The sequence below is a fragment of the Molothrus ater genome, chromosome 1 (genome assembly GCF_012460135.2).
Source record: "Molothrus ater isolate BHLD 08-10-18 breed brown headed cowbird chromosome 1, BPBGC_Mater_1.1, whole genome shotgun sequence".
In the NCBI taxonomy this organism is placed as follows: domain Eukaryota; kingdom Metazoa; phylum Chordata; class Aves; order Passeriformes; family Icteridae; genus Molothrus; species Molothrus ater.
This window is the reverse complement of record NC_050478.2, coordinates 10,307,957-10,380,045: the sequence shown is the minus strand read 5'-3', so window position 1 is coordinate 10,380,045 and position 72,089 is coordinate 10,307,957. Positions and strand designations below refer to the sequence as shown.

The 72,089-nt window shown below is 38.9% G+C and overlaps 1 protein-coding gene across 1 annotated transcript; it reads left to right on the top strand.

The window, feature by feature from the left end:
• The first annotated feature begins 14,149 nt into the window (after window positions 1-14,149).
• Window positions 14,150-65,541, top strand: VIPR2 (vasoactive intestinal peptide receptor 2). Its single transcript, XM_036406339.1, has 13 exons — window positions 14,150-14,333; window positions 17,219-17,321; window positions 28,664-28,771; window positions 32,481-32,578; window positions 42,240-42,337; window positions 45,878-46,019; window positions 48,806-48,956; window positions 49,901-49,961; window positions 52,256-52,325; window positions 55,324-55,415; window positions 58,100-58,229; window positions 58,316-58,357; window positions 59,939-65,541. The coding sequence occupies exons 1-13, from the start codon at window positions 14,283-14,285 to the stop codon at window positions 60,107-60,109; spliced, it is 1,317 nt and encodes a 438-aa protein (XP_036262232.1). The 5' UTR covers window positions 14,150-14,282; the 3' UTR covers window positions 60,110-65,541.
• The last annotated feature ends 6,548 nt before the right edge of the window (window positions 65,542-72,089 follow it).

The following is a 72,089-nucleotide window of genomic DNA, read 5'->3' as shown; positions in this document are numbered from 1 at the left end:
TCTGGAATGAGGAATTGGAAACAAAGACCTGTGCTAACATTCAGGAATGTATTTAATTTTCTTTGGCCTGATACCCAATTGTATGTTTTAAAATCTCCATGTTCTGTTTGTGAATGAAACTAGCTTATAGCTGTTTTATCTGATTTGTTTACCATTCAGTAGGAAGGATTGGGAGATTAGATTTATGTGCCAGAGAAAGTTATTACAGAGGAATGAAGCAGTTTGAAACAGAAATAATAAACAAGAATATGTATTCATCTCAGCAATACTGACCTTGCAGAAAATTATTTTTCTCTTTATATTTCTCTGTCTGGGCAATTCCAACGAAAATGTTGCTAAACAATACACATTTTTTTACTGAAATACATTTTTAAGTATAAATATTTAGAGATAATTGAACAGTTTGAGCATTTGTATTGGGACTCAATCCAGCCTTGTGGTGATAAAGCTGGTTAGTCTTCACCCAGCAGCACATTTTTAGGATGGGGTTCTAAAATCATAGCCAAAGTCCTGCAACACATTGACTCACATTTTTGAAATCAGAATCTTCCAGAAAAATGAGCAGGAGCTGGCAACTCTTCTCATCATGGTAGTCTGCAAGTACCAAGACTGAGCCCAGAATTTTCTGAAAACCATTTTTGTTTTGTTTATTAGCAATAGATTTTGGGGCTTTTGGGATTTTTTCAATTTAAAACTTTCCTTTTGGCCATTCTTAGGGCAACATTTTTTAAACTTATGTTATGCCATATTTTCCTTGATTCCAAAAAAATAAAAATTAAATGTGAGAGAGATCTGGATAGTCTTTAGAAGTAAGACAGCCAAAGCCCGCCATACTGTCACGATATCCATATATGGCTCATGAGACTCAAGGAAGTAAATAATCCTTTTTGTGTGCACAGAGTTTTGCCAAGACACCCCATATCTACTTTGCTGCAGCAGCCCTATATCTCGGTTTAGAAAGACAGGTGTCTGCTAAGGAAGGCAGGAGCCTCCCGAAATGGAGAATGTATACCCTCCCCACCCCTCCAAATTGCTATAAATTTTAAATTAAGGGGCTCTCAGGCAAAAACATATGGGAGCAGGCAATAACAGTTATTTAATAGGGAAGAAAATAAAAGGATAAAATAAAACAATGCAGTACACTAGAACAACACTGACAGAGTCAGAACTCAACCTGACACCCTGTGGGTCAGGGTGTTGGCAGCAGTCCCATTGGAATTGTGGCTGCAGCCCCCCTGAAGTGTCAGGTGTGGTTCTGCTGGAGCAAGGATCCTGTAGAAAAGGGTGCAGTCTTCCTCTGAAGATCCAGTGCAAGAGGCAGCTGCTGCTCCTCTGGGAAATCCAGTGGAGAAGCTGTGCTGGTGCTCCAGAATCTCCAGGTTATATCCAGGTAGGAATGCTTGGCTCCTCTCTCTGGGCTCACATCTCCCAGTGGGATGCTGTAGTTCTTATCAGCCATGCAGTGACATTCAACAGCCTGTTATCAGCAGATGTCTCCTCCTGAGGAAGGAGTGATTGTGGAAGAGATAAGGAAAAACTGCCCACTTGACAGAAGACAATTGCCTTGCCATCTGGAACAGCCTACCAGCTCAAACTCCTAAGCAATGTTAAAGTCCATGAAAAAGTGTCCCATGTTCCCACAGCAGCATGGAAGCAATTGATTCTTCCTACCCAGTTACTCACCCAGCACTGGAGAAAACTACATGCTCCCAAATGACCAATTGGTGCTGCTTGAACCAGTTGCTTCCCTGTCATTAACAAAAGCATCAACAAGAAGCTCTTCCAGGATGATGTTCACTGACTGTCCAAAATCACCAGACATTCATGTGAGGACAGCTCCTCAGGAGGTTTTTCAGTCTTAGCAGGGTCTGCAAAAGTCATTCTCCCCTGTGTGCTCTGTACTTGAGTTGTGAGGAAGCCCTTATCTCCCAAGCATGGTTTTACCTGTAGCATTATACCTGAGAGCATCTCCCTTTTCTTCCACTTGGTCCTTTGGAAAACCAAATACTGTTTTTCCTTTAGAGAGGTGTATTGTCTCTTTCTGTATATTCTGGCTACTTTTTGTTCCATCACTTTTTAATGTTCAGCCTGTGTAAGGAGTTGTGTTAAATGGATATTCCTTGCATTAGTTCGGCTTAGGAAAACATGATATACCACAGGAATATCACGTTTGTGCTGCCAAGAGCTAATAAAGACCATCTTGGAAGATCGTTCAGTTCAGCCTCTGAGACAGGCCAGCCATGCTGCAGTAATAGGTTGCTAACACAAATTTTTGGGGGAGAGTAGAAATTCTGTGGATCATTCCAGATATGCAGCAATTCTTTGGAGCTCTAGTTGTGAATATTTTTTTAAACTTCTAGCATGAGGGGATCCATAGACTGTATGATGTATGTTGTACCTGAATAATTTATGGGATAAGTGGTATAAGAGTAAATTTATGTGCCAAATAAAATATCAATCGAAATAGATCTTTCTGTGCTTGCTAGTTTGGGAACACAGTGTACAACAGTCTTGGCTAACACATATTTCTAGTTGCCGTTTCTGCCCTTTAATAAACTCTTTCGAGGTTGGTACGATTTCAGTTTTCCATTTCCTTGCAATTAAGTGGACACAAAAAGTGCTTATGCAAACTTTGGATGACAAATATATTATCATAAAAATATTAATAATTTTGGCTGTCAGCAAGAAATAAATGTGCACTTTAAACTAGTATTTACTAATGTGTATACAGTTACTGAAAGTGTATGAAAATCAAAAGGGAAAACTAAAACTAGTGTGGAAAAAAAACAAAACTAAAAGACAGAGTTTTGATACTGTCTTCCCTTTCCTGTTATTTCTTTCTTTATCTTTCAGTTTCTTCTTTCATATTTTGGGTAGAGATGAAGAGTTAAATAAACAGGAATTATTGGCCTCATTTGTTCATCTTCCAGGGAGTAACTTCTAATCCCAAATCCTGTGCAGATACCGGTTATTGAGGATGATTCTGGGGAAGGAATCTGCCCTCTTCCTATTTATTACCTGCAAAACAGCTAGCAAAAATTAATTTACTTCATAAAACCATTGGAACATAAAAGCTAACACCATCAGGACTCCATACCAATCCAACACGTTATCTCTGACAGCAGCAAAGAGCAAATATGTACAGAAGAGGTTTAAAATGAGACAGTTGGTCTTTGATGAGAATTCTCCCAGAATCCAGTGATTTGCATTTAAAGTATTTCCTAAGACATTAGTAATATCTTCCTGCTTAACCCTCTGTTAGCTTTCCTTCCATTAATTTGTTCAATTTCTATCCTGTATACATTTTTAGCAACCAGCATCCTCTGGAAAGGTCTAATAACCTGTGCATTGTGTGAAAAAGGCAACTTGGTAGTTTAATTTCATGTCCTAACTAATCTTTGTATTGAGAGTATCAGTAAATTTTCATTATTCATCTTCATGACATCCATACTCATTCCCTGGAATACCATTTAAAAGTTTGTATCATATGATCTTACTGCCAGCCTTCTGCACTAAAGATTTAAGTGAAACATCACACACTACTAGCAGCTCAGTTAGCAGCTCAGTTCTTTCACTTGGAAACTCATCTAAGATCTTTTGGGAATATTGCCAGATCTGGTAGTTACTGTTCTTCCTGTCTCTTTATTCCATAAACTTCTACCAAAATCATGACTACAGACAGATTTTCCTGAAACATCACTTACGATCAAGGTTCTGCCATGGTGAGCTCTCTATACTCACTCCTTCACTGTATACACAGGTGGAATGAATCCATTTGGGGTTTTTTCTAAGGCTTATCTTTTAAAAAATGTTGATGCATCTTGATCCTCTGTTTGCTATACTGATGCTCCAGCAGGCTTGCTGCTTCTGATGTGTGTGGAAAGACTTTATTAGTACTGGTGCCACTTGGAAGTTCATCTCCTTCCTGTTCTGCTTCTTCATGTGTATTATAGGGAGTTTTATGATTTTTCTGGTTATTCTCTTTCAGCTTTTGAAGGTTCTTGCATCTAATAACCTTCTCTACCCTTCTGTTCAGCCATGCTGGATTTCTTTTTCTCTTTCTAAAATGAGATGGCCTGAATTCCCATATGGTATCTTTGAAGAGCCTCTGCTGCTTGCCAGGCTTTACCCTTTGGCTATCCCTTTAACTGAGCTTCCTCCCCTGGATGTAATTCTTGTTTTTGAAAATAAGAGGTATGACATTCTTGTTTATTTACCTTCTACCAAATTTGAAAGTTACACTAATACACAGAGCCGTACACAGAGACATCATTTATTCTTTAACCCAGAGGTTCAGGGGCATCACACTCCATAGAAAGTGACAGACTGTTGAGTATCATCCTATAGACCTTTCCATACTTTATCATTCCATGAAAATTTATTGGATTGGGTCATTCCATGATCAACTGACTATTTCTTCAACTTTCTATTACCTCCATGAATTTGATTTTCCCCTTATGCCTCATTTCTGCAGTGTCAGATCTGCATCTTTATTCCTTTCTGCATTAACATAATCAATGCACTCAGCCCTTGGCAGAACAGCAAACCCTTCATATTTCAGAGTATCTACAAGAGACTAGAAAAACATACCATTAATTTTCATAAACACATAATTCAGAAATAACTGAAAGGCTCTTGGTTTCAAATTCAGCTAGGTAAGTGACCTCTATGAACAATATATTCAAAATTAAGTTGTACTGAAGTTGCTGTGGCTACTGCATTCAAAATCATAGCCACTGGCTATTCTAAAATCCCCATATTGACCAAACACTGCACTCCCAAGACTAGTTGTCATCATGGCTTGATGAGGGTGAGTTGGAAAATGACCTTAAGAAATTGTTGAGGAAAAAAGAGTGAAATTGCTACCAATGTTATGTGGTGCCCAGCCAGTACAAGGCAGATAGACAGCAGTGGAGAAAGGCCACATGCCAATAAACATTGAAATAATCAAACACAACAAAAATTGGGAACATGAGTAGATGACACTTTGAGTCTGAAGCCTGTAAATCATCACCATTCTACAACCAAAACACAAACCAGCAGCACAGAGTGATGACTAGCAGTGAAGGGACAGAACTTACAAAGACACAGGTTGAGTTTGGGGCTGTTTCAGTAATAGAGAAGGAGTATCAAGTATCATTAACATGGAAGCTTAGCACTGCATGAAAGCTGGTACCAGCATTTGACCTGATAACCTTTCATGTCTTCCTGTGCCACAGCGCACTGCGACACTCACAGTGAGCAGTTAGCAGTTAGCTCAAGCATAATGTAATTTGAAGCTCATTTACCACAGAGCAGTCCATGCAATCAAAGCTCTGTGATGAAAGCTGGTTTTAAAACAAAAAGCAACAACGTTAAAGGTTTGTCACCAATTGGCACATGCAAATGCATTAAGAAAAAGCAGGGGAAAGTGGAATGACTTAGCAAGGGAAAGCGTGCACTTTGTGTGCTCTTGCTATGCTCCATTTGGACAGAATGTCAACATTTCAATCCTGCCTAAAAAGAAAAAAGAGTAAACCTTAAAATCCCTGTAGACAATTGCTCATAATAATCTTCCAGGACATTCTGAGCTTGTTCCTTTGTTTAGTGTTCTTCTCTTTTTTTAACTGCTTTGTGCCCTGTGTCATTGCTAACAAGTGTAAAAAGGAATATATAAAATACTCCCAAATTTGGAAAATTAGCACATTATATCCACTCCAGTCATTTTTCTCCAATGTAAATCACTGCACAAGGCCCAAAATAATCAAGACTGAGCACCATTGTTATTTCCATAGCCTGACCTTAATATTAAATCCTATGACTGGTGAGTCAGTTTCTGTCTGGTGTTTTGACATTTGCCTCTCACTAATCATTCTGCACAATTCCATTAAAAACAGTATATATTAAAGCAGAGAAATTACTTCTAGAACCAGTTTCTAGGTTCTCAGTCCAAAACAGCATTGCAAATGGGGAAAAGTTCAACTGGCATTTCAGTTGTGGAGACTGAGTTAGCTAATTAATTACTGGCAGATTTAGTGCATATCATTCCTTGGTACTTGAGATGCCCCACACCATAGCTAATGTAGGATACTCAAAAAAGGAAGAGTCTGTGCCATCACTCCTCTGATGATCAGAAGCCCAGCCAGCTATGTGCTCACCTTGAAAAGAGCAGCATGATTTGTGGAAATTTTATATTTGAGTAGAATTTACATGGTTTCACAGCCAAATGCTTGATTTTGTTCCTGGCTGAAGCCAATGGGACTATTGCCATTGATCTCAAGGTGAACAGGGCTGGGCCAAAAATGAAGGATTAAGGCAATACCCAAGTTTCTCTTGAGGGTTCCTTGATTCCAGTCTGAGCTTTCTCAATATCTAGTGCAGCTGCACAAAAACAAGGATTCTCAACACCTCCCTGGGACCCGAGACAGAGAGATTTCAGAATTACATTTTCAGGGCTTAGTTAGCACTTGTTAAAAGAATGATTGAGGCAATATGGGCCAAGATCTTATCCACGGACTCCCATTTTCCAGCAAAATGCAAGCATCTAGGGCCTACAAACACTTTATTTCATCTGTTTAAAGATAAAGTTTTTAATACCTACATTCTGTGTAATACCACAACAATAAATGCACTTTTCCAGAAAGTGGGAAATGTAGGCATCCAGGGTTATGGATGGGAGGTCTGAGCACACAATTCCTGGCTGTCCAGTCCACCAGGCTCTCTCCTCAATGACATCCCTCCTGTGTCACTCTGAAGCTGGGCCACTCTGCCACCATGGGTCTGGCTCTCATTTTGTATCCAACCCTTCCAAACCAGGCAGCCCATCTCAATCCAAGACACAGCACCAAAGATGTAATCTGGAGAAGGACAAAGCACACCTCTGCTCCTAATACTGCATTTTCCAGAGAGACACCTGCTCACCTGAATGCCCATCTGTCTTAACCCATTGATGCTGGCAGCCCAAAGCACAACTGCCCTGCCTTGTCCTGCCTCTCTGGTGTTTTCTGTTTAACTTGGGACCTGAAGTGGGTGGAACTGATTCTGCCTATGGAACATTCCTGTGGATTACAAGGGCTTGTTTTGTCAATATCTATTTCGTTTACCCTCCTGCTATGTGGGAAAATTCTTCATACAAGCCTCAGTAATCCTTTCCTGATCAGACTGTCATTCAGATCACGTTACAATGGACAATTAGGCTTCACTTACAGTGTTGTTACTTTGCTACATGATGACTTTTTCTCTTAATGGAGACAGTAATTTTAGAGTGTTTAAAAGTTCGATTACATCAATGATGACATTTTTCCTTTCCTATCTCCTGGGTAGGCTTGAGCTAAGCAACAGAAACCAAGCCTCATATTGATAACTACACTGAAATCTCATCTCTCCTCTTTCTAAAATTGTTGCTTTATTTATATCCATTAGGCTCATGGTTAGTCAAAGTTTTTGACAGAATTATGTTCTTAATTTCAAAGGTATTTCAGTCTTCTTCTTGAAGTGTCAAAAAAAACCCACCACAGTGTAAACAATGTTCTATCCTAAAGATACAAAAACCTGACAATCAAAACAACTTGGAACTGCAACTTACTCTGACTGAAAACTCACTATACATTTGGCTCTACTCCAAGATTTAAAATAATGCAAAACTAGCACCTAATCTTTCAACTACATGAAAGCAATTCTCTCCCTCTTCCTTTACGAAGACTAGTGATGGCTGGGATTCTTCATCTCTTTTTTCAATCATCCTTTAGTACAAATCTAAATGTTTTATTTTCCCCTATTTCTGGAGAAGCGGCCAGTACACGTTTCCTGATACAAATACTCCCACAGTACCAAAAAATGAGGATCCAGATGAAGTTTTTACAAATTTGCCTAAAATCTGCTCTGCTCCAAGAAAAGGTTCCATTGAACAAAAAATTTTCAGAAAGTAGAGCCTAGTAGTGACTTCTGTTTCCCCTCTAGCAAAATTTATGCTCATTTTGAAAATCCCCAAATAGAAATATTTATCCAAAAGCTAAATATTTGTGTTTCTGGCAAAAATAGTTAGATTTTTGATGAAAAATAGAATTTTCCACAAAGGTGTGGAGTCTGTATAGAAAACAACTTTTTCTGTGTAAAAAGAAAAAAATTCCAGCAATCAATTGTCTGTAGAACAGTGATTTTGACAGAAAATTTGGAGAAGGACTATTTATGACAAAGTAGGATAGGGGCTTGGAAAAGACCTAGAGAAAAACACTGTCTATTGTTTGTGCACAGAGCCACAAAAAAATCCTTTCAACTGGCTGATCATGTTCTATCTTGAAAAAAAAATTCTTTGCCTTCACTGTTAAAATATTTATCCAGAACAGGCACCTGATTATAAATCTGCGTATTTACTCTCACCTAGCTTAATCCACCCATTTTTCTGCCAAATTTCCTTTCCTGATGACATATTTAATCTCAGTTTACATTTTCACAGGCAATTGAACCAAACATTCTCTAAAATCCTTAGGTCTTCATTAATATATTCTTTATCTGCTGAATTAATCTTTCTTGACTGCAGATTGCTAAATTTATATGCCGTGCTCCGGATACGACCTGACCAGCCCTCTGTGTGTTACCTGACCTCATTCATTGCTTTTTAACTCTACAACAAGTCTCTGTCCCATGTGTCCTGAGATCACATTTATTTTTCACAGCCATGTCCCATTAATACTCATATTTGCCACACACTGACATGCATACAAAGGACTTCCTGCTATTGCCTTTTAGCTTATGGTGGTAACATTGATTTGTTGTTTTTAGCACATGACGTTCCATCTTGTTTTATTAAATTTCCATCTACTTTTTAGGACTTCATTTTCAGGTGATCCAGTTCTGTAGAATTACCTGAATATCACTTACTACTGACAGCACCTTGAATCAGCAGCAAATTTTGTTTTGTCAAAGATGAAAATAAGTACTGAAAGGAATAAAACAGGACCCTGGCCTGATCTCTGAGGAACGTTTTTGTTATTTCTTTTTTTCCTTCTGTCTATACATCAGCATTATTAGTCAGGCTTATTTATCACATTTTAATCAAATAGGTATTTCAATAAGCTCTATCAATTCAACTAGCAATTTCCATGGCAATATATCAAACACATTACTGACAGGTATCTAGAAAAAATCTAATGACTTTTCTTTGTATAGAAAGATATCTTCTCACCTTTTTCCAGTAAAGTATCATCTCATGCTAGTGCTAACTCCCTTTGATAAACACTACTTGTATTTTATTTTATTTTTCATTTGTTTTCCCTTCTGCACTTACACTTGTCTATTCTTCTAAAGCCTTTTATATCACTTCATCATTTAATTTTTTCTGTGGTTTTTTTTTGTTTTGTCTTTAGAGTTTTTTGGGAAGATCTACCCTTTACTTTGAATTGTAAAAAAATAGTAATAAAACAAAACATACTTACTAATCATTACAAACCCCTAAAATTAAATGGGAGAATTTTCTTCTCATTCTATCAGAAGATTTGATGTTTTCATGTCCAGTAAACTCTCAAAAAAAAGCACTGACCAAATCTGGAGCTTTGAAACAAATAACAGTTAAATTTGCATTAGCCAAGTACTTTCCATTATGCCAAATACTCGACTTCTTTATTTTAAATTTAACTTATAAATTTAAAAGATCAAATTCTACTTCACCTACACATGTGAATGTAACTGAATGCTTATTAGTTTAATGAGTATAATAAGGATCTGAGGATAATGGAAATCAGAAAAATTGGATACCCTGACCAAGAAATTGAAAGAGTTCATTATACTAAAGGGATGTCTCTCACTTTTTTGAAATTACATGTAAGTCTTCTAAATTTGAAAGAGAGAAAGAACAAAATTGCATACTTTACACAGAGTACTGTAGACTACATTCCGTGTCTTCAGTGAAAAGTGTCCCTGTGCCATTTTCTGACTGAGGAGGTACAGACATCACTTTAAACAATCTATTCAGCAGTCCTGAACTTAACAAACCAGACAGGAAAGTCTCCTTGTTTTCACTGGACTTCTTTGTATTTGCGATCTACAGAAACGCCTTTTTGTAGCCAAGCTACTTGCACATTACAGAAAGACAGCTCCAGAAGGTTCTCCATGTCACTGTCACTGGTTGGGGTGGAGTTGGTGTGCTGATATTGGCATCTGCCACTGCACAGGCCACTGCCAAAAGGTGTTTTGTGGAGCAGTTTGAGCCTCACCACTAGAAGATGCACCCTCAGCTACATCATAAAGGTACTCTTCATGGCCAGACACAGCAGGACACTGTTGGGGATGCTCAGAGGGAGGAGAATGAAAAAGCTGAGGTGATACAGCTGAGGACAGCCTTTCCTTAGAAAACTTTGGCTGTGTGGTGCTGCTTCTCTGCCTAGAAAACAACAGAGGGTTCAAGAGATTAAAGGGGACATAATATGATCAGTAATGGTGACAAAATTTTAGAACTTCTGGACACCATCTGGATCTTCACATAAAACATAGAGAATTTCATTTTCTCACTGCAGCTACAGCACTGATGTTGGAGAGTTGGATAGTAGCATCACTGTGCTCTTTCTCAAAGGACGGGGCTGCAGCCACACGTCCCCTGGACCGTGCCCAAGGTCTGAAATCCCAAGTCATGAGCAGGACTCATACTGTTTGCCTCACTCAGGCCTGGAACCTTCTTTGTCATATTCTATCTGATCATTGAGAGAGGCTTAGTAAGATCAAGTGTGTTAATAGTTACTGATACTAAAATTTTACAGAATTTTAATCTTCTCAAGTATAAAAGATACAAACTGCATATACATTAGTCACAGTCTTTCTTCCCTGGAAAACCTTTCTAAAATCTATTTCCAAGGCTTGATGGAATCGTTCCTCTAATATTTGGGCTGCAGGAAAAAAAAATGCAAACAAACAACCTAACAAAATTCAGGATGACAGTAGAGAGTGCCTTTGGGAGATTTAGGAATATCTGATGAAGACCCAGTGTGTTTGAAAAGTGTGAACACCTAGGAAGAGCAAAGGACTTAGTACAGCATTCCACATAAACTCTCTGTGGTCTGGAAAGCAGGGCTCAAAGCACATGAAACAGCTTGAGCAGCTCAAGAGACAGACAGGCTGGCAAGAGGCACATTGTTCAGGATGGCTTGTACACATGCTTTGAGGGAAACTCTTCAAAACTTTTCATGCAGCTTAGGTATTTCTGGCAACTCTATGTTATGCATTATGTAAGCAATAATTGTTAGATGATTAAACAAAAGAAAACTCCTTTTAAACAATGAAAGCAATGAGTCTGGAGACTTCATATACAGAACACAAAGATTTGGGGGTAAATACAAATTTTCAAAGCATCTTGAACTGCATCAACAATTTAAATAAGACTTGAGCTCAAAGAGGATTGGTGTCATTACTTCAGTATGGAAACTCTAAATCAGCCACTTACTGCCAGCACTGTATTAGAGGATTCCAAACAGACAGATGGCCAGGCAGCAAGTAATTGTTACTTATTGCTCTACTGGCATGTACCTTTCCTCAGCAGGCAGACTCTTCCAACAACTGGAACTGAGGAAAAGCTTTTGGGTCCTGGATGTGTTGTGAGATCAGAGAACTTGCCGTACCTTGGCACTGCCTGCCACTGTGAACTTTCCACTTTTACTGCCCACTGAGGAACACCCAGGCTCAGCTGATACAAAATACTATTTATTGCAGGAAAAATGCATTTACTTCTCTACCACCTCTATTGTGATGAATTTCTGTCCATGTTTGGACACCATTCTCTCTGTGTGTTTGCAGTCCTGTGCCTCATGGATACCTCCATACAATTTTTCCTTTTAGTTTGGCAGTCCCTTCTCAGAAATGTCATCAAATCAACTCTGTCTAAATCTATATGACTCCTTTGTTCTTTCATAAACCTATCTGTTCTTTGATGATTAAGATTATTAGTCTCATTTGTATTTACCTCTATATATCAACAGCTGTTCTAATTTCATTCTTGTTCTTTATTTCCCTTCTACATCCACTGTAACAGAGCACAGAACCATGATATGTTTAAGTGAAAAGAACTTGAACCATGATTGCTGGACTTCATCCATCAAGAATTTGTTTTCTTCTTAGGGAAAAAAATTCTTAGCTATATATAAACAAAAATATTAGTATTTGATGCATCTCCTTCATCTGCTGTCTCTTTCATGTCAAAGAGTCACTGGGAACAGCAACAGAGGAAAGGGTTGAGAAATAACTGATGATATTTCTTTTCACCTAAAAATGTTGATTCATTGAAAATAAAATATCACAAAAAATCTGACTGTGGACAATCTTCTGATAGAACAGATGTAAGTTTCAAAATTTCTCTGCTAGTTGTAGGATATGTGGACTATTAATATTTGAGATATTAGCTTCTGTCATTCCACAGAAGGAATAATGATGACAGTTCCCAAGACTGTTTCTACACAGAACATTAACAGTAATTTGTTAATTGGTTTCCCAGGCTACTCAGCTTCAGCAGCCTAATGAATTATTTGCTCGAAGAATTAAACACTGGGGTTTGGTGTCTGGCAACTCCTGTGTCCTCAGCTGCTGGGGCAGCCCAGCTGGGGCACAGCCTGCCTGGTGGCTCCTCTGCACAGGGACTGCCCTGGGGTTTATTGCTGGTGAACCTGATGAGCCTTGGCATGTATTAATTCCACTCATGAGAACGACTGCTCTCTTAGCGGGATGCCAGTCATCACAAAGGGCAAGAAAGTACTTCTGAAGTGAGAAGACTGGAAGGATTTTCCAAAGCCTTGCAATAATGATCAGATTCTTTGAGATTGTTATTTGGGAAAAACTGATAGCACTTAAGAAATTGATCCAGAATGCCTGTGTCAACCAAGAGCCAGAAGAGGAATCTCAGACAGCAGTCTCAGGAATCAGAGGGGCTGCACTGTGCAACTCTCCGTGTCTAGGAGTTTTGACATGAGAGCTTGCCCAGGAATCTCAGAGCTAATGGCATAACCAGTCTCCTCTGCAAACCAGCTGTGTCAGTAGATGCAATCTGCCCTTTCAGTCCACCTGCTACATACAGCTCAAAGTCAATCCAAAGAGGTATTCTTTTCTGCTACAATGAGAATATTTTCATTACCTGACAATAATACCATCCTACAAGTTTTTCTTTCTACATTAATGTTTCCCTCTGCTCTCAGCATGAAGGTTATAATACTGTTTATTAGTTTGTAGTATTTCTTTTTTATGATACCAAAGATGTTATAAACAGGTATTTCTTCTTAATATATGAAAATAATTTTTGCATATGCAGAAAAAGAATTAAAATTATCTTTTCTCATAGAAGCATCCTTGCTTTGCTTGTAGCTGTTTTTTTGGGGGGCTATTTAGGAGAGGTTTTTGCTGCCTCCTCAGTCCCTTTTAGTACATAATACTTACATTACAACACATATTAAGTCAATGGAAAGGCAACTGTAATATATTCCCATTCTCAGCTAAAAGCCAATATATAAATGCTTCTTTTTCTGTGACACAAGGCATGTGCTAACATGTCATTTAACTGAGTACTTTCTATGCCTTGTGAGGCAAAACCCAGATCCATGCCAGGGGTAAACTGCCAGGGAGTAACATGGAGTTGCCTTAAACTCTTGGTTCTCTATCGAGAACTCGAAAAAAAAAGAGTTGTGGGGAAGAAAGATTTAGTCATACAGCTGTTGTTCTACACAGTGATAAAACGGACCCTGCCAGGGATCACTTCACTCACCCCTCAACGTTTTGCGTGCGTGCCTGGCTTGAGGGGTCTGTGCTCGATGACCTTACTGGTTTCACCGGGAAAAGGCAGCCCGGGGCGGGCACGGATGCGCTGCCGGGACTGGCACCCAGGCTCCCTGGGCGTGCATCACGGGAAGAGAGGGTTCTCCGGCACCTGGGAGAGGGCAGCGAGGGGTGAGAAGCATCCAGTGCCCGGAGCAGCCCGGGGGTGGCAGCGGCACCTGCGGGGCGCAGCGATGGGCGGGGGGTCCCGGCTCAGGGCAGCGACTCGCACCTCTTATGGGGGGAGCGGCGGCTGCAGCGAGAGGGAGGAGGAGAAAAGGAAGGCGAGGAGAGGGGCAGGGGAGACACGGACGGGCGGGCGGGCAGGAGCCGGGGGCTAGAGGAGGAGCTCCGCGCAGAGCGGTGCGGGCACGGCCGCGGTGGGGCCGGCAGCTGAGGCTCCGGAGCGGGGCAGGTGCCGGCAGCGGCCCCGGGCCCTATGGTGCCGGGCGGGACCCGGACCCCGCTCCCCGCCTTCCAACGGGGCCCGCGGAGCGCCTTGGGACGGGCACTGGGCGGGCATGAGGACCCTGCCGATCGTGCTGCTCTCGCTCTGCTGGAGCCTGGGGCCGGTAAGTGTCAGCCCGCCCAAGGCAGCGCTCCGGGCCCGGGCCGGGCTGAGCGCACCGCGCTCACCTGCAGAGCCTGAGCGGAGCCCTCCGGGCTGTCCCGCAGCTCCGCGGGGCGGGGGCTCGGCGCGGCAGGTGCGGGGACAGCGCTGCCTCTCGCCGCTGGCTCCGGCTGTCCCCGGGCGGAGAAGGCGAGGGGAGCGGGCGCAGCCCCCGCCCGGACCCCCGAGCGCTCCCCCGGCGCTCCTGCCGCATCCCCGGGACGGCTCCGCTCCGCCGGGCACGGTCCCATCCCCGGGACGGCTCCGCTCCGCCGGGCACGGTCCCATCCCCGGGACGGCTCCGCTCCGCCGGGCACGGTCCCATCCCCGGGACGGCTCCGTTCTGCCGGGCACGGTCCCATCCCCGCGGAGCCGCCACAAGCCCCGCAGTTTTCCCCGCAGCCGGGGGACACCGCTGGTTTGCGAAGAGTTTTCACGGAGCGCTGCCCGGGAGCGGTCCAGAGGCCACTGGCCGACATCGTGCGGGGAAAAGCTCCACATCCACAACTGCTCTGTAATATGTACAATGGGATTGCGATGTACAAAGTAGACAGAGTATTGAGGTCTTCTTTAGGGCGCCTGCTTTTATCACCTTTATATTTTAAAGCATTTCTTAAGTAGTTTGTAAAAGTCAGTTACATTGATGGAAATACGATACACAAAAAGAAAATTTTTAAAGCCTTTTAAATTTTTTGTTACACCAAAAGTCGGGAAACCATACTGAAGGTGAGTGCAAGCTCTTTGTCAGAGGAAATGTTCATCAAATTGCTGGTCTAGATGCTTTAGAAATTGTTAAGCTGCTTAATGTGCAGGGATACTCCTGAGTTGGATTTCCAGCTCAGTGTGCACCTCTACATGCAGTTCTGTATTCACTGGTGACTAAGGATAACCTGCTGTTGGTTAAGCAGAGGAAAATATGGATGAGCACAAGTCCTAAAAAGTGGTGAGTGCCCTCAAAATCTTGATGTGTTTCGGGAGGTAGTCAGAGCCATATAGTCTGGAACTCTAAACCTCTTTAGCTTTGTGAAGTCCATCTGAATGAACAGGATGTATTAGAACATGGTACAGTACAGCTTAGCATGTAGCCCAGCTGTGAAAAGTAATATGCTACCTTTGGGTAATAACAAATTTTTAACAAAAGTTTACTATTAATTACTGATATTTCAGAGGTACCAGAAAGAGAAGTTGTTTATTCAGCAGTAATAATTCTTAGTTGCAGTAGCTAGTTTGACTTATCCTTTATTTATTTAACATTTTTATTTAGGGAACCTTCCTTTCCAAGACCCAGTAATTGTAACACTTCTTGATGAGTAGGAAATCCACTGTCAAGTTACAGAACATTAGCACTTGGAAATGAAAAATTGCCAAAAATAAGTTTTTTGAAAGAAAAGTGCTATTAAAAACATTATATATACATGGGACTTTTATTTTACATGGCTGCTACCTGCAAAAAAGATTATACATATCAAAATGTAGGTATTTTCAGTATAATGCCAAACTTTCAATTATAAATTCTAGAAATCCTAATTTACGTTAAATATGTGTCTTTGAAAGGAAAAGAATTCTGCATGTGAAATGTATAACTTCAATACTCAACATAGAGAAGAGACATGGAAAAGGAAGGCAGGTTCTGATGTTGCAGACAGTGAAATGAGACATTTGGAGAAGAGACAGATTTTTGTGAGTCTTCAGCCCCTGCTGTTATGCTTATGGCTCTTGCACTGTATTTTTAAAAGCTGTGCAAGTGGTTTGTCCACAAAGAGACTGCAGCATCACCAGGTTCTCAGTCCTAACTCTGGATCCGAGGCTCTGGGCCCAGAATCACAACTTAATTAATTATTAACTTTTTTTTTTTTAATTGCTGTGTCATGCATCAGAGATTATTACCAGATTCTGTTATTAAATGTCTCCTAAAAGATGTGAAAGAAAAGACAGAAACTTGGAGAGACACCACCTTTTTCTTGGTAATTACAAGTGTGAGGTGTGAGGATGACTGAAGTACTGCATATTCCCATCTTATTTATTTAAGATGTGATTTCATTTGAGCTAATCAAACTGTCCCATCAGCTCCACTGACATTTCCAGCTTTTCCATTTGCCACCTCCTGCAGTAATTTCTCCCATGCAGTCTCTTTCAGACTCCATGTGTTTCTCTGTGAACTCTGCCTCTCTGAGTTCAGCTGATCCCAGCACAACTTTCCAGGGTCTTGTTTCTCTCTCCACTGCTGCTGCATTCCTGTCTCTTCCTGTGGACATACATAAACTTTTCTGAAAACCAAGGAGCTGAAGGAAGGGCTTTGAACCAGTAAAGGCTTAGTGCTTTAATTTTTAAGTAGTGGGGTTTTCTTCCTGTGTAGCATTTGCTTGAATCAAATAATCATGGTCTGGGATCTTCAGGAGATAAAATATACATGGTGGAAAAGGGAAGAAAAGCAGAATTTACCGTGTCAAAGAGAATGAAGTTTGATCAGTTTTCATGTTCTGTGATTTGTATTAAACTTTCAGCTCCCTAACTTACTACAAAAGGGGAAAAGAGCAAATGTATCTACTCTCCTTTTTCAGTTTCAGCTCAGAGTTTTTCTGGAGAAAAGGATCTGGTGGCACAATATTGATGAATGCACTAGAAAGCTAAATGAATACTACAGAAAGAAGCCAGTAGAGTATTTCAACATTTTGTTCTGAAAAGTCAATGTGTGAGAAGCTAAAATGGGCATTGAGTGTGTCTAGCATGTGCTTGGGTGAAACCTGTGCCAGTTAAAGTTGTTGCTTTCAGTATGGGTAGTTGCATTCTTCATGAAGCATTTTCATTCTAGTTTCAAGACATAACCCTTTTATTAATTTGACACAGGTGAATGGTGTCCATCCAGAATGCAGATTTCAGCTGGAGATTCACAAGGAGGAAACCAGGTGCATGGAACTTCTAAAGAATGCAAAGCCAGTGGACTACAAGGGTAAGACAACTGTAATGTAGAGATAACTGGATTATTGAAGATTTCCTCTCTTTACCTCCTTTACTCTTGTGATTGAAGCTTCTGTAGTTGTCTGAACTGTGCTTTTTATGGTTTTTAGAATTTATGGAATTTTGCATTAAATGCACTGCTGCAGCAAGCATGTGGTGAGAGCTGTGCAGGTGCTAAGAATGCCCTGGCTGGGACACCAGCTGGGAGCAAACACATTCTCGTGTGCTGAGATGTTGTGGTAGCATTTTCTGACTGGCAGAGCAGCTGTGATGACAGGACCAGCAGGAAGAGCAAATCTGAGGGAAAGCTGAAAGCCTTGGAGCCAAGCATCTCTCCCTAGCTGAGAGTAAAGTGCTGGTGGCAGGAAGGATTCTGGGTTTCCCAAGTGGACAATGTTTCAGACTGAAGATCAGAGTCACACTTAGAGGACCATGGAGTCGCGCAAAGGGAAAACCAGACAGTTGTGTTATGCCCAAAACCCCAACTCTCTCTGTTACTTTATTGTTTTCATTTTCTTTCTGCATAGAAAGATAAATATATAGCTAGTGACACAGCAAACTGTAATTTAGCAGAAGGAAGAAGGATAACAGATGTAGGGGTTTTGTTAGGTTTTTGGGCTTGGGTGTTTTGGTGGGATGGGTTGTTTGGTTGGTTGGTTGGTTTCTTATTTTTTTGTTTTTTAGATTTTATTAGGTTTTCCTTCCTACAGTCTCATGGGAGGAGAAAAAAAGTTTATGGAAAAATAACATTTTTCTTGTAAGTTGAAAGTGCTGGTAAAGCCATTTGTTGAGCAAGTGGAATAAAAAAGTGAAAGATAAATTCAGATTGTCGCTACGTGGTTTATTTGGGCTTTTTGTGTTCATTTTGTTTTGAACACACTCTGATAATGACTATGGGATCTCAGAGACCTGCCATCTGCAGTGCTCTTTGAGCATAAACATGAGTCTCAACTTACGATGCTTTTTCCACCTCTCCTCAATTTAAATGTGTAACTCTCTCAGTGCATATTCTAATACTAATTTGTATTTAAAAAATTCAAAGGATCATCAAGAGTTGGTATTTTATTATAATGTCTCCATTTTATTAATCAAGATAAGTAATTTAAAAAATGCAAAATTTTACTGGAATACTTAATCTAGATTTAAGGCTTTTATTTATATATAAGTAGTGAAGAGAGATGGCTGTTACATAAATAATACTGGTGCGAAGCCAGATGGAGAAATAATTAGTAGGCCAGCTTAATGAATTAAATCATGAACCAATAAATGCCCTGTTAGCTGTTACATGGTTTTGAAAGTCAAGCTTTCCTCAAGACAGACTTTTGTGATCCAGATGCTGAAGTGCTCCAAGGGTATCTTTGTGATGCACACCAGTTTTATTTTGGGTTCCCTAGGGGAAGAAAGAAGTTTGCTGCCAGTATTTTCTTCCCAGCCACTTTTCACTGGGAGAGGGGTTCCTCCTGAAGTAAAATGCTGTGACAGAAAACTCATGTCTTGGGAGGACACAGGATGTCTGATGGTGTTGATTCAACCCTGCAGACAGTGGCAGAACAGCAGATTTAGACATTTTATTAAATACCCATCTGAAACTAAGGGAATATTCAATTTTGTTGGAGACTGGAATAAAGCCCCTGCTTTATGAGAACTGCATGTTTAATATTACAGGAGAATTTGTTCTATGCTTTCTGTTACAGATACTCTCACCAAGAACCTCCAGAGAGTAGCCTATGTTAAATATATGCATTTACATGTACAAAAATAGACATTCTCTGTGTGTCCTTGTTTTCCTAGTCAGCTCTCTGTAATCATACAAAGAAATAAGGACTCTTTTGAACAGTCATAGCCTGACTGCTGAAAAAGTAGAACTGCTAAAGAAAATTGACAATCTGGAACTAGTCCAAATTGTAGCTCCACGTGTAACTTGTAATACATTTGAAACATAATTCTTTACAATAAATTCCCAAATGCTATTCCACTTTATCCTGAATGGGAAAGATGGTTATGCAGGCCTTGTCATACTTCTCTAGCTTTAGTATGTGCTACCTAACTTACAAAAGCTGTTCATGAAATCTTGTGAAGGAGCTATCTTGATCTTGGAAATAAGGGTTCACTGAGATTTGCCACAGAAAGCTTGGAGCTCCATTATCAAAATCAGTGGGAATATTTTCATTAATTTACTGGGCACCTGGGAAACGTTTGCACCTCTGTGTCACATAGTCCAGAATTTGGTGGGCATGCACAACTTCTGAATTTTGGAGGATCCAAATTGTATGGGACAACTTTGAAGTAGATGATAATTCTTTGAACTAGATGACAATTATGACTTCTTCTTTGAACTAGATGACAATTATGTCTTAAATATCTTATCTTCTCAGTGCCAGTTAGGAAGGTAAAAAGGAAACATTTAAGGGCTATTTGGGTTTCTTTGACATGATAAAATGATCTTATACCTGAGGTGTCTCAAAACATGAGCTGAAGAATTTTGCTGCTTTGCTGAGTAGTTTTTGCATTGCACCTAAAATCACTGACAGTGAAGTCTATGAAGCACTTCATGGCTTCAGCGGTGTGTTTCACACAGTAGTTTCACACTGTGTTTCACACAGTAGTGTGTTTTCCAAAGAAACTTTGTACAAAAACAGTGTAAGCATCCTTTGAACAGTGCTAAGGATATGCTAAAACCAAGGGACCCACTTGGTCTAAATTCTGCTCATGTCAAACTGTGAGACACCCAAACCTCTTGCTTTGCACCCTTTGGGGGATTTTCAGGCATTAGCACATACTTTTCCATTAGTGCACAGCATTACACTCCATTTAGGGGAGAAGTCACTCTCCAAAGACCCGTGGCAGTGCTTTCCTCCCTGTAGTGCTCTTTATAACATCTGGTTGTTTATTTTATGAAGACTGCATTAGCTTCTATCCCCATTTGTTGTCTTCTTTCCTCCTATAATTTGGCCCCTGAGATATGGATGCACCTTAGCTGGAAGCCTAGGAGAAGTTCTTCTATCTTTGGACACATTTGTTTATTTTTGAAGGGCAGATGAATTGCAATCTAACTACCTCATAATAGCTACAGATTTTGAGGTCTATATGGAAAAAACTGATTTGATTTTTATCTGCTACTCATGGCTTAAAGTAGTTGAAAATACAACAAATTGTCCTTCTGCAAATTTCTGCCTTTATTCAGTATTTAGAATTTTTCCTTATAAAGTAACTGCCCCCTTTCTCTTCACCTTCAAGTGAAAAAATGAAATCTTATGGTCAAAAATGTTAAAACTCAGGGTTTTTTAACAGGGTTCTACAACTAAAAGTTCTAAAAAAGATTTAATTATGAAAATAATTAAGTTTAGGGACTTTTGATTCATCTTGGGTTGAGTGGCTGCACAGTTAAATGTGTCTTTTCAGATTTTGATTTCCAAAATATGTTTTTGTGAGACCCATACGTCAGACAACATTTTTAATTTTAGATATGGCTTTTTAACTTTGAGGAAGGGATGTAGATGAAAAGAAAAATGGCTTTGGAAAGAAAAAAATTCATAAACCTCTCAAAGAGAAGCTTCATAATGCAGCTTGTAATAGGAAATTAAAAGAGACAAGACACCAAAAAGATGCTCATCATTATTTGTAAGTTTAAAGCAAGAGGGAGCAATATTGCTGTGTAATCCAGTCTCCTGAATTGCCCTGTCGATAGAATTTTCCTCAGTGATTCCAGCACTGAGCTCATGATCTTGTGGATGAACCAGAACAGTGGGATGAACATTCAAATGTCAGACCCATGGCAAGTTGCCCAGAAGTCAAATTTATCTGATCAGGTTACCTGTTAAGGTTGTTTTTCCAGGAAGAAAGGTGCATATTTTGCATCTACACACACCCCCACACCTTTGTGTATAATACACACACCTCTCTCTACAGCCACACCAATGTGATCGCTTTATCCTCCACGTTAGTAAATAGGAGAATGACACAAAGCCAGATTGGACCCTTCTTCTGCTACATGAACAGGAATCTCCTCAAGGTTCCCCCTTTATTATGTTCCTGTCTCATCAAGGTCTTGCATCAGGTTTTGTTTTGTCTTGAAGCTATTTTCTCTCAAAAATGAGTCAGTACTCCAGACTGCAGTGGTGCTGACAGTCCTCCGAGGTAGCATTCAAAGTAGAATTAAATGAGATGGTGGGGTCACGGAACTTCTTTCATGCAGCACCAGTAACTCTTGGAAGTACCACTTTAGCTTCCTTAAATCTCTGTGCTGCTGCTTTTCCAGATGTAGTACAGATATGTTGCTACTTTTTAGTTCACACTTTTTTTTTTTTAATGAAGGAAGCTAAAGGGGCTGCTTTGGATGGTTTTATGTTTTGGCTTTCAGTGATTGAAGTGTCATCATTAATGACACCACATAAAACTTACCCTTATGGTATTGACAATGTCTGGGCTTTGTGGAAGCTGTACTTAAATATTTGAGGGCAGAAGAGAGGCAGAGCTCTGTCTTTTAAGGAGGCTGGGTGAGAAAGAGCCTTGAATGAAATGAGTTGCCTACTGGAAAGTAACTAACTGTAAATAAAATGGTGAAGACCAGGAAAACATCCTGATCAGACTCAGTCAAAAATCTCACATAGTAAAATTTACTAAGAGTGACAATAACAAACCCTTTTGGAAAGAAGAGAAGCACCAGGTGCCCACAATGATTTTGAAGATCTGAAATTTCTGCTCTACCCAAAATGTAAATAGAAATTTGCCAGGAGACATTAGTATATGGCATTTGTAGCCCTGAAGAGGGAAAATGCACATCCATCAGTGAATTTATTGTGTTTTCCAGAAGATTCTGAAGGAAATACTGCCCAACATAGTCTTGCACTTCAGTCCTGATAAAGTCAGCTGTGGCCATGGCAGTCTATTGTCTATGGCATCCAAAGCTGAAATACCACAAGGAAGGAATTTTGGCTACCAAAACACTGAAAAAGCTTCAGCTAATGCAACAAATAGCACATGGGTTAGACATAATACATACTAGCAGAAATATATGGTCCACTTCTTAACAGAGACTGTTAATATTTTGTGGTGGGATTTATATGAACAGGAGATTAATTTTTAATGGTAATTTTCAAGAATGTACAGCATGTCAGAATTGGAGCAACATAAAGATGAGGGTACCTCTTACAGCTTTGACTATATACACATTAATATATTTGCATAAGAATAGAAAATAATGTTCTTATGGTAAGATTAGCTTGATGTTCAGTCATTCAAAAATAAATGCTCTTGTCTCCATAGGACATTTTGAGTAATTGGAAAGCAGGATTTACCCAAAAAACTTGGATGAAAGTTTGTTTTCTTCTTTGGGGGGGATTTTTTTCAAAGTTTTGGCTGGCAGCTTCCATATTTCCCCACAGAACCCTAAAAATACGTAAATTACATTAAGTGTAAAACTGGCCAATAGATTTTTGATTGTCCAAAGGGAAACTCTTCTTCAAAAGGATAACAAGACATTTCTTCTGAAGTGTTTAATTTCATGAAAATCCAGAAATCCCTTAGAAATCTTGGATACAGTATTTTTGCCGTTCCTGGTACTAGTACTGGCTTTTGAAGAACCTATGAACTTCAAATATTTTAGGTTAATATGAGATAAACCCTACTGGTTTCATCATTCTATTTAAGCTAGCGAAATCTAATGTATCTAATGTATGTAGAATTTCAAATGTCTGTTTGCTGTCTACAAGTAGTGTTTGTTGACTGGAAATTAGAAGTTTTTCCATTGGCATTTCCTCCATGTTTCTGAGTATTTGGAGCTGCTTCTAGACCCCACTGCAGCCAGAGTTTGTACTGCCACAGGACTGCAGGCAGGCAGCTCCACTCAGAGGGGCTTTGGGCAGGCAGGGTCTGGCCGGTCCTACCCCAGGTCCAGGCAGGTGTCCCCAGGCAGGTGTCACCTCCCTGGGACAGGGACATCAGCCTGCAGAGGGGGTCAGGGCCCAGCACAGGGCACCAGGGCAGGGAGAGGAAGGCACAGGCTCTGAGGAGGATGAAGGCAGGGCCATCACAGCCTGCTCCTGCTCTCAGAGCCCTGCCAAAAGCAGGTGGGAAATACCCTCAGTGGGGCAGCCTTTTTTGGGACTGTCTCATTCCTATTCCCTCTCTGAGCAGTTCTGCTTTGCTCCCAGCTTGTGCAGCACCTCCTTTTCATTTTTTTTATCACTTGTGTGAAAATGCAGAAGGAATGTCAGTCCATATATGTTCATAATTCCCACGCGACCAAAGTTCCATGCTGTGGCATACAGACCTGCAGTCCAGAAATCATTGCCCATAAGAGGTGAGATGGCTCCTGCTCTGCCAAGTTAACTACAAAAATCAAAACATTGAAAAATAAACCCTAGGCTAGCTGTCGACTTTCTGACTCATTTTCAAAGCACTCTGTTGTTTTTTCATGTTTTATGCACGCCTAGACAGTTTTGAAAAATGCTAAACCTCTCTTGGAAGTGACAACTTTAAAATCCAAATACAAAGTGCCACCTAGTGGTTACATATTTATAAAATGTGTCTATAGACAAAATTTTCCAGCACAAGCCCCAGTGTTTTATGTTTTTATAGGCAAAGAAGCACATGTAGGTAAGTGAATTTGTTGCTCAAAGACTGGATCTCAAAAAGCAGGATGATGCATGGGGTGGCTGCACTTATGTAAGCTGAAGAAAATGGGAAACAAAAATGTAGTTTATAGTCTGTTATGTTTCCTTTAATTATGAACTACCTGCAAACGCATGACAAGCATTAAAGACCAAACATTCAAATAAAGTAAGTGATCTCATTGAAACTAGCTAACAATAGCATCTGCAGTGTCCTCTGGAGGAACAGGAGAAGAGACTTTTGGGCAAGTCACTGAGCAAAGGATTTCAGGGAAGTTTGGTTGTTTCCTTGGATATTCTGTGAATGACACATCAGAGAAATAAATGGTGCAAATGAAGACATTGAAAAGGGATTGTTCTATGCAGGCTGCAGGAATGTTCTTCTAGACACCACAGAACCAGGGATGAAGAACCTTTTCTCTTTTTGCCTTTGCCAGTTTTCCTAGGAGTTGTTAATGGCTTAAACCCAGAGATCAACTCAGCCCTGCACAGATCCTCTCTCACTCCCCAACAGCAGGATTGGGGAGAGAATTGGGAAGGTAAAAGCTGGAAAACTTTTATGTTGAGATAAGAACAGTTAGATAGGGGAAGCAAAAACCCACTGTTCAGCACTGTTCCAAACCAGCTCTGTGTTAGCAATTGTGAAGAAAATTAACTCCATCCCAGCCAGAACCAGCCCAATAGTTAAAGAAAAAGCTAAAGAATATAATAGTAGACATACAGAAAAAGAGGAGCTAACACAGATCTAAGCTGGACTGATTTTTTATGCATGCACATCAAAGTAAAAGGAAAAAAACACTCAATGCTTGAGAATTTATTGAAGCACAGTGGAAACATAGAGACTAAATCCAAAAATGAGCATAAAAGAATAAAAAAGATGTACATTAAAGTACATCTGGTACTTAGAATACTTTAAAATAGTATAAATAAAAATTATAGACATTACATGAAATAAACATTGGAGCAATTAAAGTGTTGCCTTAAAAGTGAATTACAGAAAGAAATAGAATGCTAGCTATAGAAAGTATAATTTTACTGGTAAAATTGTCACCAGAACATGTCAGACCTTATTTAAACCAAAAATATGAATATTTTTTATCAGTATCCTTCAGAGACAGTAGGAAGCAGGCCTGCATATGAGAGAGATGGGTAAAATTTCCAGAAAATAATTTAGATAATGATTTTATGAGTGATGCACTGATGGATGACAGTCCAGAAATCCTAACACTGAATGAATTAATGGCTGGACAGAGAGTTATAGAGAGTGAGTTGAGTGGAGAATACAAAGTATGATCAAGTTAGATATTCTATGTAGAGAAACAGAAACATTTAACATAGCATTTACCACACCTTCACTTCCCAAGTGGTATTTAAAGCACCACAGACTGCTTTGTGGTCACTGGAAAGAAGCAGGCAATCATTGGGAGCAATTAACCTGGCCTAATTTCATGTGTTTTAAGATGAAGTCAAGTTAATTGTATCCCACCTCTGCATAAGGGATGTTTTCCTAAGAGAAAAAGAAGATAAATGAATGCACTATTGTTAAAAATCTGTAGTAATTGGAAGAAGGGGGCAATGAGGAAAGGTGTGATTGGAAAGCCCAGAAGATGCATTGCTGTTTACCAGTTGTAATTCTAGCAGTAATTACACCAGTAATGCCATTTCAGCATTCAGACTAGATTCAGATGCCCACTGTAGTCATTCAGTGACTGTAAATGTCTCCAGGACATTTCAGCAGTTTTCTCAGATGTCTTGTACCATTATCAATAAGCCTGTAGATAATCATAAATTGAGGCTTAATATTCTTGGAGTTCTGGTGACAGCCATTTCAGTTTCACTCACATGATTTCTGATGCATTTGAATGTAGTCTACATGCAGGAAATACATCTTTGGTATTACTTCATCCATTTGATTTGAGGAATCTGAAACACTACCATTCTCTCCTGAGCCATAGATGCCTGTAAAGTCCTAAAATACTGAGGAAAAATAAAGAAAAAAAGCCATATTTCAGAAACCATAAGTGACTTGAGATGTTTTGAACATCAAAAACTTGTATACTGAGTTCCTTGCAGCAAGCTTTGAGATTTGATACAAATTGTGTTGATTAATTTTGGTAGGAATAGGACTTGAACTTCAATTTTTCAATATAGTATTCCATGCAGCTGAGGCTTGAATAAGATTTTAACGTGTTTTCTGTGGAAAACACAGCAATGCAGCTCAGAAGTCCATGATGTTCAGCTGCCTGTTTGGCAAAACCTTAGCCCAGTCAATGTACAGTAGCATAGAAAAAATTTACAAAGTCCTTTGAGCTGCTTGCAGATTACTGTAATAAACCCACCATTTTACAGAGTGGATTAGACAAAAGGGAAAACTTGAGAAAGTCATCAGCTTCCATGGGGGTGCATGAACAGCTTCATGACTCATCTCAGCTCTCACTGTTAGTGGAAATGGGGTTGAAATAAAAACCTCTGAGGTCTTACAAGATGATAATTATTCTTGTGTACTCCAGGGCTTGTTTATGCTGGCTCAGGCAGCCCATCAATCAAAGCCAAAAGAGTTTCATTTTGTCACTGTAGTTCTGAGTGCTGGCAGATGAAGAAAATAGTTTCTTTGTCTTTCTGATTACTTGTATGTCGTGTTATTGATGTTGGTTTTGGCTTAAAATCAATTGGGGAGGAAGCATGACCTGAATTGGTTCAGGTAAACATTCTTTTAGTTTGAGTAAGCTCTGGTGCTGCATCATAGAGATTTGGACTGGATTTTGACCCAGAACTGCAACTCAGGAAGGACTTAAGCATGTTGAAATTCCATTTCAAAGGCTCTGAAGGTGACCTGCTCAGTGTAAACCTCTGAAATTGTGTACAGATGGCCAAGCCACCATCAGAGATCTCTCAGGGATACTGTTGGTAATGCCAAGAGAGGCTGATGCAGCACACAGGGCAGTGGAGGATAAGGCATTGCATTATCTACTCATAGAGATAAACTTTGTGAAGTATTCCCTTTAGTAATCCCTGATTTTTGGCATAATCTTTCTGAATATAGAACAGATGCTGCATTTAGAACTGTACAATCTTAAGAGGAGTGAATCAAAGACCCAATCCCTATAAGCAAGTGAATCCTCTGGAGAATTGCACTTCCTTGGGAAACTGCATAAAGAGGACTCTGTGGAATTGGTGATCAAATGCAGAATTTCTCCCATAATCCTCCTCTGATCTTCATTTATCATCTCCAGGCCTTGTTCTTGTGCCACTCAGAGGCTCCCTCACAGCTACCACACTTGGATGCTGTTTCCAAAGGAAAGCAAGGCCCATGGGAACACTGTGCCACTGGCTTTCCTTCGTGCTGCAGCCAGGACACAGCCCTGGGACAAATCCAGCTGCTGGTCCTGTTACACATTCTTTGGTTCCCTAGTTTACTTGTGCTTTGAAAGTAACTTAAACTTTGAATGCAGGATGCTGCATATTTTAAGTCAACACAAGCTTGTCCAAGTTTAATTGCACTAAAAAGTTTTTATACAAATATAGAACTTCTAAATATTCCTTTTCAAGTTTCATTTAACTCATGTGGCGTGATTTTGGGCATGACCTCACTAGCATAGAATAAATTAATAATGAATTGCTAATACTATAAATATTCTGAAGAATAATATGGCTGTGAGGCAGTTCCCAATCCAAGTTTTATGTTCTCTACTGAAAGGAACAAACTGTCCCTTATACTGCTAATAATCTTATGGATATAACACCAGTGGGATAATAGTCTGATTTTTGTCTTTAACATCTTTAAAATTAATTACAAACTAAAATTTTTAATTGCCCTATCTGAAGACATAAATGCCTAGATTTTTGCATGATTTCTTTTTTTTTTTGTTTTTGTAACTTGAACTGAGATAATATGAGTAACATTTCCTTACTTCTTTGTCCTTGCAAGGCTTGTGTTGAAAAACTTTCATAGCTTTTTGCTTAGCTCAGAAGATATGCATTATAAACAGACACCTTTAAACAGGGCATGATTGAGCCAAATGCCTATAGCACCCATAGGAAGATTTTCACTCATTCACAAGATACAGCCTTTGAGCCCCATTGATATGGATATCAACATGGGCAAAGCTGTAGCGAGTTGCTTTCTAATTGTAACAAGCATTTATTGCCACTATAAAATATATCTATGAAATTTGAAGCCCCCCTGCCCTTCCTGAAACCAATGAATAGAAACATTCTTTGTTCAAATGTCTGGTTTATAGTTTGAGAGATTATTCTGTAAGTCCATGCCTGTTGTTCCAGTCTCCAATCATAATGCCTGCCTGTCATATGTGGTGCTGAGTCCAATAACCTTCTTGCATATTTATTTGTGATGTTCAGTCTGCTTGATAGAAAACTCCATTTTAACTGCGATTAGGAAATTCTCAAAATTTTACAATTCTTAATAGTCCATATCAATGCTCAGCAGTTACTTTTTAATCTTTCTTACTTTTTTTCTTAGCATCCTCACATCACAATGACATTGTTTTAATGAGACATTCTGCAACCAATGTATTAACTGACCTCAAAATTGGCTGGTTAATCAGCAGACTATTATGATTCCTTTAAAGCTTTCATGGAAAATATAATTTTTTCAGCTTTCTTGAAAGAGTCTAATATTTTTGAACCACTTGTCCAAAGCTTTCACCAGGTCCTTTACAAATAAACCCAGCTTTCAAGGCTGTTAATTCTGGGTTTTTTTCAGGATGTGTTGGAGTTTGGGATAACATCACCTGCTGGCGTCCTGCAAAGATTGGAGAGACTGTCACTGTCCCTTGCCCAAAAGTATTCAGCCTTTTTTCTGGAAAACCAGGTATTTTATTTTAAGGTGTATTTTTACTGGCTTCTCTCTGGTATTCTGTAATATAATGTGCTAAGAATGGTTTATTTGAGGGTTTAATTTTCTTTGTAGATTAAAAATTCTTGTCAGAGCTGTTCAGGATACACTGTGAAAAGACCAAATTATCATCTTTGTGTTCTTTTTGGTATTCTTTGAGTTAGATACTAAGTATATTTCTGATTCAGTGACACTCACCAAAGCTGCTGACATTGCTTGCTCTTTTTTGACCTATTTTGTTAATTACTAAGGCAGCTGAGCCTGACTGACATCTCTAACAGTTGCCAGCAGGCCACATGTAGGTTGTTCCCTCTGTGTCTCAGGAGGGGAGCTCTGCCTTGCCATCATGAGAATAAAGAGCCCACATTAACAGATAATACCTAAAAATTACTGCTATTGCAATTTAAGGTAGTTATTATGAAACCTTTTATTCTCCTTTTTAATGGAACTTGAAAAGAGCTCATCAGTGTCTCAGGCTGCTGAAACATTTAACTGGTTTGAGTCTCCCATCTTCTGCACCATCTTGTCAATACATCATATTTTGCCCTGTGGCATTTGAGTGGGGTTTTGAAAATAGATGATGCACACAGAGTATTTCACATGTATATCAAAATGCTGCTGGAAAAACCTTATCCCCACTGCTCAGGTGGGAAACCATTGTCATAAAAAGCTGGTGAAAGATGAAAAAGTTACCACTGTTTTGTAATTCTTTTTTGGGGGGGAGGGGAGGGGGGATTGGTGTCCCCCTAGTGCTACTTTTTAACTTAGAGGCTAACTTGGGATACGACTAAAATACCTTTAGACTCAAAACTGTTGAAAAATCTTGTTCCAGTAAAAAATAGATAAGTAAAACAATCTACAGATGAGCAAAGGTTTTCATTCCTGGAACTGGTGAATCTTGATTAGTTTATCATGGATAGTCTAAACAATTTGTAAAGGGGAAAGTATGTGTAATCGTCGCTAAATGTTGTGAAATCTATAAAAGTTTTCAAATTACTCAAACAAAGATAATAAAGTGTTGTCATGAGACAAAGCAAACTAATAAATATCAAAAATTCAAAATCTGAATTAAATCACACTGCTTCTGTCTATTTGCCAAAAGCTAGAGCATGCATGTTCTCTCTGGAGTTTATTTCACAAACTTTAGTTATATTACAACAACATTTTAATTTTACTATAAAACAACTGCAATAAATATTTAAGTCTGAAACCTTCACAGTGCATTGCAACCCTATCTCACTTCACCATGGTGTCAGCAAGACTGAAATATTTCTTCATTTTATAGTTTGCTATAATTTTCCCTCATCCAGCTTTTTTTCATAGCTACCTGTTTACTTCCTGCTTGTGGAACTAACAGGGTTGATTTTTAGAGGTTCCTGTTCAATTAAGAGTGTTTTTTAAACCTTGTCTTTCTAAAATTTCAGAGAAGGGAGTGTTTTTTAAGCCTTGTCTTTTAAAATTTCAGAGAAGGAAGACAACAAACATTTTGCATGATTGAATCAATTAAGAGCTAACTAAGCATCTTGGTACTTTCATAAGTTGATTATGCTTAGGCATATGTAGTTTATTTCATTCATACACAGCACATTAAAAATTAACTTCGTTCTTACAGTGGAAAATTATGAAAATACCTTCAAACAAGAAATTTCACTCTTTTTATTTAGCCAGATTTGTGAGATGCATGTTTTAGCTTTTAGTGTTTAGGAGCAGTTAAAATTCTAGTCCAATATGATCTAGACTACCTCATTTTTATGCAAATATTCCAAACCTCAAGTAGGCTTTTAAATGCCATCAGTTTCTTAAAAGACTTCCCAATTTAAATTGTGAATTTAAAAAAGTAGTTTTCTTCTCATCTTTAGAACTTTTGGAGAGCTGGCTCTAAATTTCTTCTGTGGTGCTCTGTTATAGTTTAAGCATACCGCAAGATTAATTCTGCATTGAATATTAGTAATTTTTGATTAAAAGAATTTTTACTGTAAAAGCAATCATATTATCCTATAATGTTTTTCCTGTATTTTACAAGTTTATTAGTCTCAGAAAGTTATTCTGTAAAGTTTTTATTCAAATGTATGTGTCAAGTTAAAGGTTTTAAATAAGGTTGGCAACTGAAATACTTAATTTCATGAAAAGATGGTGTAGAAATAAATATTGCCTTCCATAGAACATTGCCCAACTCTCTTTAGGTTAGAAGGTATTGCAGTATTTGAAGTAGAAAATACTTCAGTGTCTTGAGTACGTTGAGTTTTTTCTTGCAAAACTGGCTTTGACGCAATTGTGGTTCTGTTAACACATTCCTCTGCTCTGCCTGGTCAGAGAATCTTGATGTACTTTTAAAGTGAAGACTCTTCATTGTGTATAAATAGGTGACATTTTCTTTTAAAAATTTCATTTCTATGCCAAATGGCAAAAGTGGTCCCGTTCTTTGAGGAGACTGTGGGTTCGGGTCAGGGCCTTTTATTAGCTGGAAAGATTTGGTTGTTGGCTGGTGAACCCTTATGGGATATTTACAACTTTCCACTGAAGGCTGTATACAAAGAAGAAATTCCAGTAACCAATCAACAAAATAAAGATCACAAAAGCTTCAGTTTGGAGTGTATATAAACAAGTTTGGTTATTCTTGACCAACACTGACCTATGGCACATAAATTTATTTTTCTGTGGTGAAAACCAGGAATATTTAATTCAATTATAGACCAGTGATAAACTCCAAAAAAAGGCAGTATATTATTATAGATTTCAAGTATCACAGATATAGAAATTGCTCTAAGAAATGCGAGGGGAAGTTGGGTACAAATTAACATTGTAACAGTAGGTTACAATAAATGTCATGACTACTTTTTTAGTCTAACCTCAGGCTTTTCTGTTTTGCCCTCTTGAAGTTGTTCCATATTGCATGAAAATCAATTCATTTTAATTAGATTAAGAAGTAGAATCATGGGTTGCCCCCATGTGATCTGTGTGACTTCGTCTGAGGAAAGAGTCAACTTTTTCTGTCAGCACCAAACAGAACATTTCAGAAATTAATAAATGTTCAAATTCCTTTCCAGCCATAATTCCACACATCCTGTACATTCCCTGTACTACATTGTTTCAATACTGGTTCAAAGAATGACATTCAGCATGCATCTTTACCTCATTCTTCAGTCTTTGACATAATTTGTCCTTTGAATTTCATTACCAAACTTACCAACATTTGCTGTAGCAGTAAGTCATCACCTTAATGGCTAAGAGCTTTTGTAAGTGTTCAGTAGATTCCTTGGTATTGGCTTCTCGAAAGCCTTAAATAAGAGGTTAGAACAACTCTCACTGAAATTACTTTTCTTTCAAATTACTTTACCTACAAATAGCCCCTTTACAGAGTGAAGTGTATGGCTCCCTTCTGAATATTTTAAATAAAACAGCAGAAGAGTTTAGGCTTTTGCAGATGTGTAACAGAATTAGCTGCTATACCAAAGTCTTGGGTTTACTTCTGGTTGTCTGTAGTGCAAAGGCAACTCCAAGCAGGACTAAAAGCCAAAGGAATATTAATGAAAAGCACATGAGAAGAAATGGCTGGGTTGAGTCCTAGGAAACAAAGGAAAAAGAGCTAGGTTGTGACCAGCTAATGACACAGCTTGTCTAAGGAGTCATTGATAAGGAGAGTTTTGAATCTTTCTGATTTAAACTCTCTAATTTTGCTTTACAGGAAACATTAGCAAAAATTGTACGAGTAATGGATGGTCGGATATATTTCCTGACATCTTAAGTACTTGTGGTTACAATGACTACGAAGACGACTATAAGGTAGGAAAAATACTTCTTCTATTCATTTAGATGATGGTGTTCAGTAGAGCTATCAAGATATATTTTGCTTCTAAATAAATCCCATTTTACTCAGACTGAATAAAAATGAGATTTAATGAAGATCTGTAGTAATTTTTCGTAGCATTGGTTGCAATGCACTTGGATTGCAGTTGTCTAATGAGATAAAATCAGGAATGTAGAACCCAGTAACTTTGAAACTCAAGGCTATAAACAGTTGGTAATTGCAGTGAAGCATCTGTATATCTAACACTGCAGTGCTACTCAGCTGGTGCACCATATGTTTTGTATTGTGTTATTTCTAGAAGTTTGTTATTTCAAAAGAATATCTTTAGAAAGTTATCTCAAAACCTAATCTGCTATAGTCTGTTACTATTACATGTACCACTTGGTTGATTCTATGTGTTAAAGTTATAAGTAAAATAGAATTGATTTAGGTCATTGGAGTTATTTGCACATTTATATTGGACTCGAAATTGTGCAAGCAGTCATAAGTTATTCAGAAAGCTATCAAGGTATCCTAAATGCACTATGCATAGAAAACTGAATTTGTCCACTTTGCAGATACTATCTCTTTTTGTTGAGGGAAGGGTTTTTACCAGCATGTTTTATGCATTTTCTGTCTGTTTTCCTGCTGAGGCTAACAGATCAAGAGTTTGTTTACAAGGGTGAGCTCATAGTGTCAGTAAAATTCTTGTTACCCAAAATGGATTAAGCCCTCTCATGAGGGCCAGTTGGGTTTTTTCCCTGGATTTTAGCATGTGTGGAATAGCTGTAGCAGATCAGTTCTGTCTGGCTTGCAGAGATGCACTGGCATTCCAGCTAAGCAAAGAAGGTTTTGGCATTTTTTTCTGTATTTAAAAGCCCAACCATACACTGTAGTTGAAAATAGAGAAAAATTGAGAGAATATATTGTTTTCCCAAATTTTACGAAGTCAAATTCTAAAACATCTGTGTTATCTGACAGCTTGGGAACACACATGTATTACTGCTAAAACAGCCACTTTAAACATTGTCACTCAACCCAGGAATTGCCATGTGGTGTGAAAATGGGTCAAAACATAAAAATTGAAATTAACAAAATATAATATTTCAAGTAGTGAAAAACAGTTAGAAGATTAACTAGTATAATAGAAAAGCAGTTCTTGTTTGACATATTCATTAGTAAGCTGAAGGAGGTGAATGAAATGCAAATTGAATATACTTGCAGGAATTAACCTAGACAACTTGAAATAGGATATAGCAGCAACATTTGCAAAAGCCTTGAAAAAAAGCAAATTATAAAAGTGTGAGGATGAAAATCAGGAGAGGGATGTGGAAAGCAGGTACTGGAAAATTATTGGCAAACATACAATCAATATAATATCATATATACAGTATAAATCATAGAGAAAATAGAAAAATGCAAGTATCATGCAGTAGCGAGATTTCAGGAGGCATTTAAGGTTCTGCACCAGCTACTTGTTTTCACAGAAGATGTTTTCTTGAATTCAGATCTTGGTGCTCAATAGTAGCCCCTCAAACCAAAACCTTTACTCATCATAAATCAGTATAGTTTGTTGGGTTTCTTTTAAATCTAATGTTTCAACTATGAGAGCTAAAAATAAAGTCCTAATATTTGGATACTGAATGTTCTGGGCATAAAAATGTCACTAAACAACATGCTCTGCAGTATGGAGTATGAAGCATATGAGAGTGTCCTCAAGGTTACATTAACTAATATTTTAAGGAAGGTAGCAAAATAGTTTTCTTAGAGTGAGTCCTAAGTGTTCTTTTTTATGTTTTGTTTTGAAGACAGTGTTAGAGGAGTAGAAACTGTCCTTGGTGTAAGTTTGGTGCCTGCATCTTCACTGCTGAATGAATTTCTATTATAGCTCCAACTAAGTATTTATTCCTTTGGGATTCCTTTTTTCTGTCTTTTAAGACACTGACTTTTATCTTTAATCTAAAGGGGGCTTATTTCTGTACATATTCTACATATTCTATATATATATATGCACACACAGAGACATATATCTCTCTGCAGGTATGCATTTATTTTGGGCAGCTTTGAATATTCTCGAGAAGATTTAAATGATATAGATCTGTGAGGAAATACTGAATAATTTGTTAACAGGTACCAAATTGCTATGCTTAAAAATGCACTGAAATGAGGAAGATTATTATAAAATAGCATAAACATGTCACCTCTTATTTCCTCACTGAAAGATCTTGCATGCTTCCACACTTTGTATTGATTTTATGTTCAAATTAAATTGTTCCATTTTTATTTCATGTTAATGATATATTAGCAGGTTCTATAAAAAGAAACTATTCGCTTAACATTTTTAAATCAATTGTAAGTGCCTGATACAAAACCCTTGGTTTATTCTATGTTAGATCCCAATGCTCTTTACTGCTCTTGCCATTATTTTGGGGGGATCAGTTTGATCAATAGGACTGTCCTGGTTTCAGCTGGGACAGAGTTCATTTTCTTCCTAGTAGCTGGTACAGGGCTGTTTTGATTTTAGTGTGAGAATAATGTTGATTATTTGGTATAATTTGATTATACTGGTGTTTTGCTTTTGCTAAGTAGTGCTTAGCCTAAGTCAATGACTTCTCAGCTTCCCAGGCTCTGCCAGCAAGCTGGTGCACAAGGAGCTGGGAGGGAACATGGCCAGGACAGATGACCCCAGCTGGACAGGGGGACATTCCCCACCACAGAATGTCATATCCAGTATATAAACCAGGAGGAATGGGCTGGGAGCTCTCAGCTGCTGCTCAGGGATGGGCTGGGCTTCAGTCAGGGGGCTGCTGAGTAATGGAGTTGGGCATCACTCTCCTTATCCCAACCCAGGTTTTCCCTTCTTCCCAGTTGTCCTCCCCATCCCATGGCAGGAGGAGGAGGGAGTGGTTATGGTGATGTTTTGTTGCCACTGGGGTTAAAGTGCAACCATGATAATGTCTGAGCAAAATATTTGTATGTTGTTATGGCATCAAAGTGTAGATCTAAACCTCTATTATATGCTTCCAGTAAGTAAACTAGTTACTGCTAACCTTGAAGATCAAGTTTTAGGTTCATCTTAGGTATTCAAATAAGAATCTTTTTTTTTTCCATTTTATACTTCTGTGGAGCTCATGGCAGTACAACATGCAAACAGCAAAAAAAAGCAAGCTTGACCTGACCGTGCTTGAAATACACATCAAGGTGTGTTAACCCAACTCAAGCCTCACTGCAGTCTTTCCTTGACATACTTTGACATCTTCTACCTAGACTGAACAAGCTGGAGATATGTCCTTGCTCTTGTCAGAAGGTATCAAAATCTGTGTCAGCATTATTAATATACAGCAAGATGTCTGGCACCTGTACAGCACTGAAATGTGTCCACTTTATTTAAAATAATGATTGAATCAGTTAATACAGCTTTGTCTGATCATAGGCCCAGGATTTATTAGGTCACACAAAAGCCCCACTATATACAAGTATCAGGCTTGTGTGATTTGAATGTGCAGTGTCATATGAAGAGAAATTTATGGAGAGAAGGATCCTCAGGGCTATTATGTGTGCTGATACTGTTGCAGCTTGTGCCTTTAGTAGAAGCATCATCTGCTGTGGTGGACTGATGGTAAAGGTGCTGTGACCTTCCTGAGAAAGCATCCCAAGAAGGGCTCAGGGATACAGGCGCATCCTTCTCTCAGCCCTGGGAGCAATGTTGTGCTGTGGCTTCTTCTGGGCAATGCAGAGAAAGAGGCAGGAGCCTTGTCTGGCTCTGCACAGAGTACCAGCCTTTATGAGAGCAGGGCCCTCTGTGAAGGGCACCAAGGCCAAGAACACCAAGGAGCCAGGGAAAACGGGGAAAACAGGGGTTTATATGGGAAAAGGGAGGGGCGGGACAACACTGGGGAACCAATAGGGTATGGGTGCAGGGGCGGAGCAAAGGGGAAGGGCCAATGGGGTGAGAGAAATCAACATATGAGCGCAAAGGCCTCTGGGGGTGGGTGAGCTTTGTGCTCAACCTAAGCAGAGGTTGTGGCTCAGGGTTGGCTCTCCAGGGGAGCACAGCAAGCTCTTCCCTGGCCCCCACAATCATCCATGGAAGAAGCATCCCCCATTTGCCCAATTCCTGGAGTGCTCTCATCCCCCTTGATGAGCAGCAGAAACACCTCCCCAGACCAGGGGAGCTGAGGCAGTGCAGGCAGTGACACGAGCAGGGCCTTGGCTGTAGCTGCCTTTAGTAAACAGATGCGTTGATGGGGTCTTTGGTGTCAAGATTACCTCAAGGTGTTAGAAAATCTTTTTTTCTTAGCTTCAAGAATGAAGAAGAAGATAAGATTTCTTAGCTCTCATTCTCAAAGTTGTTTATTTTCTGTTATCTATAACATTCTTTCTCCGACTTGTTGAGATTTGTCTACCACGTCAGTTTATGGCGCACTGACTGCTTCTAGGGTGGTGTTATCTTTTTTTACTAAAAACTTCGTGTACATTATTTACAATGATTTTCTAATACCTATCATCTATGTTAGACAGTTTGTCTTTACTTTAGACTAATCTAAAAGTGCTACTATCACAGCAGAAGATGGAAACTAAAAAAAAGAAAAAGAAAGACTGGACACGCCTAGATTCTTCTATTTTGCCTCCTAAATCCCCATTCTAAAAACTTCAAAATTCTACATTTTGACCTGGTGGTAAATTCACTAACATTGTAGTCAAACCTTTGTGGCTCGTAACTCTTCACACAAAGTTAGTTAATTGTTTCCATAGGTTAAAATTGAAAGCACCAGTGTTTTTGACTCCATGCCAAAGTATCTGAGCCCCTTGTCAGGGTCTTGAGTCTTTCAGGACAGCCAGAAGAATTTCTGGAGTTCTGACAATGCATTGCTGCTCTCTGTGGAGTGGATCATTGCTCTGGAATAATGCATTGTTTGCAGTGAGTCTAAATTGAGTCTTTGCCTCTCACCAAAATCTGACACAAGGCACACATCTACCAGTGTGTTTCCTTGTGCCTGTAAGTCATGCTAAATTTATTTATGTTATGCTGCATTTTTCATTAATATTTTTCCATGAGGTGTGATTAAGAGACTTATTCCTTAAAATAAGTGCAAAATCTTCCATGACTTCAAGTGAGAACTAGGACTGAATATTAGCTGATATTCTCTCTTGTAGAGCACAGAGGGAATTTGCTTTGACTGCAGAATATTAATGAACTGCTACATTCCAGTCCATGAGTGTTCACATTCACAGATACATCTGCTGATACACATTTACACTGGAAAATGTGGAAGGTTGTGCATTTTTAAAGTTGTCATCTCTCCCACTATGGTTAGGGAACTTTGAATAAGAAGACATTCTGACTGGCATAATTAAAATTAATGATGCCACTATTACTAAGAGATACTTATGGCACTGCTGATCTCATCTTTTTTCTGGGTGGTGTTTAGGCTCAAAGTGAATTGAAGGAAAAATGTCAGAAAAAGGATATCAGTAATTACTTACATAAAGATTATTAAGTACCATTCCTTGTATAAAGATTATTAAATACCCTGAGGAATACCAATTTTATTACATGTCTTTTAGTAAATTCTATCCTTCTCTACATAGATAATTTTAAAATGTGTAGAAGTGTCCTATAAGAGAAAATTAAATTTTCCACAACCCATCTCTTTATCTCAATTTATATTTATTTCCGTATAAGTACAAAATTTTAAAAATGGCTACTGCCTTGTTGAAGTTAATTTTGCAGAAGGAAAGAACTAGGGTTCCTCACTCCATTTCTGTTTGCATTTGCTCATTTCAGTGTTTCTAAGGCACTGAACTCATTTGCTAGGCCCGCTTCTTCTTTTACATTTTACAGTTTAAGATTTTCTGATACGTTCTTCGAGCATGAATATTCAAATATTATTAAATATTCAAATATTGACACACAAATCATGAAAATTTAGGATCACAAATTTTAATACAGTTGTAAATAATTATGTCTGTAAAGAGGAAACTCCTACATGCAGTATTACAGGATTATATTAGTCCACAGAATAAACAAAATGAGGCGTCAGTTGGGACGATAATGGTCTTATATTCCTTAGCAATGATAAAGTATATTTCTGAATTAAATGAATAAAAAGTTGAGGGCTTTTCTTTTACATTAAGGGTGATTTCTAGTCAACAGCAAAACTCCTTTGGACAAAGAATCAAGCCCTTAACTATCCCCAGTGTTTTCTCCCTCAGCACTGAGGTACCTTCTCACCCCTAGAGGTCCTTCCAAACCAAGGCTGAGGTTGGGAGATCTGCTGGGTGACAGCTTTGCCTAGGAAGTGTTTCTGCTCTTCTGTGCTATTTTGTAAATAAACAGAAGAATTCTGTCTCCTGAACTTAGTAAAAATAACGCGAAACTAAATTTAAAGGAAACATTAGCAGAAGCAGGTGTCTTTTCTAAGAAAACAAAACACAAGTGTGCCTAAAAATAGACTTTTCAAAAAATTTATTTAAGACAAATTAGGCAAACTTGTACTAATCCAATTTCATTTTATGTGCAGGTGTTTATGCCCTTTTAAAATCTATTAACATTAAGTAGCCACCAAAAAAAAGAGGAAACATTTTAGGATTAGCTCTTTAGAAAGCATTTACACTTCCTGTAAACATTTCCATTATTTTTTTTCTGAAAATCATAAGCCACTGAGGTTTTTTCTGTGCCTAACCACCTAATGACTTTGGTTTTGTGGTTGTAATTTTGATGTTTTCCTCAGAAGTTTAAAAATAAATAGTTGGATTCCAATTTTGCAGTCAGCATTGCTTAAATAATCATGTGAATGTTTTGCAGAGGCCAGCTGTTATTACTATGTTCTGATTTCGTTAGACCTGCAGAAAAGTTCATGTCATTTCAATTTCATAATGGGATTTCAGTTTCATGTCTATGACTTGAATCAGTTTTTCCTTTGAAAAGAGCTATAAAATCTGAAGGGGTTATAATATTTATTCTGTATTAAAATATGTTGAAAATATAATTTCTCAAATTCTCTTTTGGTCAATCCATGCCTTTGTTGCAGTCATTTTATTCCTGACAATCTTGCACATTTATATTTTAAGTTTAGATGTTGAAGCTAAATGTTACTTGAGGCATGGGTAATTATGGTTCACACAGAGCAGTAAGAAATAAATAAGATATCCCATTGTGTATAAAAGTCACTGGTTTTTGTGCTATCAGATTTGGCATTGCTTTGCCTGTTTCTTTTGCACCAATAAAATACAAAGAGTTTGTTTCTAAAGGTTGCTAGCTAAAATACAGATGAATGGCAAATATTTAATATCTGTGACTAAGTTAATATTAGTCCAATGAATTTCCTGGTTTTCAATTTCCACAGCACAATGTGGAATTTAATTCTTTGTCTTTATAAAATTTTTGGTTTTAACTGACATATAATTTGAGAACATTTACTAATTTTTTTTTTCTTTTTTTTGTGGAGTGACTAGGATTTATAGAGGTCTTACAGGCAAATTAAGACACAGCTTTTATGTTCATACAGGAAATGTAAGGAGCAGTATGATTGCATCATCCTTGGTGCTGAGTCTGATAAAGTACTTCATGCTAATAATCTAAAGCATTCTAATAATCTAAATTTTTTTGGAAAATCAAAACACATGAATTTGAATAATGGTAATTTTTGATGTAAGGGATTAAAAATGGGTTAGTGTTTACTTACCTTTGCAACTGTTTGAGAAGCAGGGTTAATTTTTGACCAGTAGAAAAATTTGTAGCATCTAAGATTTCTGTCCCTTATAAAACTAAACCACTAAAATGTCTGAGAAAAAGGGAAAGATGTACTTTTCCACCATTTCAAGTGTAGAATAATGATAATAATTATAATATGATAAAATAATTTCAACTGTGTAATTATTTCTTATTTTCTCATGCTTAGCTTGAGTAAAATGAGCATGGTCATTATTAAGGTACTGTCCAAGCACTCTTGGCTGATTAACTTCAATCCTGACATAGTTCCATGCAGGTATTCCCCATTCATCTGTTTGGCCAAGGAATGGCCAACAGAGAGACTCAGTCCTGCTGATGCTGACAGCTGTTTGCTGGGCTAAAACCACACGGGGTTCTTTTGATTTTAGCCAGACTATTTGTTGTAGGGGTCATGTGTGTGTAACAGAATGCCAGAAACATTACATGAAATATTGTGGTTTTTCCTGGCAGAAGACAACATCTTCTGCTCTCCCTAGCAGGGCGTAGTGACAGAGTCACTTCATGTGCAGCAGCCTGACAGTTTCTGTCAAGCTCAGAGGACATGACCAGAGGCTAAATTCAAGGCAGTGTCACAGCACTGGGGCTGGACAACTGATGCTTTGTTAGTAACCTCATGCAGGGTTTCCACCTTTTTTTCCTTCCTTTATGAATTCTGAAACCAATTTCAATTTCCAGTTCCAAGGGTCTCAGTCAGTGGAGTTTTCCTGAAATCAAATCTGGACACTTAAGATCCATGGCAGTTGCTTCCCATATTTTTCTACTTTAACCATATCTACAACAGAGCAGTTGCAAGAGTCTTCATTCATTTCACATTTCATTTTGCCTTTTCTGTATCTGTATAACAATTGCAAAGGGAATGTTCAGCTAATTTCATCATGAATTGGAATTACTAAAATAACCTCCTTACTTGGCCTTTTGAGTGCTATAAAAATAAATACACTAAAGTAATTTGAGATTCCTTTGGCTGTGTTAGTTTACTTACAAGTGTTGCTTCCTTGCTACTTTTTGCCAGCCTCATTGGGGAAGGCAAATGATGACCATATGCACTAAATATTGAAATTCTGTCTCTTATATGTAGCATATTCTACATTGCTTTTAAAATCTTTAATTTCATAATGTAATAAAAAAACTTCACTGTTTTAATATTTTATTTCTCTTGAGTGGAAACTAATGTCAGTCTAATGACATTTAGTCATATACCTACTTCCTTGTAGGTATAAATGGAGAGGCAGTTTAATTCTGAAAATATTTAGCCCTATTTTTATTGATGTTGTTATTCAGAATAGGACTTAATGTAGTGTGTGGCTGGTGAGTTTACAGATATATGCAGTTAATCAGCAAACTGCATTTCAACCTGCTTTTCCTCTGTTGAAAAACTTCCTTTCTAAGTTTTAGCAAGTAACTTTACTAAAGAAAGGGTTTGTGTCACTATTTAATAAAGTATTTGAAAATTTAGAATGAGAAATTAATGAGACTTAAACATATCTTTAAAATTAAATTCATGTATAACTGCATTACAAAGTACTCTAGAGCAGAAGGACTGAGGGAAATTTTCTCTTTTAGAGATAATCCATTCTTTCAAACTGATTTGCTCTTACCAGTTTGATTGTGTTCATGGAAATTGATGAATCTGATACTTTATTTGACCTCACTGACATGGTATAATCAACTGGAATGGTACCAGAATGTGTGTCTATATTCTGAGTTTCTGAGGCTGAATTTTCTACTGAAGTCAATTGTCTTGAGATGTTGCCCTGCAAATGTGTTGGAATATAGAGATATAACATTCTCATCATGTACTGTAGAGCAAAGAATGAAAATCATGCTATAGCTTTCAGAGTTATTTAATGGACAATTACATCATTTCACAGACAATTTGATGTATCAGTAAGTAGTTTCTGCATATATATTTTTCTGTGCAGGTCAACTTCTATGTGAGGGTGAAAGCAATTTATACCCTTGGACACAGTGTATCTCTGATTGCTCTTACAACAGGAAGTATAATTCTTTGCCTTTTCAGGTATGTGTTTTTCATGAGTAAATATTAACAATGATAAGACATCTTTAACTTTCATCTGATTGCTCAGCTATTTAGAAAATGCATTGAGTTTACACTTTTTGCAGCTAAACGGCTGACAATACTGTAATGCTGCCTAGAATTTTACTGATCATCTTAACAATTTTCAAAGCATTTTACAAATTTACAGGCATTACAGTCCATGTAAGAAAGAAGAATAATTTAGGAATGATTACATAAAGCATTTTCTATTTGGTTATTAAAATCAACCCCTTGAATTGCTCTTGAGAATTGGTTGGATGCTGATCTCACCACTGGACAGGAGTGTGGCATTCACATTCTCTGAAAAAATCCCTTTGCCCAGGATTTTTCTCCAGGGACGCTGAGAAGCCTCAGGGAAAAGGAAAACAATTCTTATCTCATTTGCTTCTCCTGTGTTGTGCTCATGTGCAATGTGCTTGGAGATTGTTTACCCACAGGTGATTGTTTCACTGGATTCTGCTGTGAGTTGTTTGGACTCTGGCCAATTGGGGCCAAGCTGTGTTGAGACTCTGGAAAGAGTCATGAGTTTTCACTATTATCTTTTTAGCATTCAGTAAGTATCCTTTCTGTATTCTTCACTATAGTGTGGTATAGTATTCTTTAATATAATATAGTATTATAAAGTAATAAATTAGCCTTCTGAGAACATGGAGTCAGATTCATCATTCCTGCCTTTATCAGGACACTTCCCAGCAAATACAATACAGGAGTGCAGCCACATTTTGCAGAAGCTTCCAAGTGGTTTCCAGGGGTACTGTAATCAAAGGCAATCATTAATTTGTCCAATTGTAAACCCCAGAATCACCAAATCTCTGAATCACCAAGGTTGAAAGAGATCTTCAGGATCATCTACTCCTGCCATCAATCCAGCATTGCCATAATCACTCCTAAACCATATCCCCAAGTGCTGCATCCAAACACCTTTTGAACAATTCCAAAAACAGTTCACTCCACTACCTCCCTGGGCAGCTCATTCCGATGCCTAACCAGTCTTTTCAGTGAAATTTTTTTGCCTAATACCTAATCTGAACCTCCCCTGATGCAACTGAAGGCCATTTCCTCTCATCCTTTCACTTGAATCATGGCAGAAGGGACCAGCCCCCACCTGGTTGCACCCTCCTTTCGGGTGGTTGTAGAGAGCAATGAGGGCTCCCCTGAGCCTCCTCTTGTCCAGACAAAACAACCCCACTTCCCTCAGCTGCTCTGCACAAGGCATGTTTGCTAGACCCTTCACCAGGTTCATTGCCCTCGTCTGGACACCCTCCAGCACCTCAAAAACATCCTTTTTGAAATGAGGGGCCCAGAACTGGACACGGTGCTCGAGGTACAAACCTCACCAGTTCCAAGCACAGTAGTAAAGGTGTGGATAGTTATGCTGGGTCTGTCATGTTTTTGTTAGGCAATGTTAGGAAAGGCAGTACTGCCTGCTGATTTTGCCTAATTTCTGTGACTTTTCTCAAACTAAAGGCAATCTTCAACTAGTAAAATAACTTTTATATCTTCAACTAAAATAACCTTTTTACTAATCTTATCAGTATTGCAACATTTCTTAATCCCTCCACCTTCATACCTTTATGTATCACTTCTACCTAACAGAATAGCCTTTATATTCTCCATTATGAACTTCACACAGCTTTTCTGCTCTTAGGACCAAGAAAGCAGAGAAAGTGCATTTCACAGTTTTGGTAGAAAGGAAGTACAAATAACACATAATAACAGCATGTTGTTTGTCAGAGCCTCATTCCTCTCATGAAATATTCCTATGGTGAGTTCTGTAAGACTTTCAGTCTGCCATCAAATTTTCTCAATATCTAAATCTTCAGAGACCATTCAGAGCAGACACATAACCCATAATTATGTTTGGAATACCTTTAAAAAAAATAATTGAGCCAGTCGTGGTTATACTCCTACCAGCAAAAATTCCAGGCAGATGCCAATGCAGATTACTGCAGTTTCAAAACTGCTAAAAGCTAAAACCACACTTAATACAGAGAATTACAGACAACTGAATGTCACCCATCACCAGAAGTCAGGTGTAACAAATCAAGCATTTAAGAGGTGTACTCAAAACCTTCTACTTCAATTTAGATATCCAACTAGAGATATTTTTTTCCCAGTCTTCCAGTTGAGTCAGGGAAAACCAGACTTTTTTTCATGAGGCAATATATGTTCTTCTAAATGCCCCTTCAAGGAGAATCTTTCTCTGTTATTTGCAGGGAGTGTTGGGGCCTCCCAACATAGAGAGTTGAATTAAGAATTAATTTCTGCCCACTAACTCCAAAATATTGGTTTGACAGCCTTGTATATATCCAACGTTTATTATTTGAGCTACTGAATGGGATGAATAACTAATCATCTACATGAGTTATTCAAGAAAAATACTTTCCTCCTATTTGCAGCTTGCATGTATCTCTGAATTCCACAGGAACACGTGATGCAGTCCAACAGAATAGTGGTATTTCAGCAAAGGATGTGCATGGCCTCAGCAATCACTGCATTTTTTCACAACTGTTTAAAATTCAGCCTAGGCTGAATTCAAGGCCAAATTCAGGGCTAGCATGGCAGATCTGTTCTTTATTTCCTTGCACTCACTGTAACTATCCTTGCTTCAGTAATTTCAGAATGGATTATTATATTTGATAAAAATCACAACTGGAAGAATACTTGTAAGTTGCCACTGCACACTGCCATTACACCTATTGCATCTTCATTTTTTCACTGCTCATGCTTGCTAAAATGCCTTGGCTTCTGGTCTATTTCCAGGTGCAGCTCAAGGTTCTGGTTGTGACCACAAAAACCTCTTAGCAGATTGGTTTCTAGGGATTTTCTATAAAAAGAATATTTTAAACAGGAAAATTTTGAAGGAACTGTATTTTAAGCGAAAAGCCCTCAACTTCTAACTTGCTTCCCCTGAACACTCATTCACTTACATGGAATCTTTTATCTGTCATTTGTTTGTAAGGCTTTCACATGGCTACCAGACATGAAAGAAGTTTTGCATTCATTGGACAGAAAGGATAGGGTGGTCAAATGTTCTGAATGCATTTTTAATTGCTCCTGCATACACCATCATCATAGGATCAAAAGTCACTCTGTAGCAAAATACAGGAGTTAAAATAATTAAACCAGAAAATAATAGGGGAGAGCACATCTGAAATATATCCAGGATAATCAAAGTTGTATTTGCAAGAAAAACACTGGAATGAGTGCACACAGAGAAGGATACAATAGGCTGTGTTTATTGTCAGCTTATTATGGCAGTTCATTAAGTTATGTTAAAATGTGAGAGAAATACCACTGGGATCTTTTAATCTGTGATACTGAACAGAAGTAAGAGATGAAAGAAAACAGCAAGGCAGCACTGACAAAATGACAGAAAAGGAAAGGATATGCTCTTACTCAAGGTTCGTATTGCTAAGAAATGTCCACGGAGTAATAGAAGTCTGTTCAACAGTTTCTGCTTCATAACCTAAAATGCTTCTTTTTAAATCTCTCTTTTAGAAAACTTCATTGCACTCGGAACTACATCCATCTGAACCTGTTCCTCTCTTTCATTCTAAGAGCAATCTCTGTTTTAGTCAAGGATGATATTCTCTATTCCAGCTCCAACACAGCTCACTGTCCAGAGGATCAAACTTCATGGGTAATAAACCTCATTTGCTACCTGCTGTAACACTGTTCTGTCACTGAATTTTCCTCCCTGATCCTTTTAAATATTTGGGAGTACCAAGATTTCAGTGTAGACAATTCTGAAGAGAATATAATGACTGGGAGAATGGTGGGCTAGACATATCCAGATAAAGAAGGTTGCAGCACAAGTAGGAGACCTTAACATTTTTTGCATGTCCATGAAGGACAACTTGTCATCAGCCAAGACAATTTTTAACCAGATACATCTCAGAATAAATATGGTCACTGTATTAATCAGCTGAGAGGGTTGAAGACAAACAGGAGTGCCATCAGCTGGGAGTGATTAAAAGCAGATGCTCTGGAAGTGTTCCAGCAGCTTTACCAGGGGTCCAGGAATTGGACAGGTATCAACGGAGGGAGGGGATAACTCAGGAAATTAAATATTTGCAGGAACTGTCTTTATTAACTCCTCGGTACTTCTGGGCTATGACAGAAGTGTTATCATCTGCATTCTTGGCAAACTAATTTGTTTACTGCATTTTCATGTATAGGGCTTAAAAAAATCTCAAGTCTTGCTGTTAAAAGACTGACCTCTATATGATATGCCCCATTTGCTGCTTTGTTGTTTCAGTCAAAAATCCCTTCTAATTTTAATTCATTACAGTTTAAGCTTGTGAGGGAAAAAAAAAAAGTAAGATATTTTTGTCTTGATGAAATCATATTGTCCCAAACCATTAAGTTCTTAGCAGTGAATACCAAGCTGTATATAGGAATTCATAATCTGGAATATTTCTAATGGAGAAAAACAGGAACTGAGTTAGTAGAGCCCAATTATGCAAAGTAGATAGCAGACAGATTGCCAGGGATGATCAGAAGTTCTTAGGTCCTTGAAAGACTGTTCAGTGGACTCTCAAAATTCTACTTGGTTTCTGCAATTTCGTTTATTCTCTAGTTATTCTTGGCTACAAAGCCCAATGCTTTCCTATTTCATTATGTCAGATTCCTATTTAAATATGTCAGATTTTGTGGACTGCTGGCTAATTTCTGTTGCATTGTATGTGGGATGATCTGGCACCAGCCTGACAAGGCTGGTCTGTCTTGCACTGGCTTGGTGCTGCCCTTTACACATGACAGCATATGGGGTTTGCCCCTTTTGTCACATGTGTGTGTGATGTTCCACAGTTCTGCTGCACTCACAGAGGTCTAAAACACACAGTTCATAAGGGTCTCTAAGTAGGTCCTGGCTCTGGATTACGTGGAGAATTAATTTTGGCTGACTTTACTGATAGATACCTTCACTGTTCAGCATGGGGAAATACAGCCAATTGCTGATGACCTGCAGGAGGAAGGGAAAAAACTTGGTGTATGTAAATTGAAAATGTAATACCAGGGAATATTGAAATTTATAAAGGATTACAAAATTTTCACTGCTGATCTGATTGTAAGGAGTCCTAAGCATAAAAGCAAATTTCAACTTGCTTGAAAATTTCAACTTTTCACACGTTTTGAAATGCTTAATTTTATCCATATTACATTTTCTGGCCCATTTGTAATCTGCAGTGGATATCCCAAATTCCAGAGGTCTTAACAAAGTTAGCTATCTTTCAGACTTTGGTTGTAGGCAGATAAAATCAGATTAAATGAATTCAAGCCTTTGGACTCTTCCTATATAAGTTTTCTATATAACCATGCGCACAGGCATGGATGTTACTTGGGATGCACTGAGGTATCTGGGACATCCTGGGGGGCTCTGGATACAAAGAAGTCTCCCTGAGGAGGTCTGTGCCCTTCTGGCTTAGCAGCTGGTGACTGCATCTCACTTCTTAATAAACATCTATGTTTAGGGGGAGGAATTAATCACTGAAAATGGGTAAGTTACCTGCTCAGGTATCTGGTGTACTTGGAATATTTACAGAAAAATGCAGGTATGAAGGGGATTTAAAAAGGAGAAGTGAGTAAACCTGGTAGAAACTAGAGATTTTATTTGGTCCAGTTTGTGTAGTCTGTTACATTCCCCATATCATCACATTTCTTGGCACATTCTCAGTCCATATGAACATTTTCATATTCAATTCTCACATCCCAGATTCCTACTGGGAAGTACCAAAGTAGCAGCAGTCAGCACCATGGAACATCAGCAGCACAGACATCTGAAAATTAACTCTGAAGAGCAGCACACAGACTATAAGCAACATTTTTTGATATATGTCTATGTGTTTTGTTAACTAAGAAATTCTAAAACGTTTTCTAAAGGGAAAACATTATTTTTAAAAGTCCAGCCAACTTTTTGTTCTAAGTCTACTGACTTGATAAAATAAAGTTATATTTATCACTCAGTTTCACATTTAGCTTTGAAAAAATAATGAAGTAGTTTCTTTGTTAACTTTTACTGTGTTAGGATGCCATGAGAGGTTTTGATACATTTACTAGACTCCTAGTAGATGATAATTTAATTTTATAGCTATTCATTGACAAACTCTTGCAAAAGTGTGCATTTATTGATAACCACCATATTTTTCTATACTTATCCAATGAAATCTTCAAACTTTCTGAGTGAATTAGCAATGAGAGACAACTAAATAATTTTTAATAATTCACTTTCTTTTCCTATATACAGTAACACTTACAATGTCACAATTTGCTTGACTGAAGATAAAAATTTCTACTGGACCTGGTTTATTGATACTACAAAGACAGCTAAGATTTTTGGCTGTAGTAATAAAAATTATATATATATATATATATACAATATTATAATATATCTTTCCTCTGACAAACTTGATCCTTCTCATATTTCAGGTGGGCTGCAAGGCAATTCTGGTGTTTTTTCAGTACGGTGTTATGGCAAACTTTTACTGGCTCTTAGTAGAAGGACTTTACCTCCACATCCTCCTTGTGCTAATATTCTCCCCCAACAGACACTTCACCATCTACCTGCTGATAGGATGGGGTAAGAACTTGCACATCTTCCAGGAATGTTTGGTTGGTTTTTTTTACTGTGTGTGTTGGTCAGGCTCAGTGTTTCACACCAAGGTAGTTGAGCTGTCTCTGGTGGTGACTCCTGAGACTCACAGATTGCTCAGCTCAGCTCCAGCACCAGCTCCAGTTGCAGCTGCTGCAGCATGGGAAAGAGCAGGCACAAAGCTGCTGGAGCAGTTCTTCACTGCTGGCTTCATCCCTGGCACAGCTTTCGCCTGTGCCATCTGCACCCCACCCTGGGGTTGCTCTGGTGCAAGGGCTGCCACTGCAAAACATATAATTCTATGGTGTTCTAATTTGTGAGGAAAATTAAAGCTTAGCTGCACAGTCATGAGCTATACTATGCAATTTGCCTTTTTGAAAAGCCCAATAATACTGTCCATCTGGTTTTAAATACATATATTCCTTTCATTTACAGAAAGTGCCATGATATTTATATGGAACACTTTAATACTTCCAGTAATAGGTGGTCATAAAACATTTGGGTGTTGCTGAGAAATGGGAATAAACCAGTGTGTGGACAAGGTTCCTTATGAAATGATTTATACTTCTATTTTGTATTGCAGTCCTTGGAGGTGCATTGGGAATGCATAACTTGTATCTATTTCCCTGTAAGTCCCTCTGACACCTTGCAAGAAACCTAAGAAAGGCATTTTTTTGTGTCTTAGTAACTATGGCTGCATTTCTATGAGAAAAAAACTCACTTCCCTGCAGTCATTGTTTGTAATACATTACTGATGTATACATGTAATCATGTAGCTCATCAGATGGACCTCTCCTTCCATTCACTGAACTCTTTATTGTATGCTGTGTATTTGGGGAATAACTGCTTACTAGCAGGCTGAACTTTTTTTTTTTTTCACTGTGGACTTGCATTTTTGTGATCATTCTCTAAACATCTTTGGCATTTTTCAGGAATTCCTACAATATTCATTATTACATGGACAGTGACACGGATCATTCTAGAGGACACTGGGTGAGTGTGTGTGGGAGAGAAAGTTTAAATCCCCCCCATGCCCGTGCAATCCTTGCCTTGGGTGTGGTGTGCTCACACAAAGGTGGTTTGCTGCTCTGGAGGGGACAAACACAGAACTGAAATTCCAGAGATGGCAATAAAAGGGCAAGTGTTTGGGAGCTCTTTAGCTGTGCTTTGTACTTGATGTTTATTTGAAAAACTCAGAGAGCAGGAGAGAGCAGGGATAAGTTATGACTACTGTTACTCCTTGGCACACCCACATCTGGAGCTGTCTGCTTGGAAGTCAAAATAATGTTTGACACAGCAGTGGGGTCCTTGGGCTCAGTGCTGCAGCGTGTGCAGGAAGGCACTGGCCATTCCAATTTGTTAACTGGGAACTCAGGAGATTGAAGTGTAGATAACTTGGGGTACATATCAATTACATTCCCAAAAGTGATGTAAGGGTGTTAGATGCACATAGCCAGGTAAAGCTAAAGGTAACCAGAGCTAAGCCCTGCTCCTGGCATGTGAAGAGGAACTGAGACAAGAATTTTGTAGGAAAATCAGACTTGATCCTGCTTCCAAGGAATGGGAGGACATTCCTAACTAGTGGAAAAACAGTTTGCATAGTCCTGTTTTGTCCAACTATTATTTTTCAATTTGTTCTGTAATTAAACTGAAAAATCATATCCTATCTCATTTCAAGGTTTTCTTTGCAAGACATCTAACATGAAAACCAAAGGCAAAATCTTTTTCTGTTGTCATTATAATTACAGAGGAAGTCCAAAGGGTAATTAATTTCTAATCTGACTAACCTTTCAGAGCACTTAAGAGTATTTGGATCAAAAGTACTGAGCCCAGGGTGAAAATTAAATATTCAGTTTTTCAGACAGAACTTCAGATTCAGTCTCACATTTTGACAAACAAGTTCCAGGCTTGGTACCTACAGGCCCCACAAGAAATTATGTAATTTCAATTGCACCTGTCAGTTGCTTCAGATCTTCCTGCTACCCAGAGGTCAGCATTAAGTGCACGCTGGAGAAGTGTCCTTACACAAAGTGAAACTGAGCCTGGTTCCCACAAAGGTCAACGTCCTCCATGATGTCTAATGGTACAGCCCAGTGTGCTTGATGTTTTACTGATTTCATAGAATCATAGAATGGATTGGGTTGGGAGGGACCTTGAACACCAGTTGGTTCCAACCCTCCTTGCCATGGGCAGTGATGCCACCTCAGGTTCCTCAGAGCCCCATCTGGCCTGGCCTTGAGCACTTCCAGGGCTGGGACATCCACAGCTTCTCTGAGGCCACATCCTGGGACCTGTGTCCAGTTCTGAGCCACTCACTGCAGGAAGGACATTGAGGTGCTGGAGTGTGTCAGGGAAGGGCAACGGAGCTGGTGAAGGCTCTGGAGCACAGTTCTGGTGAGGAGTAGCTGAGGGAGCTGGGGGTGTTTAGTCTGAAGAAAAGGAGGCTCAGGGGAGACCTTATCACTCCCTACAACTGCCTGCACAGAGGCTGTAGCCAGGTGGGGATCAGTCTCTTCTCCCAGGCCACCAGTGACAGGACAAGAGGAGATTGCCTCAGGCTGTGCCAGGGGAGGTTCAGTTCGGACATTGGGAATAATTTCTCCTCTGAAGGGGTTGGAAAGTGTTGGAATGGGCTGCCCACAGAGGTGGTGGAGTCAACTTTCTTGGAGGTGTTCAGGAGATGACTGAATGTGGCACTCAGTGCCATGGTCTAGTGGTGCTTGGTTGAAGGCTGGACTCAATGATCTCAGAGGTCTTTTCCAACCAAAATGATTCTGCAACTTTCTGAGTAAAGAATTTCTTCCTGACATCAAAATCTCTCCTCTTCCATTTTTAAACCATTCTCCCTTGTCCTGGCAAAATGTCCTTTTCTCTCTTTTTTTATAAGCCTCCTTTAAGAGCTGAAAGGTCACAGTGGTTTCTCCATGGAGCTTTGTATTCTCCAGCCTGACCAACCCCAGCTCTCAGCCTGTCTTTGCAGGAGAGGTGCTTCAGTCCTCTGATCACCTCTGGGTGATCACCTCTGGACCTGCTCTAACAGGGCCACATCTTTCTTATGCTGAGGACTCCACACCTGGACACAGTGCTTCTGGTGGGGAAATCAAGTATGCATATTAAAACAAAGGGAATAAAATTAATAGCAGGAAAGGATTGAATGCCAAATTCTAGGCTAGAGCAGGCATTATTTTAGTGTGCTTTGACTTGTTTATAAGAAATACTTCTCATAGGTCTTGCTTGCCAGATGATATTAATGTCAACACAGATTTTCCCACTTTTTTTTTTTATAGCTGCTGGGATACAAATGAGCATGGCGGTCCCTGGTGGGTTATACGAATACCAATTTTAATTTCTATTATAGTAAGTAAAATTTGAAGCATGAATTATAGATCTGTTCAGCATTGTGCAGTGCATGTAGCCATTATTCTTTACTGCTAGTAACAGATAGGCAAGAATTCTGTTTTAATGAAAAGAAATTGTGCTGCAGGAGAAATGTTAAACAGATGCCAAGGCCATTAAAATTTGTTGCCTTCAAAATTTATCTGCCTCCTATTAAATTAGCAGTTGCTTTTATTTGTGTGTTGTTCTTTCTTTAACATCTCTCCTGTTTATGAGCCTGGAGGAAGGAAAAATCTAATTATACTTCTCAATGAATTGCAGATTTGATTTTGTGTGTAAATAGATAGTCTTGCAATTGAGAATTTGATATTAGTAAAAAAAAATATGGCTGTGTATATCTTTCTTTAATTGCTAGTCTACTGAAATATATATTGAACATGAAGTATTTGCAAAATAATACCATTTGAGAATGTTTCACAGGGCTTTTCTTGTTTGGAACTCATTAGAATTACTGGACTAGTGTAATAATATTCCTGTTCACTGTAATGATTGTGTAATTAACTTTGGGCGTAGTATACTATGGTTATATGTCCATTTCTGAAAATAGTCAGAGAGCAAATGAATATATTTTAGATGTACTTGCTTCGTTTTTAAAATTATAGGCAGAAGATCTAGGGCATTATTAGATAACACAAGATTTCAGGAGTTTGCATTAAGCTTGGGTTTGCCTTTCAATCTGTGCCTGCTGAAAATCATTTTGGGAGAAATTCCTGTTATCACTATCAGTGTGAATTCTGCAGTTTGAAGAGAAGGAAGAGTAGGCCATATGTGTGAAAAGACGTGAGGTAAGGCCTCAAAGATGTTTTATGTTATGAAGAAATGAGCATGAAAGAGACCTGCAGCAGGAAGGGAATACTTGGACCTCAAGGGTGCTGGAGAATGGGGAACAATCCAGAGTTGAGAAAATATGTTGGAAGATAAAAGCAAAACAAACCACCTGGTGTTTACAGGAAACCCTGTTCTCTGGATGCTCAGTTTGAACAACTATCTGAGACTTCATGTGCCAGAAGGCAGTGCTCCTCCAAAACAGTCCTAGACCTGGAAGTTTGGGGAGTCCAGAAGTTATCCCAGGGTGCATTGGCAGACCTGAACTGCAGCTGGATCTCAGTGAGAAGTCAGTTGGAGTGCTGGTCAGGCAGCAAAGTTTGATCTGTCCAACAGTTTTGTGAGAGCAGGCTCTGATACCATTTTGCACAGTGGGAATGGCTTCAGTTAATTCAGTGTGTCAGAGCCTTCCCTGGCATTTCCTCCTGGGAATTTTGGCTTGAGAGAAGTGATTTGGCAGAGGTTCACACTTCATGCTGTAGACACTTCAGAGTTACTCAGTTGGATGTGGCTGTTCCAAATGAATGTGCTGTTACCCCTGTTCTCTCTTTCTCCACTAATACTGGCTCCAGTGTGTATGGCAAGTTAATATTCCCTGCTGTGGGCACTCAGCTGCATTAAGTCTGCAGATAAAATCTGCAATAGCAGATTTCTGGCTGTTACCTTTGTAGGTAAGCCTCTAAGTAATCATCTGCCTGAAAAAAATACATGTTAAGTTCAGCAAAAGCCTATGTTTTCTAACATTTCTTTTTTTATTCTTTTTTAAAGGATATTAGATATAATTTTCCTGAATTTTTGTTTCATCCTTGTCAGCTCTTTTCACTACCCTTCACCTGTCATTTCAAACAAAATGTTAAAAACAGAGGGACACACACTGGCTATGACTGTGTTTTATTTATTAGTATCCCAAATTCTATAGGCTGTGTTATGGAAGACGCAGAAATTCATTGAACTTGAAAAGCTTGGAGCCAAATTTTTAGGAGAAAGGAGGATTCCATCAATACATGAAGACAGAGATTTATAGCAGTGAGGCACTGTCTGGTTAGGTACCCCACCTCCTGATTTTGTGCTTTGGGATGGAGTTAGTTCAAAACAACAAAATTCTCATTTTCACTGTGATACAATTTTTTCTCTAGATGAATTTATTCTAAGATGTGTGCATTTCATGCATCTGTGTATGTAGCTGGATTTGCAGTTTTTAGCACACATTGTAGCTCTGAAGGTGTGGATTCCTACTGTTCCCTTACTTCAGCATGGACATGCTGCATTTAGTGTGCAGTTTTCTAGACCACACCAAAGAATCCAGCACCAGAAGGGATAGTGACCAGAGGAAGCTGAAAATCAGGACTGAAGAAATAATGGGAGTGAGACTTAGGTTATACTGAGTTTTAGACTTCAATTTTCTAGACTGATTAAGTTCTGATCATAATGATTTTTTATGCTAATGCCTTTCTGAAAGATAAAATATGAAATAAAATACAAAATGAAATGCTACTCTTCTGTCTTAGAGGGCTGTCATGAGAATTAGACTGCAGGGATTCAGATGGACTGGATGATCTCCAGAGATCCCTTCCAGCCCCAGCTGTTCTGTGATCCCTTCCTTTGTAATGTCAGCATCAGTATCCAAAGCAATCAGACACCTGTGAGAGGCCCTTTTTGTGCTTAGATGGAGCAGAAAGATCAGCTGTGCAACAATCTTCTCTAGCCCTAATTCAGACAGAAAACACTGAAAGCTGAGGTGAGGAGCAAGGGAGGGTCTAAACTGCCTCTGGGTTCCTGGTGGTGAATCCATGTGACAATTTAGTGCTTGATTGCAGAAAACAACATCCAGTGTCCCATCCTGCTGGGAAACCTGTCCTCAGCTGAAGTAGTGGAAGGAGGACACTTCTGAAAACTGGAGCTTTCAAAGACTTTTTCCAGCCAGAGCAGCAGTGGTGGGCTTGCAGTGGTTGCTGGTATTGGCAAAAGTGGTGCTGCAGAGCATGAGAGGTTTGGCACTGCAGGGCTGAGGGCTCTGGAGGGAGGTGCACAGCTCCTAGGCTGACTTGCTCCTGTCTGACTTGGTAAGAATTCATTTTTGCTGCAGATTGAGTGGAGAATTCAGAAATCACCATTATGTTTGTTTTCTTTGCAGGTGAATTTTATACTTTTCATTAGCATTATAAGAATCTTGCTGCAGAAGTTAAGATCTCCAGATGTTGGAGGAAATGACCAGTCACAGTACAAGTGAGTCATATTTTTAGATATTACAGACAGAAGCAAAATAATCTCTTTAAGATTTCATCTGCTGAAAACCAACAACTGCTGTCTTACTATAATTACATTTAATTTAGAACCACTTTTAGATACAGTTTAATAAATACAATTATGCTGAAATGGAGATAAATATATTTTTTATCAACTGCTTAATTCAATAAAAACCCCTTAATTTTAGAAAGACCAACAAGTTATTTTGAATTTGAATTTAATCCATGAATGAGTATGCTGATACAAAATATATGGAAAGTAACATTTTCCTTTTGACATATAAACATTTAATTTTGACATGAGAAATGTTTAAAATCCTTTAAAATATTTTTCCTTCAACCTCCTTAAAACCTTTTTTTTAATTTCTAAAATACTGACATATATTTTAAGAGCTGAAATTTTTATTTTTACCAAACATTTAAAAATTAAATAGAGTGTTTTATACTGATTTAAAATAGCATATTTACTTTTTAGAGGAGAACAGTTGTTTCTGGCTTAGAACAACTTGATTTCTGTTCAGACTTTTTTTGTGTGTGTGAACATCAAATCCTAAAATATCTCTTGTTTCCACAGCTTTAAAACCAAGGGATATTGGGGGACAATTAAAATGCATTGCTAAAATTGGTTTTGTTCTTTATTGCCATATCTGTTGTTGTTTATTATAAGAGCTGCTGGACAAGCAATAATCTGCAATCTTTTGTAGAAGGTTTTATCTGAAAGCCCAGACCAGACTCTGACAGTTCAGGGTGTCAATATGATACTTCAGGGACAAAACCTAACATGAACACTGAAAATCCAAAGCCATGAGAGTGGCCTTTGAAGCTGTGCTCCTGGATAACACCTTCCCTTCATTGAAAAAATACTGAATTCCTGTTCCAATTGCTGACAAAACATGCTATGCAGAAATAAAGAATACCCTTAAAGCCAAGAGAAGCAGGACCTTATGTGTTTGCAGAAATAAAGAATATCCTTAAAGTCAGGAGAAGCAGGACCTTATGTGTTTTGTAGACCATGTGACGTTGGATGCAAAAAGTGAAAAATGCTGATGTGCCACAGAAAAGTCAACACAACTGGACTGACAAGCACATTTGTTTTGCAGAGCTACAAGGGTCTTGTTTTGTGTTTGCTGATTCAATTATCTAAACATGTGTGATAGCTTGTTGAATCTAGATAAAACTGTGCAGTTGCCACATTTTTATGTAGCACAATGGCCAACCTATAGGCAGGAAATCCCCTCAAGTTTACTTCTTGTGACATAAAGTTTTCATTGCCTCCACATGGTATTTATTTAATTTTTGAAAATTAGGCATTCCCTTACTTTCAGTCCCACCATTTTCCAGAGTTTACCGTAGCACTTTATAATGTGAAATATTCACATTATTAGCAACCTTGTCCTTCATTATTCAGCCCTGTAAATTCTTTGCTTTCAGCATTTGATTGCCTGATTAAGTTTGCATTTCTGGTCTTTAGCTGATACCCATGGGAAAGTAGATTAACCTCCTCAAGAAACTGCATCTGCTGAGCAAATTAAAAGATCTGGGAGGCTCGTTTATCAAATTGCAAATTCATTTTTTAAAAAGCAGAGAAGAATAAGGATGGGGTTTTTGTCCCTTTCTTTTACTAAAATGTAAGTGTGGTATAGAGGAAGTAGCACCAACTAAACAAAAATTACTAAGCCAAGCATGGAGTGAAAGTGAAATATGAATCTAAAATTAATACTACTCATGCAAGTCACCATTTTTATTCTCTTCCTCTGAACCTGCTTGTAGCTGGTTCCATCCTTTTAGTTTTATTTGATCGTGCAGTGAACAAGGCTAAGTCCAAATAAAATAAATTTTCCATTTCATTTGGGAAACCAGGAAATTTGCTGCCAGTGTCATCCCCTCCAGTTGTAAATGAATTTCTTCTGCTAAGGAATCCCTATTTTTCCTGCTTCTGGTATCATCTTTAGATGTGAGGGATGTGCTATTTTTGAGATTTGTTGTCAGAAATTATTTCCACATAAATAGATGCAGCCCCTGGGCCGTTATGAACAAAGCAAGGCCATGAAGAATGACACAGAAAAAATTAAACTACTTGAAATACCTTAACTTTTCTGTTAAAATAGGTGAATTCACAACAGCATCCTTTCATTGTTGAATCAATTATATTCATCAATACAGTGCTGAATTATGGAATTCAACATTATAACTTCTCAAATTTTATCTGATGCCATACATCCAAAATTGTCCATGACTGGCCCTGTATAATATATAAAACTGATGTTATTAGAGTGAAATAAATGACAGATAAGGTACAAGTAGCAATTTATCATTCCAGCAGTTCCATGAGCTGTTGTTTGTCAGAGCAGTTCTGCTTAGTAATATAAAGTTCTGTTTCCTTAACTTCAGTAAGTAGTGTCTTCTGCTGAATTTTATTATGGAATGGACACCATTGAAAATGATTTAATGTCCCGTGCTTAACACCCTCAGTAAAGCTATGAAGTTTTAGTATCTGAGGCTCATGAAAATCTCTCAGCTGGGATGATTCTGGATGACATTTCCTAGGTACTGTTTGCACACTGCACATGTGCAATGTACAGCCTAACCCTAGAGTTACACATTCATCTCAGTAAAACAGCAGCTCATCATTGAATTGCAGCTTTGTCTCTTTCCTTTCCCCAGGAGACTTGCAAAGTCCACCTTGCTGCTGATTCCTTTATTTGGCGTTCACTACACAGTGTTTGCTCTGTTTCCTGACCGCAGTTCCAACAACTATAAAATAATCTTTGAGCTGTGTTTGGGATCTTTTCAGGTAAATTTTAAGCTTTTTAGTCAAAAGAAGTTTTACTGACCTAGGTGAGTGCTGCCTACTAACTAAGGAATATTGTCTCTTTCCAGGGGTTGATTGTTGCAGTCCTATATTGTTTTTTGAACAGTGAAGTAAGTCTCATCTTTCCTACTGAGAATGTTAAATATTGGTTTTAGTAAATGTATGAGTGCCCCCATAATTCTGCTCTGATACACAAAACAGTTTTAGAAGATGTCTGCATTCCTATAAGTGGAATATATTTGTGACAGTTTTTATACAACAGGAGAAATCAGTGTAGCTGGGGGAAGAGCTCTTTAAGAGCTGTTTAAAATCAAATTCCTGGCAAACTGAGGAGGTAGTGTCTTCTATTGATGTGATCTAATGTAGCTCTGTTAGAAGCAATGTGCAAGTGAGGTGCAACACGTCTGAAAATTAATCTGGAACTTGAAATACCATTTAGTAAGTATTTAGGGGTAATGTTCTGTCAGTATCTAAACCTCAGAACAGCACAGATTTTCAGAAGTGCTCAGCATGTCGTAGTTCTCATAGTCTCAACTGAGAAAGATGCAAAGAATTCCTTTTGATTTCAGCCACTATGCAGTGTCTGACAGAAGGAATCTGTCTGAAGGAGACACCTGCACAGACAATAATATTTAGCTCTCCTGAGTGCTGTTCTGGTCTTTGATATTCATGAGATGCCTGATTTTGGGTTAATCATTTGATTCTATGCCTTAAGTACATAAGATAAATAGCTCGATACCAAAACCTAATGTTGCAGCACAAGTGATACAAAATTGATTTTTGAAAGTGACCTTAGGGCACCTCTTCACACACAGTGTGGGCAGTCTTTGCCTCAGTTATGTGGCCTTTGTAAAAGGATACTCTAGAGGGAAGGGATGCCATCCTGAGGGACCACGACAGGCTTGTGGAGTGGGGGAAAGAGCCTCAAGAGGTTCTACAGGGCTGAGTTCAAGGTCCTACCCCTGGGTCTGTGCAGGGCTGACTGAGGGATGAAGGGGTTGAGAGCCATCCAACAGAGAAGGACTTGGGGATGAAGGATGGACCATGAGCTGGCAATGTGCACTTGTAGCCCAAAAACCCACCTCTGTTCAGCATTGAAAGAAGCATGGCCAGCAGGGCAAGAGAGGTGAATTGTCACCAGTACAAGAAAGACATGGATGTGCTAGAGCAGGTCCAGAGGAGGCCACAAAAATTATCAGAAGGCTGGAAGACCTCTCCTGTGAAGACAGGCTGAGGGAGTAGGGATTGCTCAGCCTGGAAAGGAGAAAGGTCTGGGGAGACTTTGTAGCACCTTGGAGTACATAAAGGGGGGATTATAAGGAAGAGTGCAAAAAACCTCTTAGCAGGGCCTGTAGTGTCAGGACATTTTTAAACTGATATGTGGTAGATTGAGAAAGGAAAAAATCTTTTCTGTAGGAGTGGTGGAGGCACTGTAACAGGTTGCCCAGGGAAGCTGTGGTAGCCCCATCCCAAGGGCAGGCTGGGTGGTGCTCTGAGCAGCCTGCTCTGCTGGAAGGTGTCCCTGCCTATGGAAGGGGGTAGAACTACGTAATCTTTAAATGTTTGTACCAATCCAAAGCATTCAATGATTCTGTCCTAGAGATCCCCATGTGACAGCCAACAGACGTGGAAAATTTCCTCCCATAAAAGAAAATTTTCAGCTCATGTTATGCATTTTCTTTTGAGCACAGGTGCAGGGGGAGCTGAAAAGAAAGTGGAGGAGCTTGTGCTGGAAGCAGACAGCAGGCAGAGACTACAGACTGCACTCATCCATTTCCCGAAATGGATCAGAAAGTGTTTCCCAGCTCCACAGGAATTCAAGAGCTCACTCATTTATGCAGACAGAGACCACCATGATATAAATGAGCTAGGTCCCCCAGAACATGAAAAGCTGTGGGATATATCATTCATTATGCAGCTTGATGTGATATTTTATAACATGTACAGTTTAGTGCTTTGCTTTTCTACATGTTGGTATTTGGGGAATTGTTTTGTGCAGCCAACCTATTATTGATGGAGAATCCTGCCCCATAGATGCTTTCTGTTTTGTTCAAATGGTATTCATATTAATTCTGATGTTCTCTTGCAGTTTACTAGCTGTAACAATTCAAAAATTCATTTTCCATAAAGGTTCCCTTTACCTTCCAAAGTGGCTACAAGATCCATGCAGGGTATCCTGCTCAATGCAGATTTCTTTGGCACATGTAAGGGTTAAGATGGGAAGCAAGAAAATTTCTTACACTTTATTTATACTTAAGGAAACATTGCCTTAAGGATTAGGAGATTCTTTTCTAATTATGGAAAATAAAATTAAAAAAAAAATCTAAGACCATAATTAACCACACTGGGAGTTCAGTGTGCTAATCCAGGAAATCATTAACATGATTTACAAGAGAGGGAAAAAGGTAGTATTTCTAGGCTAATGGCACACATTTCAGAGGTTACTTTCTACAGAGTTTGATTCCAGTCCTGTTGTTACTTTCAAAAGTGCCTGGTTTGGTGTTTGGGTGCAGAGTTTGGGGCTACCTTTACAGGCCATACAGAAAAAAACTACTATATTACTTTGAATATAGTAGTTCTCAGTTGTCCCATTCTGTTAAAGTCAGAGATTTGTGTTGATCTTTCATGAAGAAGTTTTCTTAAGAGATATTTTATTGCTAAAGCAGCCTGGCATAGGATAAACAGCCTTGGATAGCTCATTAGACTTTGAAAATACATTTTTTACGGTATTGTCATTGAACTCTGTCTCTAGAAACTACATATTTGACTGCAAAACACAAGGAATATTACAGTGAAGTTACAACTCAGATTTAACAAAAAAATTAAATTCTTTTAGTTTATTCAGTTCTATATCTATCTGAAATTATTTAAAATTTAGTCCTGACCATGACTCCAGAAAAAAAAAAATTAGACAGAATCCCTTAAAATTACCATAAAAGGCATAAAGAAGGAATTTTCAACAATGCCAAGCCTCTTATGTAGCCATGTTTAAAAAAAAAGGCAGAGAACTGACAGTCTTATGAAAACATACATAACATTTCCTCTCTTTAAAAGAAATAAACCAGTGATGTTCTCTTCCCATGCCAAGGTTTAACCATGTCCACTCTACATTACAAGTGGGAATAATCTGTATTTGCATGAGTACCTCCATACAAGCCATTGCCCTCATATTTCAGCTAACAGGTTTTATGGAGCCAGCAGAATCCAAGGTCCCTACTCTTGTCAGATAAAGGGAAGAACAGCAGCAAGGGCATCCCTTGGCAGGAATATTTGTACATCCTTGAAAATATTACCAGTACTGGGAGTATTGTCAGCAGCTGTCTTAGTGCATTACAATTCTTGGTCTGATTTAATCCAGCTGTTTATCAGTCAAACGCAATTTGTTTTAATGGGATTGCCATGGAGTCACACAGAGTTTTGTCAGACCAAAGATAGAAAGGGATCCATGGTTCACATGGATCCTGCAGAACCTGGTGAATGTTACATGACACCAGCAGGTAACATTTGAGTTCAACTACAATCACTCAAAGAATTGTTACTTACAAAAATTGAATTTAAAGGAGCTATTGATCACTTTCAGATCATTCATAATGTTTTCTGTTTGGCAGAGTAACTATGAGATTCTGGGTGGAAGTAGGGGGCTCAACATTCCCATGGGGTCTAAAGATGTGTCCCTACACATGTATTTAAACTCAATATATTCCCAAAGACTTTAGACTGAGGAAACACTGCTGAAATTAATATGTTTCCTGGATCTCTGGAGAAACGTATCACAAGCTCTTAACTGCAAATATATGAAGACCCACTGGAGCTGTGGGAGCTGGTTTTACACCTAAATTAAACACATCTGTGCACATTAGGGTTCTTTGTCTGCAGTGGCATTGGGACTGCTCAGTTCCCTGAGATGAGACGTGCAGGATGTTCTTTTTTCCCCCTTAATTTCTGGGGTAGAAAGGCACATGTGACAAGCATTCAAGTGTGCTCATCTTTGTGCTCAAATGAGGTTATGTGAGTGAGTTGACACACAGACAGAATGGTAGCACAGAAATAGACGTTTCAGGCAATCATTTCCATCAGTCTGTTCTGCATGATGCATCACCAATTATATGTGTTTATAACACATTGTATCTTAGAGAAAACTGTCTTTGTTCTAATTAGGTGAGCATGAAAAAAATCTGCATTTTAATTATTTCTGGGTTATAAAAAAAGAAAAGCCTTAACAAGAAAATACATTTTATACTGCAACAAACCAGCATTGTTTCCTTTAACAGGGTGCAGATGCATTTGGGCTTGATTCTATTTTTCATGTAGGGTGAAATGCCACATGAGAATTTTGCAGTGGGAGAACATAGAGGTACCACTAAGTTTGTAAAGGACAAAGTGGACATGCAAAGAATGGCACACAGGACAGAGAAGTGCTGTATATATTTTTGATTCAAGCCAGTGAAAAGTACAGTACTGTGGAGAACCTCATCCCTCTATTAATAATATAAATGCAGACAATCTAAATATTTTTTTGTGAGACAGTTTAACTTCATAATGCTTTGGTCAGGCATTATCATGGCAGTTAAGACACAGAGGGCACTATGCTCACTTGTTTTTACTCCCAGAAAATTTCTCATTTCCAAATAATTTTGTGCAAAGTTACAGCATCAACCCTATCATCACCAGTTTGGCAGCTGCCTTTTCATGGACTGGATATAAAAATATCAGTAAAAGGTGCAGAAGTTTGACAAATCTAGAACTTGATCAGTGCTTTTCATCTTTACAACACCCATAGCAAGATGGATTCTCATGGCTTTGTCTCTCATTGCATTTTGCTGAGGAGCATGGGATTAAATGCTCTTGCTTGTGCTGTGATGGCTCTAAAGAGTCAAAAGAACAATGCAATGAAATATCATTTGGCCTTCTGTCATCCCTAATCCTAGTTCTCACTTAGTCCTAGCAGCAGCAGGGGAGGAAGTAGAGGCTGCAAGAGAAGTGTAACCTTCCCCTGCACCTTCCTGTCTTTACTCCTTTACTGCCTTTTCCCCTTTGGTTGCATCAGAGTCCAAACTGAGTTGTAAAGTATTCAAGGCAGGAAACCTGGGGTTTTTTGTCCATCCCCACTGAAAAGCCAGAAGCACAGCTTGTACTTACTGAACAGGAATGATAATACAGTTCACTCCCAGGACCTTGGTTAATTGTTGTGCTTTACCTCCCCTGGAGGCACCATTAATTCTGAGTGATTTCTGTCAGCATTACCTGCTGCTACTGCCTGAGGAACACAGTGACAGTTTGCTCTCCACTTACTAACCACAATTAAAAACATAAATATGGACACTGACTTAAATTTTCCTCTGCAGAGCCAATTTCAGCTGGGTGCTTGATAAACTCAGGTGAAATTCATCTGCCCTGGTTTTGGTGTCTAAAAGCTGCATGTTGGTCTCTGAGTTAAAGACACTCTTAAGATGCCTTCCACAGTCTGGATAGAGAAATAGGCACTAGTTGAAGATGGCTCCTTCCATGTTCAGCTGGGCATCTGAGGCAGGTAAGCTGGACCCAGTTTTCTCTGTACTTACTATAAAACGAGCTGGGGTAGCTGGCTAGTACTTGTATTTCTCACTCCAGAGATAGAATCAGGTAAGATGCATCCCTCCAGAGGAGATCATTAAACTGTCTGGGTAATATTACACAGACATACTCCTCTTTAAGCCAATTACCTTGGGTTGGCCAAAGTTATCCTCCAAGGAATGTGCACTGTAATTCAAAAGGTCAGGCAGTTCATTGGGTCAGGTTTCCCTGCCTGCCCATGATAAAGCTCACAGGTTTGTGTCCCGTTTTGGTTTGCCTGGCCTCAGCTTCCAACAAATGTTTGGTTTTTTGGGTAAGGTGTTTGTTTTTTGCCTTTTGTAGGAGGGGCCATATGCTAAAAGAAAGTGCTTTACAGTACCCAGAATTTTCTTCGTGCTTTACTGCAGGTGGGCAGCTAAAGAATACCCAATCTAAGCTTGTGATGGAGTGTACTATAGCAGCAATAGGCAATTGGTGGCAAACAGCATTACAAAAAACCTTCTACAGTCAAGTTGGAGCCATCCTACCCCACTCTGTAGCATCTGCTTTGTGTCCTAATTCACCCTAGGCTTCCCTTTGCTTTTAACATGCCAGAGGGGAAAGCAACCAGCACAGACCCTCAGCAAACCAGAGACTCTGTCTGGGGCAGATTGATGAAATAAGGCATTGCCAGGTGCATGTGTCACACAGTCCATGTGCAAAGACTAAGATGAATCATCTGCATCATTTGTCCTCTATTTTTCTAAAAATCATCCTCTGTTAACTGTGAGTTTGCCCAGTTCAGCAAAGTGATTTTGGATAAAGTCCAAATTCAGTCTATTCAGATTTTTTCAGACAAGGAAAAATCAAGCCCTAAATATGTCTGACAAAAAGAAAGAGCTGGCAAGTAACCTGCAGACTCTGTGTCTGCTGCTGTGTGTAAGGGTCATCATCTGAACAATTACTGTCTGTGCATAGTGATACAGGAGATACCTTTACCAACAGAAATACCTTCATGTTACCATGAGTGCCTCTATCAGCTGTGGGCTGTCAGTGCTACCCTGACATGACCAAATACAGAAGTTAGGATGCAGTGCTATTCTGTTGCTGAAAAAATAATAAAAAGTGTTTGAACATGTATGTTACAAGAGTACATCAGGATAACATTTAAAAGGAGCATTCTGTGATATGTTTAACCATTCTGTTGAATCTGGTTCTGCCCAAGGATAGCAGGTTGTAGTTAAATCTAATTCAGGAACATTTCTATTGTCAGATTTAAAAGGTGACTGAAATGTCCCAAACCCCCCTATTTCCCAAAGCACTGTAATAAGTTTATGATTACCTGCAGCTTTTTTTGTCCTGGCACAAAATATGTATGTATGAGTATTACTTCATATTTCTCTTTTGTCATCTTTGTTATAACTTTATATCTGTCAAGTATGGTAAAAATTTAAGATGATGTAAATTAATGTGATTATTTTTTACAAAATGTACAGATTATGATGTTGTATAGATTAATGTGTGTAAATAGATTTCATACTGTAATTCACTATAGTTTTCTTCTGGTTTTGCTCTTTTGTTCTTTTCTGGTTTCAGTTTTTAATGTCACAAACCTAACAGCCTTCTCTGAGATGTTCTATATAAAGCTGTGAACAAATAAGTGTTTACATCTTTATGCTATTACAGATAATAGTAGTCAATAACACCATAACAGACTGAAGAGGAATCAGAGAATAAAAATTTTAAAAGTTTTGCACAAAAATTCCATTATTTATGTTTTTTTAAAAATTGTGTACAATGATGCAGTTTTCTGACTGATTCAGTGGCTCATGGCCATGCTGAAGGATGTGGCTAAGTCAATATTTCACTTTTTAATTCAGCAGCTGTTAGACACACATGTTCAAGAAAAACAGCCCCTAGCTTCACTGAGGAATATGTAGCTTTCTGTAACCTAGATGTGCTTACAGGGGCATGAGAATGGCACACAGCCAGAGCAGAACCAAGTGATCCCATATGTTGTGTATGGCACCATCTCCCTGGCCAGCAGCTATTTTTGATTTATCACAGCTTGCTCAAAACTTGATTGCCCAGTTATCTGCCAGAAGTACAGGTGTCTGTCTGGAGCACAATATAATGCAGTGAGAGCAAAGGAAAGCTGTGATGTCTCTCCTGTAGAGGCAACACCATCTGTCATGGTTTTTTCCCTGAAAGATGTGTATTTGTTTCTATACCTGGAATGGGAATGGGCACAGGGTGAGAATGAGAATGAGACTGGCAGTGGTGTGCTGCTGATGGGGCCAGAGAGAGTGGGGACTACATGTGGGGGAGCAGGTGGCACCTCATGGGGCAATCCCTGCCCTGGCAGTGACACCAAGCAGGGACAGAGGATGGAGCCTTTTCTGGTGTCTCTCATGGACCAGAGGGTCCATCCCCTCCTGTGTGTGAATCACAGAAGCCACTCCACCCAGAGGGCTCTTCTGAGCCTTTGGGAGACCTGAGCTCCCATCCTCTCCCACCTCGTGTGAGTTCTTGTAGGGGCTGTGTCAGTCTGGACCCTTTGGCAACCAACAGCACACCTGCAAAGCCCTTCAGTGTCCTTGCCCCCAGGCATGCCCTCTGTCCCTCAGAGCCAGATCACCCTGGTGTCTGCATGAGCTGCTTTGGAGCTGCTGAGCCTGAGCATGCAGGACAGCCAGGGTGCAGAGGAACAGAGACACTGGACCAGTTCCCATCAGTTCTGGCAACAGCACCTGCAGGTTTTCATGGCAAGTCTGAGTCCTCTCAAATGCAGAAGTGGATCCTTTACAAAAGTTCTGGATAATTAGAGGAATGGTTATCCCAGAATACAAGCAGTGTACTGTGGAGGGGAAGAATAAGGGAATCTGCAGCTGAGAGAAGGAAACACTTCTCTGACAGCTCCTGCATGGCCCCACTGGGCAGTATCAGCTGCAGGGGTCCCTTAGCTCTGTACTCTGGCCCACAGGCAGCTGTGAGTACAGCACAAACTGCATGTGAACACACACACTCCCTTTCCTCTGAGTGCACCAAGGAGCTGCTAACTGGGACACTTGAAAAGGCAAAGGAGATCAGTGGATGGGAGGGTGGAAGAGTCAGAAAGAGCATCTGTCTTCATCTCTGTAAGAGAGCTGAACCAAAGGACTACAGCAGACAGAGAAAAGGTATTGCAAACTCTGTGTGTGTGTTCCACTTTGGTGTGGGTTGTAGAATGAGGTTACTTTCAGAGAACACCTTGTTTTCCCCTAGCAGTGCATAAGCCAAATCCCCATTATCTCCCAGTTCCAGAGCTTTTCCCATCAGTGTTCCCAGCTCAGCTTGTACCAAGGCAGAGGGCAGCCCTTAGGTGGCAGAGTGACAGTCTAAAAGAGGGGACACAGACCATGAGGAGGAACAGGGAGCTCATGAGAGCCCATGCTCAGGGAAAGCAGCATCTCCCCCACACCCTGCAGCTCTGCAAAGGCCAGATCTGAGTGTGGCCCCCTGCAACATTGCCCTGTCTGTGGAGTTTGGGGATGACTTTTTCAAAGCAGGCACTCTGGCAAGGTACAGGTCATTCCAGTTTGCAAATGGGTTCCCTGCACAATGATAAAAAAGTCCTAAATAACCAAACCATATGTGTCCAACTGAATAAAATAAAATGCTACCTGTTAGTTAAGTTATTATTTACAATCAATTATATTTTAATATCCTTAACTTAACATAGACTGGGATATATTATGAGCTGGCTGACATGCAATTTAGGTTGAATGATTGTATCAAACCATTTATTAAAAAAGTATACATTGCATCAAACCATTAAATAACTTTGTGTTGCAACAAAGTAGTTATAGATTTTCATGTGGAATAAATAAATATATTTCATGTAATATCCTACAAATTACCCTAGGATATTGCATTAAATATGGATATTGGATTTGGAAGGCAACAGAAATCTAAATGAAGAGCTGTGCTTTATGTTGAAATCCTTCTGGATTTCTCAGTTGGTGCCTTTGTAATTGAGACTGCTTCTCAACACAATCCCATTAAGCTGTGAAATTCTCTGTTCAGAAAGGCTTTATTTAGTAATACCCCTTGGCCACTGCTTATCCCTGGTTTCCTGCTTGTATTCTTCACCTGCTTTTAATTAGTGCCTTGGGCTTTGCCTGCCTGTCTCTGTAGGATATGAAAAAATACTGAGGGAAATAATGAGGGAATTAGTAAGCAAGTTTATAACAGTATAATTAATAATGGTCTCTGACTACAAGGGACATTTTGTTACACAGAACTGCATTCATGAGAAGCAATTTGAAAATTAAAACATAATCTGAGTAATACACAAAATTGTGCTATAGAGGATGTTTGTGCCTTAGCCAGGTGATGGATTGGACAATTTAATCATTCCTGCAGATTATAGCTTCTGTTATTCAGATAAGTACCAAAATCATATGGCCTGTTTCAAAAAACACTTAACTTGACCTTATTACTCAACAACAAAAACATGAAGAAAAACAGTGTTTCCCTCAAATGCACAACATCTTTTAAAAATCATTTTCATTTTGCTTTTGAAGGCCATAACATCCTGTTTCTTGGGTTAGCAGAATTTATCAATTTAGACACTCAAAAGTACCTTTTTGTCATGAAACATATGGAATTAATGTTTTTAATAAGTAGGGGGTTTTTAAAAAACCTTTTAAAATCACAGCATATTATACCTTGATCAATGTATAGCTCTGGTTGCTTGTCCTGATGCCCCAAACATGAGCTGAGAGCAGCTTGAAAGACACAGGCAATATTGGGGTTTTTTATCATTAAGGCTTAGTCCATTTCTGTCTGACTTGAAACATCTCAATTAAGGTTTCTATTTAAAATTCCCCTTTTTGACTGAATGCAAGGCTAAAAATCCAGCCCAAGCACTGCTCCTGCCTCTTGGACATTTCATGCCCTGCCCCAGAGGAGCCCACAAGGGTCTGCCATGAGGAGTCCCATGTCCCCACAGAGGGTTCCACAAGGTTGTTGCTGCCCCTCACACAGAATTTCCCTCTCATTGCTACTCTGACAGGGCTGTGTCATAGATATGGTGAAGTTTTCCCACTCTTTCAGCAGCCTCCAAAATCTGAATCCTAATTTAAACCATGAGATCCCTGATTTAATTGATCCACTCTCATGATATCCAGTAGGAAAATACTTTACAACCCTTTCTGGCTTCACTGCAGTGAAATATTGAATTTAGAGGAATGCTTTTAAATATTATAATGATTTAAAGGATTAAAGTTGAATTACAACTGTTCTTGAATGCACAAAAATGAGCAGCAGGTATTTTTTATGGTTTTGGTTCCCCTGAAAATTTACATATAAGAATAAGTCAAAATTTGACTGGCATCACATAAACTGAGGCTGGAAGCTAGAAAGTTATTTGCAATAAACAGAAGAGGGAGGTTTTAAAAATCTTCATGGCATCTCAGGAAAATTCCACTTTTAGATTCCTTTTTACATGGCTTAGGAAGAGTCCCATGTTAGGAGTCTTAAGAAACAGGGAATTAGACCTCATGACCCATACACTTGTACTTCCTCCACTCCCACCAGGCTATGGGATCTTAACTGCATTAATACATCCACAGTTTTGGAAAGAAACAGGAAAAGTTAGAAAAAGCATTATAAACCCATACAAATCAGAGAGTTAAGATAGATGAACTAGTCACAAAAATCATTATGTTTTGATCTGTTCTTGACTGCTATTACAAAACTCACTGTTTGCCATCAACTGCTATTACAAAACTCACTATTAATGCCATTTCAGCTTAGATTCAGCCTGGTGCTGCTCCATTGTGCCTGGATGAATGGAAGCTGCTGTGACGTAGATAATTTGGAAGAAATGTGAGCACTACAAAGAGACTTTTAGTCTCAGTTCATCTTCTCCCTCTATTGTGCTCTGTATTCATCACAAGCCTAGAAAAGTTCTTCCAATTTCCTATTCATATAATGATCCATGAATAGTACAACTGTACTGCTATATATGTTCTCCAAATGTCTGGGCTGAATAGTTTATTTCCTCTGAGTTGTAATTATTCATCTCAGCATTTGGCAATGTTTTCAAGTGGTTTTAACTTTCCTCATGCAATGTGTCATCAGGTTTCATAAATAGTAATTTCTTTGGACAATCTGGATACTGAAGTACTTGGTTGGCTCATAGGGTGGAAAATGGCTTCTGACCTTCACAACTAACTTGTGGTTGCCTGGATTTTCACTGCTTTAGCACATTTGGAAAATTTTAATTAGTGAAAAATGGTAAATTAGAAGAAAACATCAAGAAAAAGGATATAGAGTTGGGGAAAAACATCAAGAAAAAGGATATAAAGTTGGATGTAAACTGAGGTAAAAGCTAGGATCTAGCTTTGAGGAAATACAGTTATACTCTGGGGCAATGGAAGTTGAAAAGGAGGGTTGATTTGGGGAGGCTACATGTAGCACAAAGTGGGGAAAAAAGGTTGTGATGGGAAGTGAAGAGCTGTGCTGAAAATCCCTTTTGAGTCAATCATTACTTGAGGACCATTTTCATGAGGAACTGTAAATGATCTTGCTAAATATTTTCCATTCTGTGTGTGTGAAGCTAAAGTAGCACCTAAATTTTCAAAAACATGCACTGCATATAAAACCTTTCCAGTTTTGCTCCAGTTTGCTGTTATGATATACAGTTTGAAAAATTCAGATGTTCAGGTACAGTCCCCCTATCAGCTGATGGTCTACATTCCTGTTCTTTTACAAAGAAATTTTACACATTTTAGGTAAATGAAGGCCGTTTTTTGGCTTCTACATATGAAAAAAATGAAAACTTTTCTGAGTAAATAAGAGAATTAGAAAGCATTGATTCATTTTCTAAGACAAAAAAGGCAAAAAAACCTTTTACACCACCAGACCAAGAAAACATTTTTGCACCAATAAGCTAATAAGGTAGTACATTTTGGGGCATTAAACATAAATCATGACTCTTGATCTCATTACCAAACTTAAACACCATGGCATTAACTGTGTCAGCTGATGGATTATGTGTGCTGTGACTTCCACAGCCAAAGTCACTAATGAAAAAATAATGTTCTCTATACTTTCATATGTCTTGAATATTTATTTTATGATTCTGTCAAACCAAAAACCAATAATTTTGGCTTTCACTCTTCCACTAGTATCCAGTTTGTAGCTATTTAATTGCAAATGCTTCACTAAAGGTACAATCCCAGTAGCCAGCAGGCTGCCAAGTATCAAAGCATATCTACACCAGCCAAGTAGGAAATCAATTTTTGAGCACAACTGATTAAGTTGCTCTTCCATTTTCTACTTGAAAATGGTTAGCATTTGGTTTTGTTATTAATACAGCTTAAAGTCTGCCATCTGCCTTTGTAAAACCATGAATTTGGGACATGCTGAGTCAAATTCCTGCCAGATGACCTGTGACCTATCCCAGCCTTAACTCTGTCTCTGCTATTCCTGACATAATTATTCAATCTGTACTTCATGTCCCTCAGCAACAGGCACTGAACAATTTAAGAGGGCAGAAATCCTCTCAGGGAAGATGTTTGTCACAAGCTTTGGCTGGACAAACACCTGTGCTTCATGGACAATTCTTCCTCCAATGAGATCCACAGGTGTCACTGCATATAGCAGCCTTCTGGAGGGAATTAATTGCTGCTCTGAAATAAGTCTTCTGCAATATGTTTTAGTTCACCTTCTGCAATGAGCAAAACCCAAAAGCATCTGGGTATCTGCTTACCATAATTTTTTATTACTTTTAAGTATTCAAATTTTCAGCTACTGTATTATTGTTCTGTTAGGGGTAGAAATGACACATTGGTACCAGCTAGGAATACGTGCCCATCACAGACATATTTTATGAAAAATGCTTTTGTTAGGATGTTTTCTCCTGAGAAGCTGAGAGGCCTTGGAAACAAAATGTAAACAATAATTATCTGCTGCTGTAGAATGCAACAGTTGGATCTTTGATTGGTCTCATGTGGCTGTTTTTAATTAATGGCCAATCACAGTCCATCTGTCTCGGACTCTCTGGTCAGTCACAAGATTTTATTATCATTCCATTCCTTTCTATTCCTTGCTAGCCTCCTGATGAAATCCTTTCTTCTATTCTTTTAGTATAGTTTTAATATATCATTTTCTTTTATATATATATATCATATATCATCTATCAATTGTATCATAAAATAATAAATCAGCCTTCTGAAACATGGAGTCAACATGCTGATCCCTTCCTTTGTCCTGGGACCCCTGTGAACACCACCACAACGTGCCCATTTCCTAAAAAAGAAC

Excerpts from the sequence above, each read along its gene's own strand:
- VIPR2 (XM_036406339.1), top strand. The coding sequence starts at position 14,283 with ATGAGGACCCTGCCGATCGTGCTGCTCTCGCTCTGCTGGAGCCTGGGG. Across the intron at positions 48,957-49,900 it reads CTACCTGCTGATAGGATGGG|GAATTCCTACAATATTCATT; the intron begins GTAAGAACTTGC and ends GGCATTTTTCAG. Across the intron at positions 58,358-59,938 it reads ATTGTTTTTTGAACAGTGAA|GTGCAGGGGGAGCTGAAAAG; the intron begins GTAAGTCTCATC and ends TTTTGAGCACAG.